At 47.8% G+C, this 70,931-nt stretch overlaps 2 protein-coding genes and 1 non-coding gene across 4 annotated transcripts; all 3 read left to right on the top strand.

Annotated features, from left to right (window-relative positions):
* The first annotated feature begins 24,173 nt into the window (after positions 1-24,173).
* On the top strand, positions 24,174-24,247 carry TRNAT-AGU (transfer RNA threonine (anticodon AGU)). Its single transcript has one exon. It is a non-coding gene; the product is annotated as a tRNA-Thr (tRNA).
* Positions 24,248-36,254: 12,007 nt separating this feature from the next.
* Positions 36,255-48,694, top strand: PRELP (proline and arginine rich end leucine rich repeat protein). Of its 2 annotated transcripts, none has more exons than XM_033093231.1 (3): positions 36,255-36,404; positions 42,853-43,832; positions 45,345-48,694. In XM_033093231.1, exons 2-3 carry the CDS (start codon positions 42,869-42,871, stop codon positions 45,518-45,520), a joined length of 1,140 nt encoding a protein of 379 aa, XP_032949122.1. In that variant the 5' UTR covers positions 36,255-36,404; positions 42,853-42,868; the 3' UTR covers positions 45,521-48,694. The 2 variants fall into 2 exon arrangements, with proteins under 2 accessions (XP_032949122.1, XP_032949121.1); XM_033093230.1 differs by having other exon boundaries at positions 36,256-36,414.
* Positions 48,695-52,607: 3,913 nt separating this feature from the next.
* OPTC (opticin) lies at positions 52,608-70,585 on the top strand. Its single transcript, XM_033093435.1, has 5 exons — positions 52,608-52,838; positions 53,577-53,712; positions 55,242-55,366; positions 56,630-56,881; positions 70,559-70,585. Exons 1-5 carry the CDS (start codon positions 52,608-52,610, stop codon positions 70,583-70,585), a joined length of 771 nt encoding a protein of 256 aa, XP_032949326.1.
* The last annotated feature ends 346 nt before the right edge of the window (positions 70,586-70,931 follow it).

The raw sequence follows: 70,931 nt of genomic DNA, 5'->3' as shown, positions 1-70,931 counted from the left end.
CTTTCAGGAGTCTTCTATTTTGTTCTAAGGCCAGCACTCCAAGTCTTTATTAGAGGCAAAATGGTATACATTCAAAAGAGGGTGTTTCAAAAGGTTGGAGGAAGAAATATTTGGAAATGTTACATTCTCCTTCTTCAACTACCAGGTGCTTTAGCCTCAGTGTGGAGAGGCATCCTTGATACCACCCTCAAATCTATTCTCCCACATCCACCCATCACCAGCTCCTCAAGTCACACCCAGTTTAATACCCCTGAAGCTCTAAAAGCTTTCCCACTTGTGCCACTTCTAAGCCCTACCTTCCTAAACACGCCTCAATTTGACCCACTTTTGTCCATCCATGGCCACTTCCCTAGTCTAAGGCACGAGCACCTTTCACCTTGATCACTGCTGACCCTCCTGATTCTGCAATCCCTTCTTCACCACCAAGCTGCTCTCCATACCACAGTCAGACTGGGCTCTGACAACCAAAATGGGACTGTGGCACTTCACTACACAAAGCCCTTTTATACATCATGCTCTATATAGAGCCCCAACTCTGGTCCTACTTAACTCTCTAGACACTTATCTCACAACCCCACTCACTGGCTCTAGCCGTGTTGCTTTTCTTCAGTTTCTGCTACATGTCATGTTCCTTCTGGCCCCAAGGCCCTCACACATGCTGCTGCCTTTGCCTAAAATGCTTTTCCCCATCCCCCGTCTCCTATAGCTGTTCCTTCTCATCTTTCAGGACTGGGCTCAAGTGTCATTTCCTCTTACAGGGGCTCACACACTCTCACACCCCGAGTAGGTCTGTCTTGTTCTTTTACTTAGTAAACTTGTTCTTTGCTTATTCATGATACACCTAACAGTTTGAAATTATGTATTTATTTTGTTTTACTGTAAATTCCATGAGCACAGGGATCATTTTGTTTTATTTACACAGTAAACCCAAGGCCAAACACAGAGGCATGTGGTAAGTGTTCGTTCAATATATATTTGTCGAGCAAATGAAGGGCCTAGAGAAGAAGTTCAGGGAGCATTGAGCTGTCCATGTCTGAGAGAGAGCTATGGAATATGTGATCTCGTATGTCAGAAGTCACACCAACTTATTTAGCAAACAATAATACAGCACTTACTGTATACCAGGCACTGCACTAAGCACTTTCTAAATAGTAACCCATTAGCCCTTATAACAGCTCTGTGAGGTAGGTACTAGCATTATACTGTCTTACGATAAGGAGTGGAGGCCCAGAGAGCCTAAGTAACTTGACCAAGTCTCCACAGTCATTAGAGGGGCAGAGCCACACTTTGAACCAAAGTCCAAACTCTAAATCACCTCAACAGGAAGCCAGTATGTGGAAGCTTCTGGGAGTCACTTCTGTGGGTCCTCAGAATCCTCACTCTCTAAGGGGGAGATCTGACTGCAAAGGGCCAACTCCGGAGTCCTGGTAAGCCGGTGTGCTAAGAGGGGGTCCAGCCTGGATGCAGCTGACCTTGCTGACTTCCAAAGCCTGTGTCTTTTTATGCCCTCGCCAGGCCTGTGAGGGGGATAAAATGGCTTAGTGGAAGTGAAGGTGCTGACAAAGTTGGAACATGCTCTCTGAACACGAGGTCTTGCCGGTTCCCCAGGCTGGCAGGACTGGAATATCAATGAGGTCTAGTCAGACCAAAGGTCAAGATACATGGCCAGGAAGGGAAATGGTTCCTGCTAAATCAACCCATTACTTCCTTTCCAGTCCTACCTGCCTGCCCTTCGTTCGTGACCTTCTCCAATTCCAGGAGGGAGAAAGGGGAGAGTACAGCGAAGGAAGCAGGGAGGCAGCCAAAACAAGAAAAGACTGGCTGCTCTTAAAACAACAACTCAAATTCCTCCCTGATTTACGAGGTCTGGTTCTGCTGGGAGCTTTGGGATCAAACTGAAACCGTTTGGCACACCTTGCAGTAGCTCAGTAGCTCTGCACAGGCTTTGTTTTGCAGGCAGATTGCCTCAGGCTGCCCCAGAATTCTTCTGGCAAAGGGGCCAGGGCAGCCCAGAGAGAGGGGTTTGGGGCAAGGGGAGTTAGTGTGACCCCTATCCTGTGGAATGGGCGGAGACCCTAGGAATCCCTGGAATTTTGTTAGAGGAGCCTGGAGGGCAGCCCCTTAGCAGACAGCTGGGTGATGTGTGAGAGAGCTAGCAGGACCTAGCCTGAGACTCACTGCAGTTGTTTGGTTTCACTCTGCCCCACCTGCCTGCCACAGGAGCTGTGCGTGGTGGGCAGAGATAAGCATTCTGCCAGAGGCAGGCATAGAGCCAGGCTGAGCTGTGTGGGTCCTGGGGGATGGTGTGGGAGGTGGCTGTGATAACATATGGCTGCCATCTAAAGATGAAAGTGGGGGAGATGACAACAAAGAGAAGGAGTGGAGGTGGCTCCTGAAGCCTGGGAGCCGGAGAAAGGAAGGAGAAGGTAGGGTACTGAAGAATAAATAAACACCTAGAGTAGAAAAAGGAAGTGAGACAGGTTAGCCTGCATGTCCCTAGGTAGACAGGGAAGTCCTTGGTGGAATAAACAGAGACAACCATATCCTAAAACTCCAGGTTTTGAAATCACTCCTTGCTCTAGGACATAATGTAACAAAGCCTTGAGATTAATCGTAAAATTCCATTTGGTCTGACAAACAGAGCAGATCTGATAGCTAAGAATGGGTTACTTTGCTAATTCCTTCAGGATGGACAAGCAGAACAAACCTGATAGATGAATTTTCAAGGCGCCAGTTCCCTTCTTCAAACATTTCCTTTCTTCAAACAGCTCGCCTTACCCAAACAGGCAAGGGAAGGTATAAAAGTAAGAGCTTTTGCCTCAGTCACTGGGCACCCCCATTCGGAACCCCTTCCCACTCGGGAGCTCTGACCCTTTGCTTTCAATAAACTATCCTCTTTAAAACTCTTTGCCACTCCTGGGTCCGTGTTTCCATTCTTCGGTGTCACGAGACACGATCCCTGCCTACACCCAGAAACTGCCGGCAGATCCAACATCATCTACATCATTTGGGGACTCACAGGAGAAATATTCCTACATCAGAAGGAGGAAGAAAAAAAGGAGTTTCTTTTATCCTCCTGAAGGGCAAAATAGAGAAGTTGGCTTCATCCCGAAATTTCAGCAAGAAGTTTTGGGCTAGATCCGAAGAAGGGAGGAACTACCTTCCTGTATCCACTGGCATGAGTTATACAGTGACGTGCCTTCCTCAGAAGCTCAGGGAGGACAGAGTATTTGGGGAAGAAGGGAGGGAGGGAGGGTCCCGGAATAAATGCAGGGAAGTGGGCCTGGGAATCTCCAGAAGTCCTTCTACATAGACTTTATGATTTTTCTAAGAGCCAGCGACAGGGAAAAGAGGCAAGAACGATTCCCAAGAACTGGAACAAGAAGACAGACCTGACATTTACTGTGGGCCACTGGATCAGGCACAGTGTAGGCACTGTGCTGATGAAGGAGGAATATGTCTGAGTCCCCAAATGATGTTGGGGACTTTGGAGTGAGTGAGTGCCGGGATCTTGCCTGAGACAGAAGAATGGAAACACAGACCCAGGAGAGGCAAAGAGTTTTAAAAAGAGAATAGTTTATTGAAAGCAGAGTCAGAGATCCCGAGAGGGAGGGGGTCCCGAATGGGGGTGCCCCGTGACTGAGGCAAAAGCTCTGACTTTTTTACCTTCCCTTGCCTGCTTGGGGAAGGGGAGCTGTTTGAAGAAGGGAACTGGCGCCTTCTAATGAAATTCGTCTACCAGGTTTGTGCTGCTTGCCCACCCTGAAGGAATTAGCAAAATAACCCACTCTTATCTATCAGATCTGTTCTGTTTGTCAGGCCAAAAGGAATTTTATGATTAACCTCAAGGCCTTGTTACTTTTTGTCCTGAAGCGAAGAAGTGATTTCAAAACCTGGAGTCTTAGGATATGGCTGTCTTTGTTTATTCCACCAAAGACCTCCCTGTCTATCTAGGGACATGCTAGCCAGCCTGTCTCACTGATGTTACCTCACTTTGCGTTCACATGCTGGCCCTGTGCAGGTGGTAGACCTCTCTTTCACAAGGAGATAATTCAAGAACTGTACATGGCAGAATGGCAATTATGTGGCAGAATGGCAATTATGTAGCAGAATCAGGATTTGAACTCAGGTCTGACACAAATGCCTCTTCTGTTTTTCTTTCTCTTTTTTTTTGTTGTTACTACCTAATGATTATAAAAATATTAAAGTTAAAAAGAAAAATGATAGAACTAAAAGTCTGGAATAAAAACTAGAAGAAAGATGGAAAATAGTTTACTTATTAGTTACAATGCTCTAAAACATTCATCATATTTGGGAAGATAAATATACTAAATAAATTTATAGCATGTTATAAAATAATACAAAGTAAGAAAATATATTAACATGTAAGATCACCCAACACATTAATAGAAACACTATCTATAGTTTCCAAAAGGTATTGGAGGAGTCAGGGAGAGAATATTAAACAATTTGTCAAGACACTATAAAACCAAAAAGAAAACAGAATATAAATGTAAAATAAATTAAATTATCCAACTATAAAGCAGAGAATATAGGAATAAACAAAAATTACAAAAATTGTACGAGTCATGGTTCTAATGGTATAATTCATGCATGTGCAACACACACCAGATAAAAATATATCAAAATATTAACATTATTTATCATTGGACTATAGTATTACAGATAATATATATTCTATTCTATATTTTTCAATGTTGCCTGATGTTCCTACGCTGAAATAATATTTTTAAATCATAATAAAAAGTTATTTTAAAAGAAAAAACGTAAAATAACTCTTACTCAAAGAATTTTAAAATCATTTCCATCGACAAAAGATTATATAAATGGATGTTAATGAACCTGACTCAGCAATAGGAAATGGCTTTGTATAAATTGCTACAAAAATGTTTACAAGACTGAGGTAGATTCTAATCATGTTACTTATGATGTAGGTGATGTTGGATTCACCGGCAGTTTCTGAGTGCGGTCCGGGATCGTGTCTCGTGAAGCCGAAGAATGGAAACATGGACCAAGGAGAGGCAAAAAGTTTTTAAAAGAGGATTGTTTATTAGAGGCAGGAGAAGAGGTTGCAGCTCCCGAGCGGGAGGGAGTCCCGAATGGGGGTGCCCCATGATTGAGGCAAAAGCTCTTACTTTTATACCTTCCCTTGCCTGCTTGGGGAAGGGGAGCTGTTTGAAGAAGTTAGCATGTCCCTAGGTAGACAGGGAGGTCCCTGGTGGAATAAACAAAGACAGCCATATCCTAAAACTTCAGGTTTTGAAATCACTCCTTTGCTCCAGGACAAAATGTAACAAGGCCTGAGGTTAATCATAAAATTCCTTTTGGCCTGACAAACGGAGCAGATCTGATAGATAAGAGTGGGTTACTTTGCTGATTCCTTCAGGATGGGCAAGCAGAACAAACCTGGTAAATGAATTTCATTAGAAGGCGCCAGTTCCCTTCTAAGTCTAATGAGAGAAGGGAACTTGTTTGAAGAAGGGAACTGGCCCCTTCTAATGAAATTTGTCTACCAGGTTTGTTCTGCTTGCCCATCCTGAAGGAATCAGCAAAGTAACCCATTCTTATCTATCAGATCAGCTCCGTTTGTCAGGCCAAAATGAATTTTATGATTAACCTCAAGGCCTTGTTACATTATGTCCTAGAGCAAAGGAGTGATTTCAAAACCTGAAGTTTTAGGATATGGCTGTCTTTGTTTATTCCACCAGGGACCTCCCTGTCTATGTAGGGACATGCTAACTCTTCTGTATCACTTACAGCACATTAAAGCTAACTTTTTACAGCATTATTATGTCCTTTTCACAGATGGGTAAATTTAGATATAAAATCCATCGAAGGCTGAGGAGCAAATCCCTGACATAGCTGGGATCACCTACACTCTGTCAAACACTTTTCATCATAAAAATTCACCCATTAGTAAAAAAGTGTAAGTGATATAATGTAAACATTTACCAGTACATGTTTGTATGTAAGTGACAGGGATGACACAAATTAAAATGTGTGTAAATGAGATGCTGTTATGAGTTGCTTGATCTGTGCCTACCAAGGCTTCCAGAAACAGATGCATTTTAAATAAACGCTGCTTCTTTTTTTTACTCTTATGCTTTTTTATTTTAATTTTGGCAATATCTACTTTTAGTCATAAGTCTGTGAAGTGATCTCATTTTAATGCATTAGAAATGCAAGGGACAAATTGAACATCTATAACTCATCAAAGGATTCTCCACTCATCACACAGAACAGCTAAGAAACTCCCACCAGGATTACCAGAAGGTGGGCCAACCAGGCAAATGGGGGAAGAGGGAAGGGAGGTGGGGCGGGGCCCAGGATGCAGATCAGAGATTGCATCAGCCAGGCAGTGGGCTCCCTCCCTGCACCCCACAGTTCTGCGGAGAGATCAAGATCAGCATAGAGGACAGCGGTGTCCAGCATTCGAGGCAGAAACCTCAGCTAAGAACTGCAGCTGGGCTCTCTCAGTCAGACAGAAAGCAAACTCCATACCTGGCCCTCCCTCCCCACTCTCCCACAGCTCTCCCACCGCTACCCTCTGAGTCTTAAACTGGTCCTTGAAGAGAGTAATAGTGTCAGATTACAGAGGAGTTGCAGCCCTCAAGAGCTGGAAAAAGCCGGTTTGAAGCTGTGACTTAGTGAAGAGGCTGGGAAGAGTGTGACACTCCCGGGCTGGCCAGGCACTTGTCTACTGAGTCCCCACTCTAAAACCCAGGAGACTGTGCAGAGGGAATCCCACCTCTTGGTGGGCTGGCTGTGGTGCTCTCCATGTGCGTTTGTGCAAAATGCCTCTTCTTGGGAAAAGGCCGTAGGAGGAGGCTTAGTGGTAGTCAAGGAAGAGAACACTGAACCTCAGAGACCAAGGTCTAATGTCTGGATCTGACATGCAAGAGATGTCTTGTGACCTTGGACATACAATTTCCAAATCCTACTCTCAGTTTCCCATCTAAGGTGAGGGCTTGGGCTAGGTGCTCTCTAAAGCCTTTTTCATCTCTAAGCATGTAATGTTTAGTTAGAAACCTGCTTCCCACTTTATCTTATTCTTATTCATCTTATTCTTTCTGGTATGATGTTCTATTCTGGGCTTACACTCGAGGTGTGGGGACTCCTGCCTGCAGCCCATTCAAGATTGAGAGCAGAGATGGGAAATTATGACGACACCTTTTCTAGGGGGGGTGTGATCAATTAACTAACCAAATAAGTAAACAATTATTTATTAAACCTATCATGTGCCTGGGATAGTGCTTAATTGGTGACAAAAAGGAGAATGAGTCTTGATCTCCAGTTCCAAGGAACTTCCAGGCTAATGGGAAAGCCACGTCCACAAAGGATGCTTACCCAGTGTGATCAGAGATCACCAGCACCTCATAGAAAGCTTGGTAAGTCATGCCTCTTCCACTTAGAGATGAAAAGGAAAAGTCTATGTGAGATGAGGTCAAGGGCATTTGGGACCACACACTCAGTTTTGACGGCTGTGTTTGGCCCCATGGATGCCAGCCACTTCTGACCTTGGGCCACATTGCTAAAGTCATGGTCAGTTGCCTCTGACCACTGTTGGCAGTCTCTGGAGGAATGTGGTGTGGCTTAAACATGTGGTGTGGCTTAAACAGAGCAGTGATGAGTGTAAGCATGAGGCAAATAGACAGCAGAGTGGCCACGCTGAGGAGGGAGGGATGACTGCCCTGACTGTTGGAAGGGAAGATGCTGGGAGGAGGAGACCACTGACATAGAGGTAAAGGTGGTGGGTCTTCCTGGCAGAGGGGATGAGAATGTTTACAGGCCTGGAGGAGAGAAAGCAAGAGGCTTGTTCCAAGGATTGCAAATAACTGCTTGAGTTGGTGGAGGGTAGAGGATCTGGACATTGTGGTAAGAGACAATAGCAAAGTGGTGGGCAAAGTCAGCTTAGACAGAGCCTGGCCTTTATCCTGAGAGCAACAGAGGAGCTTTCCCTCCTGCCCTTGTCCAGAACAGCCTGCTGTAAATAGTCCCCTTTCCTGTCTTTCTTTACAAGGCTCCCAGCTGCCTCAGATAAACTCCCTTCTGCTTAGCCTTGTCAAATTCTGCTCATTGTCTATAGCCCTGTTCAGATTCCCTTTCCTCCAGGAAGCCTCCTTGGACTACCTCATTTTATTCAACCATTCATTCATTCAACAAATGTGCATTAAGTTCCTCTAGTGGGCTAGGCACTAGCTGTGAATAAGCCGATATGATTCCCACCCTTATGCAGCCTCCGGGGTACAATGGTTTGGAAGCCTCAGTGATGTCCTTTTTTGATCTCCTTGAGATGCTCAGCTGATAAGGCTGTCAAGGACCCTTCCATAAGCAGTCTCTTCCTTCCTAGACAGATAGCTCCTCAGGGCAGAGACCAGGTCTCCCCATCTCTGTGTTCTGGGGGTGCTTGGCCCATATTTTAAAGATATCTGGCTTTCCAGCAACATTAAACAAAGTGTAAAGTTCCCTTAGCTGACAACCCACCCCTTTCCCTTTTCTCTCCAATTCCAGCACTCTGCAGAAAAGTGGGCTGGCAGCTCCAGCTGAACCTTAGGCCCCAGAATGCAGAAAGAGCACAGAAAAAGGAGGGACAGAGAGGGGAGGAAACGCCTGGTCTGGATGCCAGCCTGATGCCTCTGGCCAAGCCAGGGGTTCTTGGTCCTCTGTGTTCTGGAATGACAGGGGCTTGCCAGGGCATCTTGGTGTGGCTCTTACCAAGCCTCTAGCTCCTCACCCTGGACACAGCCACGCGGGCAGCTCCTTCTGGGCCCTCCTTGCAGTGCACTGGTGCCCCGTGGTGGACAGAAAACAGGCCTTGATCTCAGTCCCTCCTGAGGGTTTGTGTCCCATCCAATGGAGAGGCCTCTGTGCTCATTGCATGCTGTGCCTGCCCTTGTGTGAGGGTGACACTTGGACATTCTTACGGTAGAGCCCTTTCTCCACTCTGACCTCACGCTGCTCACCTAGGCTCTCTGGGGTTTTTGCCTGACAGTGCTGCACACTCGTCATCAGGATAGACACCCCCACCCCGGAGCTGTCCTCCTGCAAATCAGGCACAGACCCACCCCCTGCTGGTAGGCCCACCTCAGCACAATCTTTAGGACAAAGCTGGCTACTCTGAGTTTAGTCTACATGGCCATATGGGGGGTGGGGCACCCTGTGTATTCCTCCCACTTTTGGATGGGGAGATAGGTGTGATGATGCCAGAAGAAAGCAAGGCTTCTGTCTGTCTGCAGCTCACCATCTCCAGAGGATGGGGGCAGAGTCAGGGGGACAGTGGCTGAGAAGCCATTGAGGCTGAGGGTGTGGGGCTGAGGTAGAAGGCTGGGGGAGGATGGGGTCCTTGGGGCTGAGACAAAACCCTGAAATATCATGGAATGTAGGGGCATCTGTTTTTATTTTTTTTTTCCCTTAATAACAGGCTGTGTGTGGCTGCTGACAGGAGATGGGTATTGTCATGCAGGGCGGCCTGCGGGGTCTCAGCTCCCCCCTCCCCCAAACATAAGAACGCAGGACATGGTGAGGCCAAACAGGAACACCCATGGAGCCATAGATAGGGGAGTCATACCACTATATTCTCGCTGGCGGCATCCGCTTCTCTGGAATCCACTCTTGCAGGCTCAGCCACCATCTTCTTGCTGGCCCCCATTTTTCTGCTAGCGTAGCCACAGCAGTTATATTAGTGGCCAATGGCTCACTGGTTACAGCTGACGGCCAACTAGTCACAGCTGATGGCCATCCAATCACAGTTGATGGCCATTTACTACCTGAGCCAGCACCTTTCCGTGTGAGGCCGAGAGCCTGGAAACTGCACGCCTGCCTCTGTCCCCACAGGTATTAACCCTCCAGAAGCCGCTGATTGGACAGTCCTACCCCTATGGTTCATCTCTGGGCTCTGTGCTGGCCCCTCACATTCCAGGGTATGAGCCCTCTAGGGTGACATTGCTGCAGTCCTACCAAGGAGGCTGAGCGGAGCTAGTGAGAGAGACGCTGCATGAAAAAAGACAGGGCCAGGGAGCAGTAACCAAATCTGAAAGATGTCAGGAGGAAACAGGGCCAGAGACAAGGGGGAAAGAACAGGAGGGCAGCTTGTAGAGATCAAAGTGTAAGGAGCAATCAGATCAGCAGGGGAAAGTGATGGGGAAGGGAGAGCTGAGCAGCCCCAGAGTTGTCAAGGGCTTTTAGACACTTCTTTCATTTAACCCTTATTGCAGTAAGGCCGTGATCTCTTTTACAGAAAGCAGAAACTTAAGTAAGGAGTTTAAGTAACTTGCTTGTGGTCCCATGGCTAAGTGATGGAGTGGGGATTTGAATCCAGGTCTATCAGATTCCAAATGGGTTCCCTATCACTCTATCAATAGTTCACCTGAGAGAGGTGGCATGGCTGGATGATAGGAGACAAGAGGACTTGAACTCCAGAATTCTAGAAACTTAGCACTGAAATCAGGATCCCATATACCAGTTCTGCCTCCAGGAGAAATTAGATGTCGGCCAGAACCATGTCATGTCTTAATTAGGTAGCCGAATAATTTCTAAGAGAGGTAACAAAACCAACTAACCTTCTTCCTCTCTCCTTCCTCCATTCCTCCCTTCCTTCCTCTCTCTAACATTTTTTATGGAGCAATTACAGACTGTCAGACTTGGTATGAATTCTGAGAAACAAACATGAATAGGAACCAGGCCGTGCCCTCGGGGAACTCGCGGTCCCTCGGGAAATTCCCGGAAATTCAGGCAGCTCTCTACACACGTACACCCTCACCTTCCCTGTCCTTATTTCTGAGTTCCTCTTCAAGGCCCAGCAAAACTCCTGCTTCTCCCTGCAGCCCCAGCTCCCTCTGTTTTGAGAGACAAGCTCCTGCCGAAACCCGCCCATCTGGGAGCTGCTCCAGGGGCCACAGCCAGAGTGGTCAGTGACACCACAAACAAACTGGCCTCTAAAGGCTCTGAGCCTTTGAGCTCCTTTCACACATCTGGACAGAGCTGGGCCTGGGGCGGCCCAAATTCTTCAGGTCATATGTCATGCTGATGTCCAAGCCTGGAACAAATGAACAAATGAAGAGGCTTCCGGTCTCTTCCCCTCACAGCCACTGACCAGAAGTCTCCTCTGCATAGAACCACTCACCACACCCCATTCCTCTCTGCTATGAAATCACAGAGCAGCACTTAGAGAGCCATCACCCACCCACCAGTCCACTTTCAAAGCAATGTTATCAAATAAACTCAGGCTGGTAACTGAAAAACATTTAAAAATAACTCAAGTTACAATATTGGTATGTATTCTCAAATACAAGGAAGAGGATGGAATAGATCAGAACAGTACTTCTCAAAATCCTGTTTTTCCTTTCATTTATTGCTCCAAATCTAATCCTGCACCTCTCCTTTCCAGAATTCCTACCTCACAAACTCCTCTTCCAGCTCTAGCCACACATCCTTCCTCCTACTTCTCACCACTTTCCTCCTGATTAATAACACAAAAGATGAAATACACAGTCTGGCAAGGCCAGACCCTCCCTGGAGAGAAGGGAAGGGAAGAAGGTAACTGGGTAAGTCTCCTCTTTCCTAGGCAGGGGAGAGGGCAGGGGCTGGAGACATTCCTGCAGTAATCATTTTTCCCCGTCACAGTAGCTGTCATCACAGATAGCCCTTTCCAGATCATGCCAAGCCCAATGGGCAGAAAAGTTTCCAGACAAAGTGACCATATCAACCTGACTGTCCTGGTCAGACTTTATCTAAATATTTTGTTCCAATTCCAAACTACAATGGGCTACCATTAGTCAATTGCCTCAGTTTACAGTTGGGAAAAGACGGTCACTCTATTCCTGACTCACCCTTTCTCTTACCAACCCTAACATATCCTGACTGTCATACTTTCTATATTGCTATAGACTGAATGTGTGAGGCCTCCCCTAAATTCATATGTTAAAATCCTAACCCCCCATGTGATGGCATTAGGAGGTGGGGCCTTTGGAAGATGATTAGGTCATGAAGGTGGAGCCCTCATGAATGGGATTCATGTCTTATAAAAAAGAACCCAGGGAGCTCCCTTGCCTCTTCTGTTATGTGAGGACACAACGAGAAGACAGCTCTCTATGAGTCAGGAAGTGGGCTCCTACCAGACACCTGTAACTTGTTCTTGGACTTCCCAGCCTCCAGAACTGTGAGAAATAAATTTCTGTTGTTTATAAGCCACCTGATGTATGGTATTCTGTTATAGCAGCCCAAATGGAATAAGGCATATTGCTGTTGATTCCATTAGTGTCTGCTTAGTCACCTAGAAACTGGAGGTTCCTTAAGGTCCCAGATTATGTTTATTCTCATTCGGTCCTAAGCCTCATGAATAGGTCTGTAGCAGTCTGCTAATGCTACATAACGAATAAGCTCAAATATTAGTGACTTAAAACACAACAATCACTTATTATCTCTCATTGTTTCCATGGGTCAGGAATCTGGGACTGACTTGTGTGAGGAGTTCTGGCTCAGCTATCCTGAGGTTGTGGTCAAAATGCCAGCCAAGGCTGCTGTGTCTAAAGGCTTGATTGGGACTAGAGGTACTACTTCCAGGGTACCTATTCACTGGTGCTGGCTGTTGGGGGAAGGCCTTGGGTCCTCTTCAAGGGGACCTCTCCATGTGGCCTGAGCTTCCTTACAACGTAATCATATTGGGTTCCAAAAGCGAACTTCTTGAGACAAAGCGAGCCAGGCAGAAGCTGCATCCTCTTTTATGACCAAAGCTTTGGAAGTCACATGGTATTACTCCTGCTGTGTTCACTTGGTCAGGGCCATCCCAAGTCCGTCCTAGAGGATTACTGAATTTCTGAACCACCCCCACCCCAAGCCCCTTCAGACTCTTCAGGAAGGTTCCAGGAACAAAACATTGGACAATTGTCCACTGAAGGGCTCGACAGAGAGTCCAGCTTCCACAGGGGCAATAGTTTGGCTCTGTGTCATTTTTCCTTCCATTGATTTCTGGAGACAGGGCAGTCCTCGCAGCTTCCCTTGAAGCTGTTACCCTAGGCGTGGTCCCACCCTGCCATTTCCCTGGAAGCCCGTGGTTTAGGCCTGGAGTGTGGTGGAATTGGAAAGGTAGGGAGTGTGGTTTAACAGGATGTTTGGGAATTAAAGAGCCTATAGGATCTGGGAGTTAAGCTGGAACAAGGAGGAGGGAGCGAGCTCCCACTTTTGTTCGTATGCACAGCAACTTCCTTTTCCACAAGTTTTTTGAGGCCATGATCTCCATGTTTGTATTTGCCAAATGTAGAAACAGCATCACCATTTTCAACCTTTCCCCAAAGATACCATTTTAGTTTTATTTTTCATCTCCCCTCTGTTAGTGCACTAGTCTAGTTATCTTCCATCTTTCTATATGCCATGCATCTCTGCATCCTGTCTAGGAAACGGTAGAGTCTAGCAGTTAAAATGGTGGGTTCTGGAGTCAGATGGACCTGGATTGAAATCCCAGCCTGCCTCTTAACAGCTACCATGTTTCCCCAAAAATAAGACCTAGCCAGACCATCAGCTCTAATGCGTCTTTTGGAGCAAAAACTAATATAAGACCCGGAATTATATTATATTATATTATATTATATTATATTATATTATATTATATTATATTATATTATATTATATTATATTATATTATGTTATTATTATTATTATATTATATTATGTTAAAGACCTGGTATTATATTATATGAAAATAAGACCGGGTCTTAAACTAATTTTTGCTCCAAAAGACGCATTAGAGCTGATTGTCCGGCTAGGTCTTATTTTTGGGGAAACATGGTATACAGCCTCACTTCAGCTCTGTAAGCTTTGGCTTTCTTTTCTAAAAAATGGAGGCAATAATTGTCTTTGTCTCAAAGGGCTGTTGGAGGAATTGAATAAGACAGACCATATCAAAGGCCTGGAATATATATAGTAAGCACTGAAAAAATGTTAGCCATTGTTATTTAGATTCTCATTGCTTGGTTAGCTCTGAGTAAGTGATTACACAACTGACCTCCTCCCTGTTTCTTTAAATAGAAGAGAAGAAGCTAGAGAGATGTGGAGACAGGGGTGAACAGCCTTGACCCACTACAGGCAAAGTCAGAGGGGGTGGGCTAATGAGTTCAGAAAATTCCTAAATATGACCAGAGACTCTGGGACTGCGGATATCTGTCATCCTCTCTATTCTGTCCCTTTCTCTGCTGTAGTGACAGACCTTCCAACCTCAGTCTCCTATTGTACAGGGTAGGAGAAAATTCTTCAAGAAAGGCTTAGAGAGAAAAGCTGGCTTTGGAGGACAGAGGCACCGTATAGAGAATTGGGAGAGTGAAAATATATGCTGTGTATGTCTGTGTCTGTGGGTGTATTTGAAAGTCGAAGGCACCTGAAAAAATGCAAAACTGAATGATGGCATTAAGTGAGCGAGTCACCCCCTGCTTCCAGCAATGTGACCTGACTTTCACCTATTAGTTATTCCCCAATTTCCCTTGGAGACATGATCAGTGTTTTTTGGTCCAGATGACCTGGAAATGCTTCCTGATGTCTATCATTAATCCCTCTCCTTGCAGCCACCTGAAGCCCTTTTCTCCCTTGAAATGTCAGGACAGGGAGCAGGCAGTCAGCGGTACCCCTGTTTCCCAGCAGAACATTTTTAAGTCCTTGTTTGCAGCACATCCCAGAGGGAAGCTACTGAAGACAGAAGGTTCTCATAGCTCCATCTCACAAATTGGTGGTGGGGTATGCAGGACTTGCCAGGATGCCCTTCAGGGGAGTGGGCGAGGTAGTTGTTCCAGACATCAAGGCAGCCAGGCATTAAATACATAAAGGTCAACAGAGCCTGTGTCTGCAGCCTCCTCTGGGCTCCCCTTACAGGCAGGCACCAAAACACAGTGTGTTCATGACCCATTACACCAACTGAGGTGGCGACAGCTATGAAATTGCAGAACATTTTCCATCCCAGCCCCTGTTCACTCATCATTGCTAATTTTTCCAGTTTTTCCATATTTGCCTGAGATGAATGAATGACTAGATTCAAGAGATTTTTTTTTTCCTGTGAAATGTTTGGAAAATGACTGCCAGTACCACAACGACTCTCTCTCCTCTCTCTCTCTCTCTCTCTCTCTCTCTCTCTCTCTCTCTCTCTCTCTCTCTCTTTTAGTGGAATGGGGTTGGAATATTTTTTTCTTCTTTTAAAAGGCTCTTAAAGACTCAGATTTGTAGTACGGTGACTGTCTTATATTTTCTCAGAAAACCCCAGGTTTTTAAAAAACAACTAGTTAAATCTATACATAAATATGATTTTAATTTTATGAATCTTTGTTCATAAACTCATGTGTATAACAAGTGTGATTCTTTTTATTTTCTTTAATTTTTATTTTGACTTTTCATTCAGTTGCGCTAGCAGAATCTTCAAGAGTCAGCCCCGCTTCCCCAGGGTGGAGTCTAATGGAGGAGGTAGACCCAGATCTGATTTTCAATGTCACCTATTTGCAGAAGTCTCCCCTGAGACCTATCTCACCAAACCTGGTCTTGATCGCTGGGCCTCTCAGACTCTGGGTCCCTTTGTTGCCACACCATGGTCCTGTCAGGGTGATGCCTCTCTGTCACTTCTCTGCCACTCAACAATGAATGATTCTGGAGCTCCACTTTGTGCTGGATCAGGCCTTTACCTGTAGCATTCTTTGCTGGCTTGTTGCCACTTGGAGCTGTCCCAGTATATAAGGCCCAGATCCCCGGTTCTTGGATCTCTCTTATCTCCCTGGTATTCCCCCCCTCTCTTGGGCTCAGACTGTTCGGAGTAAAGAAATGGGTGCAGGCCCAGCTTCTCCCAAATTCATCAATGTCTGTGCTCTCTTGTCCCCTCTTTCCCAATACTGTACATCTGAATTTTAGGATGTGTCACTCTGGACAAGTGTATGAGAGCCTTATGTTTCTCTCCCAAATCTTTTATCTAACCTATACTATCTAGCCTAGGGCACAAAGCTGGGCAGAGTGACTTTTACTTAGATGAGACAACCCCACCTGGAGGCTATGAACAGAGAAAGGCCTGACTTTTGAGAGGAAGGGCAAAGAGAAGGCAGCAATGGGAGACATGAGTTAATAGTACCAAAAGTTCTCCTACCCAGCCTGAAGACACACGGACTCTTAATGAGGTGACCACATGTCCGGTATTTTCTATGACAGTCCTCAATTCCAGTAATTTCATTAAAAAGAGACCCTTTGTTAAATTTGTGGCTAAATTTGGTTTAAACTGCATCCTCGGGCAGGGCTTTTCATATAGATACGTTAAAGAGTGTAAGCAGGTAGAGGGTGCCTAGGGTAGGATGCTAGCAGGTGTTCCAGCAAATCCTTTTGTGTTGACTGGACTGGAATAAGGCATTTCTCAGAAACCCTTCCAGAGAAAGGGGAGTATCCCTTAGCACTTCCAGCTCTTGAGGGACAGTGATGTGTTCCCTGGTTCCCCAAACCGGTCAGGGCAGCGAGCCCCTTGTTAATGTAAGAAACGTCCAAATCTGTAGAAAATATAAGAGTTTTTTTATAAGAGTTTTTTTTTAATAAGAGTTTAATTGAGCCAAACTGATGACATATGCAAAGGAACAAGATCTCAAATGCTCTGGAGAATATTAGTTTTGCAGCTTCTTTTATGCATTTGAGATTAAGGAGGAAATTTAAGGAAGATTACATGGAGGTGGGAGAAAGCAAGGTGGGGATTTGATTACAGGATAGTTAACAAGATGATGTGCTCTCTTGAGGGTGGTTACAGCTTATTTCAAATGTGTGTTAATCTAGATGCACAGAAACAATGGACAGGCCTTGCTGAGAGCAAAGATAAACCTTTTACTAAAAAGTTATAGGCCTGGGGCGTGACTACCCACCATGACCAGCCCAGTTAGGAATTTATGATCAGATCACCCTATGGGGTTACTTTCCATAGAATCCTTTTCTTCATCCACACCCTCATCCAGAGAGTTGTGGAATCCTATTTGCTTCAAGGACTTTTTCCAAAATGATCTCCCAACCAATCCTGCCTGAAGTTGGAGTAGTGACAACTACACGTTTCATTCCCCACTCATTCAGTCCTTTCTCTCGTGTTTTACCCTTAAAGGTAGCATCCCTGACTTTCCTAGTATGTGAATAGTTTACAATCAGCTGAGGTGTTCTTAGAGCAGTAAGAGTAAGTCACACCCAAGCCTGTCTCTCCTCCACTTTTCTCATCCCCACTCACCACCACTATGTCTTCCAAGCTATCCCCATGACTTCAGCCACCACCAGTCTGCAGATAACCCAAATTTCTGACTCCAGCCTCACTTCTCACCTAAACTCCACACCTATGCAGCCACCTGCCTGCTAGATATCTTCACTTGGAGCTCAAATTTGAAACACTTCAAATTCAACTTGTCCGAAAGCGAGCTCATTAATTTCCCTCATAAACCTGACCTTCCTTTGTGTTTCATATCTTGGTGTATCATATTCAACAGTGGTTTTCAGTCAGTGGATGGGCACGGAGTAGGGAAGAATGTCTATTGTTGGCTTAAAAACAATATTGACTAGGTATTTCTTCACTAAAAAGGATTTATTCAGGAAAAAGAAAAAGAAAAGGGTTGCAACCCAGTACATACAGACATGGCAAGCCACATGCACATTCTGGCCAGGATGCCAAGATGGAGGGCTATTTAAGGAAGGGAAAAAGGAAATTGGAACTATACAGTTTTATTTTAAAGGAAGTTAGAACCATAGAGTTCTATTATAAAGGAAGTTAGAACCATAGAGCTCTTCCTGTAGGGTTCTTGTGTGAATTTCCATAAGCCCTAGCTCCTCCCATAGACCCCCCCCACACACCTGATCCTGTTTCCTTAAAGTTCATCTTTATCACTATGAGCCTCCTAAATGTCATGCAAGAGTTTGTGTATATACGTGTTTTCTTCCTGCTCAGGGACAGTAGCTTCTTCAGATCCTGACTGAAGAATAAAATGAGGGCTAAGTTACAAAACCAAGCCCCTGTCTACTTCTCTCCCGTGATCTCCTGGCAGTCCCTGACCCCATACGTGCTAAAGCCATGCTCCATTGGCACTGACTCCTCAGTTCCTGGAAAACGCCATCAATGAAATGAATTCTGGTCCTTCTACCTGAAAGGTGTTGCCCACTCTCTCTGCCTGCAACCTTCAGGCAACACCTCCTCTGGGAAGCCTCCACTGCTTGACCCAGGCAGAACTGATCAGCCCCTCCCGTGTGCCCCAGCTCCATATGGCACACATCATCCGTAGGGCAGCCTCTTGTACCCTTTGGGTGTGCCTGAGCACTCCTGTGCACCTTTAATAAGATGCAGATGCTCCAGTTCTGCCTCTTCCCCAGTGAAGCAAAATTGTGAGGGAGGAAGGCCCCTAGGAAATTCTGAGGCACACCCTGCATGGAGAACCACAATCCTAGGGCCTTTCTTTGTGTCCATATTACTTGCAGCATCAGGCTCTGAACAACTCAAAGGCAGGGATCTTGTCTCAGTAAATGCTTTAATCTCACGGCATTCAGTACAGCACCAATGCATAAGAGCATAACTTAACATTATTTATAGGAGGCAGGCCACTGTGCCCATTCACAATTACCCTTAACTGAACGAGGCCTTCTAGAGAGCAGCGTCCTGCCCCTTACCCAGAATTAGTGGTGGGGCCAATCCCAGTCAGATGTTTGTTGGAGGGGCAAGTAGGAATCAGAAAACAATGCAGAAAGGTTGGCAGGCAGGACCCCAGTCACACTATAACCATGACTCCCACCCTGGCTCTCTTCCCATTTTTTAAGGCCCAATTCCTCAGCGGCCACCTCCTCCAGGAGCCTTCCCAGAAACTGCACACCTGTCTCCTCTGAGGTTCCTGTAACTCTCAGGCATCAGGTATCCTCACCCAGTTCAACCCTAGGGCTTTCCCTGACATTAACACTTCTCTCTTCCCAGTCTGCTAGTCCTGTTTCCCCAAGGAGCTGTGCGTACCAGACATCCAAACCTCCCTGTAGGAACTGGCACCCCACTGGGGCTCAAGAGATTAATCTGTGTAAAGGCCCATTTACAGATGAGACTTAAAAAATGGCCCCCCTCCCAGTGAAACAACCTCCAGCTGTCTGAATGAACAGTGTGCCCTCACATGTTTAATGTAGAGTTTAGAGTTGTCTCAGCACTGTTTTCTAGAGAATGATATAGGAAGAACTTAAAGGGTCCTAAAAGCTAGACTTCAACTTCCTAGGTTCAAATCCCAGCTCTGCCATTTACTAACTGTAAATTCAAAGGTTATTTCCTTAACCTCGCTGTTCCTCAGTTTCCTCATCCATAAAATGGGGATAATAAAAGCACTTAACTTGTAGTACTGTTGTGAGGAGTGAGTGAGTTAATGTGTGGAAAGTGCTGCAAACAGAGTCTGCCCACAAGCAGGAGCCTATAATGTGATCCTCTCATTAATTCAATTGATGTGATCTCATGTGATTCTTCCAACAGTGGAAAACTATCTCCTCTTCACAGAGGAGACCAGTCTCAGAAAAGTTAAGTGACTTACCTCAGGCAACACAGCTAATAGGTGAGCACACCATTTCTCACAGCCAGGACTCTGAGCCCCACAAATGTGGCATATGGAATCCCCGAACTCTGGCATCCCTCCTGTCCCTCTGATCCCCTCCTTTGGCATTCCTGTGGCTTCCCTACACATTCTTGAAGCCTCCAATAACAGTAGCGTTTTCACCCGAAAACCACCATGGGCCACACTCCTGCCTTTTTGGTCTCTGTCAGGGAGCCCAGGCAGAAACCACAGTGGTGGCAGTGCTGGTGGGTGCTGTGGATGGGTGGGAGTCATGGCCCTCATTTTGTTCTCCCAGAGCCTGGCCTGCACAGGCATCTCCTGGCATCAACCTGCCAGGTTTGGCTGACCCAGCTTCCCAGAGCCCAGTACAGGAGAGCCTTGTCAGAGGGAGATGCCACAGTCCCCCAGACTCCGCCACTGAGACAGTCTGGTAGACCAGATGTGCCAGCAAGAGGGCTGGGCAGGAGCCCTTGGATGGGCTGAGGAACTTTCTCTGTGTGGGAGCTAGATGTCATCTGAGAGGCAGAATAAGTAGGCACAGACTATTTGAGTGGGATCCTCAGACAGGGCCAGCCTGGACAGAGATGCACTGCAGCCTCTTATGAGGTGTTTATGTGAATGATTGTGGTGTGAACGCTGAACCCTTCGTGGTGTTCTGGGCTTTGCCACTCACACAGTCCCTTCACAGATATTTCCTTAGGTCACATAACCTCCCTCCAAGATAGTTTTGTTATTTCCACTTATAGATGAGGAACTGAAACTCAGGCTTCTGCCTCCAAGTCAGAGGTCTTGCTGCTAACCTCATCACTGGACAGATACAGACCTAAGCTGGGTCCCAGACATGTGAGTGAGAGAGGCTGCCGGGAGCCTGATGGGGACTGGGGCACAGGCACTGCTTAGTGTGCCAATGGTGCCAGGTGGGAATGCAGCCTCAGGATTGCGAGATCTCTGGATTTTTACAGACAAGCTGGAAACCTGGATTTTTAAAATGTGAAATTTCTCATTTTTTTAATGTTGGCAACTAATTTAATTTAGTTTAAAATGTCTAGTGGGCTAAACAAAACACATTCTTGGGCTGGACTCAACCCCAGGCCACCAGTTTGCAGACTTGGGCTCACATATTGCCTCCAAGATGCCATGTGGGATAAGCCCTCCTTGAATAAAAGCAGTCAGTTGGCCCTGAGGTGGGTCATACAGGAATAAGCCAACACAAAGGAGCAAGGAAGGAATTATTTATTGAGTGCCTATATGTCAGACTTAGTTTTGGGAGTAAGGGATACAATTTGACAAAAATAGACAAAACCCCACTTTCATGAAAATAAACTTACAAAATTTTTCGTGTGTTAGTAGTAAGTACTAAGGAGAAAAAGCAAGCAGAAATTTCAGTTTCAGATAGGGTGATCAGAGAGCCTCACTGGGCGGGTGACATGTGACAAAGACCCAGAGGAAAGGAAGGAGGAATTCAATAACAAATAGACAGGTGTTGAGGCCCAGGGAGAGGACAGGAAGGGCTGGAAAGCAGGAAGGGAGTGAGAGTGGCTAGAGTGGCTGACAGCGGTGTGGAGTAGAATCAGTGGCTAGAGAGGTAGGAGGAGTCGGAAGGGGGAAGCCAGAGCACCTGTAGGGCCTCTGGTTTTACTCTGAATCAGACTGGAAGCCATTGGAGTGAAGGATCATTCTTGATACTATATTGAGAATAGACTAAAGAGAAGCAAGGAAGGCAGCAGAATGACCCTTTAAGGTCTTCTTAAAGGTATTCTTAAAATACCTTTAAGAAGCTATTGCAATAATCTGGGTGAGGAAATGATGGTGGTGGAGGTAGGGCGGTGGCTGTGAAGGTGGTGAGAAGTGACCAGATTCTGGACATATTTTGTAGGTAAACCCAGTGGTGTGCTAGTCAAGGTTTAACAACCAGCACTTGGGATGGGGTCACTGATTCCCATGCTATAAATGTTCCTAACATGGCTCATTTCAAGCTACCAACAGGATGTCAGCTGGCTCACAAAATTCCTAAAAATTTTACAGTTGGCCAGCTTCAACACAGAACTGGGCAGAACTAATAGGACTTGCTAATGGATTGAATGTGAAAGGTCAGAGAACTCTGAGATTTGAGCAACTGATAAAGTGGAGTTGCCATTGATTTAGATAGGGAAGAATACAGTGAGATGGTGGATATAGCAGAGATCTCAGTTTGGACATTATAGGTTTGAGAAACCCGTTATATCTTTTATTTTCAAACCTCACAAGACATTATTATTACTGTTTCATATAGTCCATGTTTGTTTGTTTTTACCCATATTGTTGCCACTTTATTTGTTATTCATTCTTTCTCGCCTCTCAGACCTTCCATCTGGGGTCATTTCCCTTCTGCCTAAAGAGCAGAATGTCCTTTAGAGAGAATCAGCTGGTTTCAACTTCCTGGTTTTTTTGTTTTTTACTTTATTTTTTATCATCTTAAAGCATCTGTATTTCACCCTCATTCTTGATATGTATTTTCACTGAGAAAAGAATTTTAGGAGGGCAATTATTTTCTTTCAGCATATTAAAATAAATTTAACGATAATGTGTCCTTAATATTTTTCTTTGTATTTTGGTTTACCAAAGTTTCTCAATGATATGTCTAGCTGTGGATATCTGTTTATCCTGCTTGAGATTAATTTGTCTTCTTGTATTTGTGATCTGTTCTTTTTCATCAATTCAGGACCATTATCAGCTATTATTGGTTTACATATCAAGGCTGACACAATTATCCCTCTTGTGTTCCTGAGACTCCAATTAAACATATGTTGGTTCTGCTCACACTGTCCTCTGTAACTCTTAACTTCTTTAATAGTTTTCATCTTTTTGTTCCTGTATGCTAAGTTTTGGATAATTTCTTCCATCATCTGGTTTATTCTCTCTAGGTGTATCTTTTGAGCTTCCATTTTTATTAATTGAATTTATTTTTTCTAGAAGTTTGATTTGATCTTTTTCCAAATTAAATCAATTGTTATAGTTTTTTATTAACTACATGTATTTTCAAGCATTGTCTTTTATTTTTCTAAATAATAGTAATCATAATTATTTTATAGTCTACATCCAATAAATACACAATCTGAAGTTTTTTGCAATTTAGTTTTTCTTGTCTACTACATCTATTGTTTTTTACTCATGGTGCCAGTTCCCTGGTATACAGTCAGTCCTCATTTAATGTCATCGATAGGTTCTTGGACACTGCAACTTTAAATGAAACAACATATAACAAAACCAATTTCACCATACGTTAATTGTTATAAACAAGAGTTAAGTTCCTATGGCATATTTCTGGTCACAAAAACACCACCAAACTTCTAAATGAAGACTTCACACACTTTTAATATTAAACATTGAAATAAATGTGAGCAATGCATACATTTAAGAAAAATGAATAAAAACAAGTAAGATAATTATTTTCCAACCTCTTTATTCCAGTTCAGGGTTGTGGGTGACCAGAGCCTCTCCCAACAGCTCAGGGTGAAAAACGGTACCCCATCCCAAACAGGAGATCCTTCCATCACAAAGTGCACTCACACACACCCACACTCATTCAGACGGGACAATCTAGACTCACAAATTCACCTATAGTGTTTATCTTTGGGATGTGGGAGAAAACCAGAATCCCTGGAGAAAACCGTCACAAACATGGGGAGACTTGTAAACTCCACATAGTGGCCTAGCCAGTAATCATTTTTTTTCTCTCTCAACATTATAATGAAACAACATTGAACAAAACAACATTATTTGAGGTTATATTTGGTTATTTTTTTTGGCTGCTCATCATACTTAAAAAATAATTTGGTAAAATATTTTAAGTGTAGAGGATGAGAGGGCCTTCTTCCCGAAAAGTGTTTCTTTTTCTTTTTTTTTTTTTCCTTTGCTTTTGCCATGAACTTGTGGGGAGTACTGATCTGGAAACACCTTAAATCAAATTCAAGTTATTGAGATTCCCTAAACAAGACAGTGATGAGAATTCAGTCAAATCATTGCCAAGCTGGTTTAATTTTGGTTCATCTTTACCCTCAGGATATGGTCCATATCCTTATTTATAGAGGAGAATAATTACGAATCTTCAAGGCCCCAGCTTCGATTTGTATCCTCCTTGCCATGAAGTTACCAAAACAAAAGTTCAGACTTAATGGGATCAGCAAATACCCTCAGGGCAAACCTTCAGTTTCTGTCTCTGGGGTTTCCATATGTTCCCTTCAACTTGGGCTTGTTGTTTTATTCTCTCTTACTAGCTCTCTTGTTAGCTCCTTTTAAAGGAAATAATAATTAATATCTTACCTATCTGTTTTACTTGTTTTCAGTGGTAGGGTTTGTTCAGATATCTTAGTTCACCATTGCTAGAGACTGGGAATCCCACTGAATGGTGAGGGGCAGAGGTGATATATATAACATGGGATTTTTCAGGGTGATGGAAATATTTTACATCTGATTGAGATGATGGTTACGTGAGTATATATAATACATTTGTCAAAGTTTATCAAACTATACTCTTAAAATGTTTACATTTTACTATATGTAAATTATAGTTCAACATATGTAAATATGCAATTCAACTCAAAAATGTTGAATTAAAAGTAAAAAAGTGGTGGCTGGTTAGGTCAGTTGGTTAGAGCGTGGTGCTAGTAGCACCAAGGTTGCCGGTTCGATCCCCGCATGGGCCACTTTGAGCTGTGCCGTCCTTTAAAAAAAAAGTAAGTATATATACGTATATATATAAGTATATATATACTTATATACTTATATACTTATATATATACTTATATACTTATATATATATATATACGTATATATATAGATAGATAGATAGATATCTATATCTATCTATCTATCTATCTATCTATCTATCTATCTATCTATCTATCTATATCTTGCTCCTAGTAAAGAATGGATGATGGAGTGGCAGGAGCTCCTAGTAAAGATGGAGTGGCAGGAGTCCCTACACAGAACCCTTGAGAGAGAGAGAGTAAAGACTAAGTGCTGTTCATCGTCCCAGCCATCTGTGAGTCTAGAATCTGATTACAGGCAGGGTGTAAAAGTCCCTGTTTTATAATGCGGTGTTTATGAGCTATGAGCTTATATAATTATTAGAGGGGTAAGCACATGGGATGGAGATTTTTATCAGAATAAACCCAGAGCTAAATGGAAATGGGTCTGGAGGGACTGAGTAGCTAGAAATGGTGGAATAATTCCAGAGCTACATCTTAGAGATGGCAGCCTTGTCTTACAAGAAGAGAAGGACCCAGAATGTCTTGTCCCTATTGCTCTTATGGGCAGACCTCAATGGAAGAGAAGATAGGTAGAGAGACATAGAAGTTCAGATGGTGGCAGGATCCTGGGACATGGGTGGCATGGCCTAGAGAACAGAGTGGTCTCCCCATACTTCTGACAGTGCTGCTTCAGGTGCAGAGAGTGTCTGTGAAGGCACAGGGGCAGGAGCCCTCCATGGGCAGGAAGGGGGACAATACCACTCTTGTTGGATCCAGCAGGCAAAGCTATGCTTCCAGGTCTCCCCTTCCTCACCAGCTTGGTTCTCCAGCATCTCTTGTGGGATCTTGGTGGCCCATGACCATTGGGTGATAAAGAAGTATAAGACACAGACCTTCTACTGGTGCTAGCTATGTGGCTTTTGACAAGCTATTTGGTCTGAGTCTCAGTTTCCTTATATTTAAAGTGGGGATAAAAACTTAAAAGAGGCAATACATGAAGGTTCTTAACATATAGCCTGGCACATAGTAGCAATTTAATGCATAGTAATTATTATTATTATTATTATTATTATTATTATTATTATTATTACAAGACTAATACAAGGAGAACAGATGAAAGACAGGATATAACTGAGAATATTTTTAGGTGGTGTAGACCAGACCAACCTTCAGGCTGAAAGCAGAGTAAGAGTTAATTCATCATTCATGCATTACATAAATATGAATTAGGGCCCTACTATGTATCCTCTCCTCACCTTCACACTATTATCCTCGTTTGTGATATACTTCAATTTATTTATGTGTTTATTTTCTTTTTTACCCAGCTCTATTGAAGTATGATTGACAAACAAAAACTGTATATTTTAGGTTGTACAATGTGACATTTTTAAAGTTGTTTGTTTATTTTCTGTATCTCCCTGTAGACTGAGGCCTCCAGGAGGGCAGGGACCATGTCTGCTTTGTTCGCAGCTGTGTCCCCAGAGCCTAGCATAGTGCCAGCCACATAGTAGGTGCTCCATAAACATTTGTCAAATGAATGCTAGGCCTAAACAGGGTGCTGGGCTATACTGTAAACCCTCACAGAGCTTTTAGTCTAAAGGAGAAAGATGGAGTAATTTAAATAATTCCCCTGAGGGCAGTTTCCAGATCTCTGTGAGAGCAGAAGGCGTCAGTCAGGCAAGGGGCGTGAGGTGAGGAGAAAGGGACAAAGCCCTGGAGGGAGATGGCACAGGGCAACAGGGGCATAAGAACATGGGCTTAGGGGTGGGGGAAAGCAAGAGAAAGGGGCTCCCTCCCTTAACAGGGAGTTCAAGGCCCAATGAGGGGTATAGAGATGGCAAATGGGGCCAGAACGGTGGGGGATGAAGCTCCCAGAAAGGACGGGCTGCCTCCACCCCCACCCATCACAGGTTTGGGAAGGAGGAAAGAGACAGGCTTTGCATCACAATGAGTGGGTGGAGTGGTGGTGCCCAGGGAGCTGAACTAAAGGGTCCAATCTTGACAGCCCTGTAGCTCTGTGCCGCCTGATGGAGAGGCGCCACCAGCATGATTTAGTCCTGTGGCAATGTGGTAGCTAATAGATTTCATATCCCCTCCCTGAGCACAGTCACAAGAGGAGCCAGAGGCTGGAGGAGGGAGGAGGAAGACTTGAGCAAGGAAGGAGAATAAAGTGAGGGGCCAGAGGGGGAGGAAAGGAGAGGAAATGGAGGGATAGGTGAGAAGGGAGGAGAGGTGAGGAGGTGAGGAGGGAGAGAAGGCAGGAAGAAGGGAGAGGAGGAAGGGTGGGAAGGAGGAAGGTTTCCTGTCAACAAGAATCGGTATGACATCCTCATGGGCTAATTACGCAAATCATACCTACCTACCCTGCACCTAAGCAGGAGGGGGACCATCAGCCATCAGGTTCTGGAGGGAGCTGGCTCCTGCTCTGTCCAGTGTTCCCTTACTCCTCTGCCCAGTCCTCATCACACTTCCCCATCAGTCCTCTTTCTTCCTCTCTCCAGAACTAAAAGGAGGGAGGGCGCCTGTCTGCCCAGGGCACTACCGCATCAGAAGGAGCTGACAGGTGAGTAATGCTAATGATATAACAGCGCTAATGACAACACCGTTTACCCAGCACCTGTCTCCAAGGAGCTTAGACTTCTCTTCAAGTCCAAGTTCTGCTTAAGGTGGGAGGAGGCTTCTCATCCTCCAATAAGGATGTAAGTATTAGAAAGGAGCCTGAATTTCAGCATGCAAAAGACCAGGTAGACTGAAGGAATGACTTCATGAGATCATTTCAGCTTGAAGCTCAGCAAATGAAGATTTGGGGGATTGAAGACATGGTGAGGTGGAGAGCCTTCATTTCTAGGGGTCTCTAGAGAAAGCCGAGCCACCACTGTCCTGGCTGCTTTCCCCTACTTCTCACACCACTTTGCTAACTGCACAGCCTCTCATTGAGCCCTGGCCCCGGGAGCAGACAGTCCAGACTGCCAGCCACCTTCCAAAACATGTTTTGCCTTTTTGCCTTCATTCTGTGGCTTGGCTCAACATGGCCTGAAAATTCCCCACACCTGGGGTGGGCCAAGATGGGTTGCTCCATCCCTAATAATCACTGTTTCCAGTCTGAAAGCCCTGCTCTGTCCTCAGAACAGCCTTATGGGATGGGACAGAAGGCTCTGAGTCCATGAGATTAGCAGGAGGCAGCTTCCAGGGCTGCATGGGGGGAGGGGCATCAGGAGGCGGCTCATCCCACCTCCTGAATGCCTCCCAAGAAAGGGCATCCAGGATGATCTTCTAGACCTGGCTAGGTGGCCACATTAGCTCACTGCCAAGAGGGGACTGGATCGAAGGGACAGCACTTGTGCCCAGTACATTAGTTCCCAGATCACAACCCTCGGCCAGAAGTGCCCTTGGCTATATCCTCTGTTGATGGATGCCAAGGCCAGCATAAACACTATGAAGGAAACACAGTGTCTCTTGGCGAGGACACTTCATAACAATACTCTGTATCCTTCCACGATGCTGTTTCATGAGCCACAGCCATTAAAAGTATTTATTCTTTACTGTGTATTTTTGGGGTCAAACAGTCATGGGTCTTGGTGCCCGATTGTCCTATGTGTATATTGCCCATTTTAGGCTGTGAGACAGCTCTTAGAGCAGAAGAAAGCAAGTCTCCTTACTTGCTCCATGGAGCACTGTGAATAGGCCCAAGGTCTCTGCCACCCTTCCTGCACCCTAGCGGTGGAGAACAAGGTTCAACCAAGCATGGCTCCTCTTTCCTACCATTAACTGGGAGAATCCTTTCTCACATGCCCTTGGGAGATGCCAGTGGTGGGGAGACGCAGCCTTGTCTGGAGGAATATTCTACCTGGTGGTCTAACGGTAAAGGCCAGCTGAAGACTGCTCATAGGAGACCCAGGAATAAACGACAGGCAGGGTGAATGGAGGAGCAGAGGGGCTCCAGGCATCTGCTCAGGTGGGCTTCCACTCCCGGAAGCTGGGGCAGGTGTGATGGCTACTAAAGGGTGTGCTCTCACACCCTCTCTCTGTTTCAGCCCACTGCCCTGTGTCACCAGCCCCAGGAAGGCAGACGCCCCAGGCAGTGGCTGGGAGTTCATGCACATATTGCTGGTGACCTCCCACAGTAGTGCTTCCGAGCCCAGCAGGCTGAGAAAGGAGAAAACTGGACTGGGAACATTCTCAACCTTGGTCTTTTTCTCTGCCTGTGTTCTTTCCTTTGACAGGAAGGATTCAGGAGTCTTACAGATTGGATCGTGGGGGGAGGGTGGACAGCCACGTGGCATGGCCCCTGAGCCGGGTGCTCTGGCTCCGAGTAAGACCAGGTCTGCACATGGGAGGGAGGAGGGGGCCCCACTCACAAGCCGCAGGCCAACCAGTTATTTTCTCAGACTGGGCAAGCAGAGAAGAATAAAGGAGAAATAAAAAGAAAAGTGGCTGAGGTTTGTGGGGGTAATGAGAGGAGTCGGTGAGCATCCATGTCACCTGCTGGAAAAGAGATGACAGCTCTGTTGTTTCAGTGACAGCCACAGACCAGGCCTCAGACCAGGGTTCCAACCCAGCCTGACATCAGGAGTGGTGTGGGCAGAAACCAAGTCATATCATGTTTTATTAACTACCCTCCGCCCCTGCCACACACACACACTCTCACTATGAATGACCATGCATTCTGTATGCATTATCAGTATAGTGTAGACAGCATGGACCCTGGAGCTGGGCTGCCTGGGTTTGAATCCTGGCCATGACACTTAGTAACTGTATAATACTCTGTAAAATAGGGATGGTAGTACACTGCCTGCTTCTGGGTTGCTATGAGGACGGAATGAGTTAATGAACTGTAACATTCATGCATGGCACATAGGAAGCTCTACTAGATGTTAGCTATTCTGACCATTGTTACTTATCTGCCAGGTCCTTTGTCAGGAGCTAGGGTTCTGCTTGGAGATCCTGCGATCATGCGGAGGAGGTAGACATGGAAATAAGCAGTCAGTGCACTGCGCGGCAAGTGCTGTAACGATTGTGAATGGGGAGCACAGTGAGCTCACTCTGCCTGCAGGAATCAAGGGGAACTTCACATAGGAGGTAACATTTGATGTGGGCCTTGCAGGGTAGATCGGAGTTCCCCAAATGGAGAATAAGGGAAGAAGGACATCTGAACCTAGATTGGGCAGAGGCCCAGGAAAACATTATCTCATGAATCTGGTTCTTGGGTTCTTTGGGAACTACGAAAGGAAATGAGAATGGCAGGAAAGCCGGGTCAGACTTCAGGCCCTCGAGTGTCATGCTTAGGCATCTGAACTTTGTTCTATAAACAACTAACAGACACTGCAGAGATTTAAGCAAGGGGGTTGCATGATCAGGTTTGTATTTTGGGAAAAAGCACATTTGGTGGGTCATGGAAAGTAGATTAGAAATTGAGAAGGCTGCAGGAAAACACACACAGGAGGATTTTGCAATGACTGGGGCAAATACAAAATAGGAGAAACTATTCTAGTGCTTTGAGGATCCCTGCCAAATTACACTGGGGCCAGGATGTAGGATACTGAGTGTCAGAACTCAGGCTTCAAGTAGGAATCAAATTCGGCTGCACAGGCCCTTGAGAAGCTGTTAGACTAGGCAGGCAGGAAAACAGGGAAGTGGCACTGGTCCTGTGTTGGACATACATTGGCTGGTGACTGGAGCACACAGACAGAGTGGTCATCACTACCCAGGGGCTGAAGAGGAAAGTGCTGTCAGGAAACCATCCTAGAAAATGTAACTCCTGGGGGAAGAGGGGCCATCTAGACAGAAAGAACAGAGAGCAAAGACGTGGAGATATGAAGTAGTATTCTGGTTGTTGTGAGGCAGTCATATGTTTAGGGTTTAGAGTTTCAGAAATGGGGCTAGAGAAGTAATCAGGGGAGTAGAGCATGGAGCTTGGGCCACATTCAATGATTCTCAGCCAAGGATGTGAACTGAATCACTCATGGGGACAGCCTTCAAATATATAGAGCTCCTTCAATCAGCATCTCTAAGGGTGGGGCCTCAGGCATGTTTAAGAACTCTCAGGTGAATCTGACAAGCGCTGTGGATTGAGAACCATGGTCATGGGGCCAGGGAGCTGATGAAAAGTGACTTGGTCAGATCCATGCCTTAGCAAGAGCCAGGTGGAGGGTGGAGGGCAGAGGAAGTGGCGAGGCAGGGAGACCCTGTCAGGAATTCCAGCAGTGGTCCAGTGCCATGGTAGGAAAGAGGGGGAAGCCACAAGAAACCATTAAGAAAATAGAACGACAGAACTTGGAGAATCCATATAGGGGGTAAGAAAAAGAGGCATTGAGAATAACTATTTTAGGAATGAGAAACTGAGGCCTAGATCAGTGGTTCTCAACAGTTTCAATATGAGAATTTTCTTTTCAACATCAAAAAAATAAATATGTGATGATAATTAAACTTGCATGAATAGAAAATACCTAATGACACCAAGCTACATGGATTTAGAGAGGACTATGAAGGATTTGCATTTTATTCTTCATAATAGCATGGATAAACACAAACAAGTTACCTGAAGGCAGCGTGATCTGGGTTCAAATTTTATCCCCGCCATCACTAGTTGAGTGACCTTGGGTTCATTAACTGTCTGTACCTCAGTCTCTCACCTGTAAAATAGATGTTTGAGCAGTCCCTGCCTCGTGGAGTTGTGTGAGAACTAGAGTTGTACACTCTAAGCATAGAGGGCTTAGAAGAATGGCTGGCATAGAGTAAGCCTCAACAAGAGGTAGCCATTAGTTTTACTGTTATTCAGTTAAAATGTGATGGTGCGTGGTGCACGTGTGGATGTGAGGACCTCCATGGTCATGGGAGGTGGTCCCTGGCAGAGCTGCCTGGCTTTTGCCCTCTTAGACCTTTTGACCCAAGACATGATTGACCGCACATGGCCACATATCATCATCACATGGCTACAGTGTGACTGTGCCTGTGTAAGGCAGTGTCATTACCCAATAACTTATTGCAAGGAACAGGATGGTGTTGGGTGACTTATCAGATCTCTACCTGCAACCTGGATATTAGATCCAGGTGTTGTGACTTGTGATTATTACAACATAAAATTAAGTGGAGTTCCAGGATGATGTGACCAAAGGGCACAGAGGCACTCCAGAACCGAGGAGGGCCTCGCCTTGGAAGGCAGGCGCCATCACCACTCACCTGAGCCTGGGGTCTCCAGCACCTGAGGAACTCCAGAAGCAATGCTGATCAAGCAGCCCCAGGTTAGTGTTGCCCAGTCACACTAGCTGACAGTGAGCGGGACTATTCAGATGGCCCACAGGCTGATGACAACTAGACAGGTTTGTGGACAATGAGCAGAAGGAATCCAGGGGCCTCCAGCCCCGGTGCACTCATTTCATGGCTGACAGACATGTTTTGTTTCTTCCTTCCCTGTCTTTGCTCCTTCCTTCCTCTGGTAGATACCAGCAGGCCAGTTTCTCTGCCACAGGCAAGGCAAGAGGGAAATGGAAGAAGCCTACAAATTCTATGGCTTCATTTTCCACAAGCCTGAACCCTTGGAGGTTTCCGGACATGAATACAGTGTTTGGCCAAAAGTAAGTCGGACAAGGAAACTTCCTTCCCCAGAGAAAAAATGGTCCCTGGTTGGGGCCAGGTCAGGGGAGAATGTGGGGTTCTGTTAGTCCTGAGCCCCTAGGAGAGTGCCAGGCTGCCAGCGCATCTCCAGAGAGGAAATGACATCTCTGCAGGTTTCTGTTCTCTGCACACAGCCTTAGAATGTGCCTGAGAGCTTCTCAAACAGGGGTCTCACAGGATGAAGGGCATGTCCCGAGCATCCTGGGTAAGACACTAACCAGGAACCACATGCACCTCCCCATGAGCACTTCCCCTGACCCAGGCCCTGGCTCCACAAAAACCTGGTACAGCTGCTGTACAACCCAGGGGGTGGGGCACCAAGACGAACTGAAATGGAGTTTTCCACTGTGCCAGTAACATGAGCACTCAGATTCAGAAATTGAGTTAAATTATAGATATTAAATTATAGAACAACTATTGAATTGATGGATTGCAACGGACACCTGCCATATACAGATAAGAAAACTGAGGCTCAGAGAGGGCAAATGAGCAACCAAGGCTACCTGGTCACCATGGAGAGGAGGCAGGGCAGAACTGGACCCAAGTCTGTGAGACGCTAAGTCTGGGGTGAGGGAGAGGGACAAGCCCAAATGTCCACAAGAGGGACTGCTCAAATAAATATGGGGCAGAGAGAAAGAATCTTGTGTACTAACATGGAGACACCATTCAGATATAATACCAAGTAAAAATAAAAGTACACCGTACTTGTATGCATTGCTCATACGTGTATTAAATACATCTGGCAGACACAAGAAGCTGATATGCTGATTGTCTCCTGGAGGAAACTGCATGATGGGGACACAGGCAGGGTAGAAAACCTTTCCCTGGTGCAAACTTTTGTACCTTTTGGATTTTGAATCAAGAGAATGTGTTACCTATTTATATTTTAAAATAAATAACATTTTTTAAAAAGAGAGTGACAGAGTCTCCTTGTTCAACCCTCTTGAATGTGATGGAACAGACTCCTACTGAGCACCCAGGGTGTGCCAAGCCCCTGGTGGGTACTGTGGGTTATACCGTGACGACAGGATGCTGTCTCTACCTACCAGGAACCCACTAACCCCAGGCAAGCCCGCCAGGTAGGGCGGCAGGATAAGCGACCACAGGACTCCCACAGCTTCTCCCTGTTCCACAATTGCCCTGATGCCCAGCCACCAAAGGCTGTCAGCCTCAATTGGTGAGGGGAGAGGGTCCATCCCAGGGCCAGCCCCTGTGGGCCCGATGACCACAGGGCAGTCTGAGCCAAAACTTCTCAGGACCACACTGTTCCTTCCCAGCAGAGTCTTGGGGACAGGGCAGTGGGGAGGTGGAAAGCACGTATTTCTAGAAACCATTCTATATTTTTCTATGGAAAGGATCATACACAATCGTGCCGTGTCTTCTCTTGCTTCACTCGCTTATAACCAGCAGCAGTTACTGTGAGGGTCGAGTAAGCAGTGAGGTCCTGAGAGGGGATTGCAGTCTGGGTGGGAAGTGGGAGCAGGTCCAGAATCTCTGGAAATATCGCTGCAATCCACCACATTGCAAAGGCACCTGCCTCCCCCTCTTGCCCTTTTCTGTCCCCACATTCACCCCTATCCACTATCGCAGCCCTCTCCTGGGAGTAGGCTGCAGCAACAGACTGGCTATCGTGACTTTTCACCATTTTCCCTAGCATTCACTTCATGTTGTCCTCGACACCAGAAAGAGATAAGTACCTTTGGGGGTGAAGGATTGGTATCCCCAAGACCCAAGGAGGAGAAGCTCTTTCTGGAGGAGTTGCGGGGTCTGGCTGTATGAACCCCGTGCACTGCTAAGTGCTCTCTCAGATGATGCTCCCAGTGAGTGTTGTGCTGGGTGTACCTGTGCAGGAGATGCGGCAGGGGCATTACCTTAGGCACAGGTGTGTTTAAGACCAGCTCAGCAGATAGCTAGAGAGCAGTTGGAAGGAAATTTGGTGTCCTGACCCCAAATCTCAGGTTCTCTTCATGCTTCGTTCAACCTTGCATTTTCAAATGATGAACTGAAGCCAGAGAGGGAAAGGGACATCTCCAAGATCACACAGCATGTAAGAGGCAAAGCCAGGTCTCAAGAACCCAGCCAGTCCCTGTCTCCCACTTTTGAAGCTGCTGTGTCCTCTGTCAAGGCGATGAGAAAGGCAGGTTGGTTGAGATAACCTGGCACCTTCTCCCTTATAGATACCTGATTTGTCCCAACTCATTCCATTTCTTAGTTGTTGTCCTTAAGCTAGTGGTTGTGACCTCAAAAGTCTTCAAGGACAGGAAGGTCAGTAACTGAGTGAGGTAGTCTAGGCCTTCAACTATGTGACAAGATAACATAGAGGGATGGAGACTGCTTTGAACCGGGAAGTGCTTTTCCTGCCTAAAAAGCTTCAAATCCAATTTTCACAATTATCAATGATTCAAATGCTTTGGGAATGTGGGGCACAGATGGAACAAGATGGGCCATGAGTTGGTAATTGTTGAAACCGGGTGATGGGTACATGGGGTTATTAACACTATTCCGAGTAAATGGACATATGTTTTAAATTTTCCATGATAAAAAGGTTTATTTTATTAATGTATTATCAAAAAACATATTGGGTCCTCAAGCCATATTAGATCCACAGGCCACCAATAAGCACTCTCTAAACATTCCAGATTAGTCCATAGCCCTCTCTGTCTGTCATTGCAATTCTCTCTGCATGGCCTGGGACGGGACAGGGGGAGATAAAGGAAAGAGGAAGGGAAACATACTGACTTGAGAAGGGATGGAGTCGGTTATTATTGATGCTGAAGAGAATGGGCTCTGGGGATTTGGATGGACCTCATAAAAATGGAGCAAGTCACATCCCCTGCACCATGTCTAACCCCTCCCACCCCCACTCCCGGCCCATCCTCCTGCACCTCACTGCATCTTGCTCATCTTTCTTACCATCCACCCCATCATGGGAAATAAGCAAATCTAGGGTCAATGTCTTGAGTCTGCCGAGAGGAACATACCCCTTCGGGATGAGCAGCCTGGCACATCCAGGGCCCATGTGACTCTATAGAGAGGGCTGTGCTGACTTCCAGCAACCTCACCAGCAAGTGTGGAAGTCTCACGCTTTTGGGTGGAAGCAGGGTGGGGAAAGAAAGTATGGGTTATATTTTCCCTTCTCCGTTTCTTAGGCTGAGTACCATTCACCATACTCACTCTCCTAACCCTAACATCTTTCCAGTTTATAAAGTGCTCTCATATTTCAATCATTTCATCTTCCAACCCTGTGAGGTAGGTAATACTCCCATTTCATAGATGGGTAAACGGAGGCTCTATGTGATTAAGTAACTTGCCCAAGATCATGTAGCTTAATTAATGGCAGAGTCAAGGGCTGCTGACCCTGATTTTAACATACTTTCCTCTATCCCAGATTGGGAGGGGTGGTGGGAGTTTCCTGTCAGTAGGCTCTGCAGCTCTCCATGGATATGATGACAGAAAAAGTATCATTGTATTTTCTAAGCAGTCAACCAGGGTGGCAGGAAGTTTCACTGGGCTGCTCTTTAACTGCAAGTGTGTTGCCATTTTTTAATTGAGGAGAATTGTTCAAGGTAATGGTCTGACTTGAATGGGTCTTTTGGGATGGTGTGAACACTGAGATTTCCCCATGTCTTTGTGAGATGACCACACAGTCCCCAGATCTCTCCTGAGTGTGATACAGGTGGAGAAGCTGAAAGAAGACACTGATATTGTCCACTGGGCTAGGGACAATGACTTTAGGTCTTATATCAAATCTTAATTCTGTTTTACTTTGCTGTGTGACCCCAGGCCAGACTTTTCCCTATCTGGTCCTCAGGGCATCCTTCTAACAGCCAAATTAAGGCTATCTCCTGTGCCAGCTCACTGCACACTGAGACTCCACTCCCTTAGCAACCTCCAGAGAACATGACTTAGGGAAGGGCTGTCATTGCTCAGAGAACATGTCCCACATGCTTCACGGTTTGGGAATTTAACACCAGGGGAGCAAAGGGGAAGCAAAGCAGTTGTTCCGGGGAGGCTGGTGAGAACCCAGCCATTCAGCTCTGGCCCATACAGAGTTTGCTTTCATGCCTTTTCCTCTGTTAATTTGGCTTGTTTTCCAAACACAGTTCAGTCTCCCCCCAGAAGCAGTTGTAGCAGAAGGAAATGTTATTAAAAATGAGTTCGTCAGTGGGCATGGTGTGTGGTGAAGTCTTTGGGAGTTTTGGCTACCAAATAAAGACTTTATTGTTGTCATTCCTCCTTTCCCAAGCTCCCTCCCTCCGCTCTCTCCTCCTCCCCTCCTCCCCTCCCTCCCTACAATCTGCCCGTCCCTCCCCCTAACCTAACCTCCCCACCCCAATAGAATCTGGTGGAAGAAAAGTCAGGCAAACACAAGCACTCTTGCAACACAGGGAGATCAGAACTTCTGGCTGGCTCTCTGCTGCCACAGCTCCACCGAAGGGTGGGGGAGGAAGAGGAGGGAAGCTTGCGGGGACTAACCCAGAGCTGAGAGCAGAGGCAGGTGTGTGCAGGTAAGCCCAGTCGTGAGATGGGTAGGAAGCCTCCTGTGTCCTCCTGCTCTGTCCAGCTTAGGTTATTGATCTAGTCTCTGTCTCCTTCCTTCCTTCCTTCCACTTTGTCTCCTTGCTCATTGCTTCTACATCCTATTCTTCTTCCTTCTCGTCATCATTTTCTACCGGTGTATTTGCCAGCTGCAGAAGTTAAACTTTCCTGGTACAGATGTTTGTTGTAGCCCAGAGAGTTATGCTGCATACAGTATTTCTACAGATCAGATGTTTCCATAGAAACCATACTCAAGAACCCATTTCTCTGCACCTTTCACATATTGTCACTCACTGTCACAGGTACACACAGACACACACACACACACACACACACACACACACACACACACACACTGCATCTTGTCTCACCCTCTCATAGGCCTCTCCAGCTGTAAGAGCAAAAAAGAAAGTACGTCTTCCCACTGAGATGGCAGAGCCAAAGAAAATCATGTGTGCTGAGTCTAGGCGGAGCAGGGAGGAGATGAACAAGAGCAGGAGTTGGAAGGATTTCTTCGTTCTTTAGAACTTAATCGGGTAGGAGGGGGAATAGTGGCTTTCCAACTTGCACAGTATCTTCCCAGAAGCTCTGAATTTCTCTGTCTCACTGGTCCAAACCACTGGCTTTTGGAAAGAAAGGGAAGAAAGAACTCAGCTTCCAAGCCTTGGGTGTCCTAATCCCCAGCTCTGGGGGCAGTTCATTTATTTTTCTATAGGCAGCCAGCAGAAATTTCTTTTTAAAGTCATTTTGAAATTATCCCAGATTGACAAGGGGTCCTTGTGGCAGAGGAAAAAGACAGTAGTTCCTTCATCTATCAGGGAGGCGAAAACTGGAGTGAATTATTGAATGGGGCTTGTTTCTAATTAGGGTGAACTCTCTCCATAGAGAGTGCTGTCCCAAGGCAGGCAGGGGTGGGCTAGATCAGCCCAAATATGGCTGATCTTCACAAACACCTGGGAGCAGGGGAGAGGAGAGGGGGTACTTACTAAAAATATAGATGTCTGGACCCCTCGCTCCAGACCTATTGGATTGAGACCCAGGAATCTGTCATTGTTTTAATACTTGAGGGGATCCTGATGGTCAACCAAGTCTTGAGAATCTGAATCAGGGGCCTGAGGGAGACCTGTGCTGGGATTAAAGAGCAATGTTAGCTGGGCAGAAGGGCTGTGTGGTTTCCTGGACAAGGATTGTCTGATGGAGGAGCTCCAGAGTGTCCCAAATAGACTACTCTCTTTTGGGGAGTGGGAATGGGCAAGGAGGGACTAGGGAAGATCTCCTGTGAGCTCTCCCCTTCTATCTTTCTTGCAAGCACCAGCAGCTATATCATGAGGGAATATCCCAGAAAGCAAGTGCCCCCAAGATAGCCCCCCAAAGGCTTATGTTTCCTTTCACCTGCAGATGCCTGCCCTGCGCCCCCTGAGGCACTGAGCTGGACCTCTCCCCATCCCTTCCAGATCCCCTCTCCTCTCGCCTAACAGCTGTCTGTTCTGATGGCCTCACACAGAAGATAGGCTGGACGATAAGTCTGGAATTAAGAGATTTGCCTAAAAGCACCCAGTGAAGTAGCTGAAGAGTTTCAGGGTTAGGACCCAGATCTATAAGCACCTAAGGCATCTCCTAGGCTTTCTGCAAGGGATAGAGATGCTAGGGGGTGGAGGCAGGAAGAAGGAGACAGAGAGGCGAAGACTAGAGCCATCTCACCCTTGTGAGATGCCTTGTGGGGAAGCCTTCCTTCCCCAGCTGCTTAGAATGGAAAACTTGCTCTTCTGTACTAGTGGCTTGAGGCCAAAGAAACTTCACTCTGTTTACACTTTGCCATGGTAGATGCTGGGAAGACAGATGGTCTCTCCATCATAGTGTTATATTTATTTTTAGCACTTTTGATCTGCAGTGCATTTTAAATTTACTTGTCACACCTGCTTCTGACAACAACTAGGTGAGGAATACAGGAATAGGGAAGATTTTATTATCCCCTTTTTACAGATAAGGAAACTAAGGCTGCTGAGATCAGGGTCGCGTCTCTGGGCAGTGGTGGACGGGCTAAGGACCCTCCTCCCCTGTCCAGATTGCACCATGAAGCTCTTCCCCCACTGCCTCAGTCAGGCCCACACTTGTACTGATTCCACTCCCCCCACCCCCAAAGAGGCAGCTGCATCAGTGGTGTGCTGAGTTCATCATGACCCTATACCAACCCTCTAGTTACCTCTGGACCACAAAAGCCTTACTTAAAGGCCTTGAAAGGGTCTTAGGCAGCCCAGGTGGTCCTGCCTTGCTCCTTTGCTAAAAAATGGGCAGAGACTATCTGATTCTCCTGGCTTCCAACTCCCTCTGAGATTCTGGAAGAGATAAAAGGAACAGGATGGCTTTCAGAAGTCTGAGTTTAGAACATAAAGAGGGGAACAGAGAGAGTGGCTCATGCCAATGTCCATGGGTGTGGCTGTGGGGCAGGGGGCAGCTCCGTTCCCCACTGCAGGGTTCCTGGCTGAGTTAAACCATGGAGATTTCGAGGTAACCAACTAGACAGGAAATCTGACAAGAAAGAAGAATGCCAGTAAGTAGTGTGGAAGTGTGGAGTAATTCTTCAACCCGAAGAGACACACCCACCCTCATTCCCAGTCAAGCCCAATCCCAGACTCCATACAAAGCCAATTACCCTTAAACTTGCTCCTAGTGACTTGAAAAATCCGTGTGGGCCTCAATCCAGCCCTGCCATGAACCTGAACATTGCACCAGCCCTGGGTGTTTGAATATTAAATGAATGAATTCATGAGCTAGACAGGGAAGAGGGCTAGCTCACTTTAAAATCAGAGTCTCTCTAGAGAATCTGCTCTTTTAAAAGTAAATCAATGAATAAACTAATGCCCGCCATTTATACAGTGTAAGCCTATGACATGCTTCATGTGCGTGATCTCATTTGATCCTTACGCAGACAAGGAGCCTGGGGCAGAGCAGCAGAGCCAGGATTCAAGCCCAGATCTCCAATACTTGGAGCTGAAATTCAAATTTAAAACTGTCTTAGGAAATGTTCTTAATGGGAGAGAGTGAATTTGGGGTTGGGCAAAGCAATTGTGGCTCCCCATGGAACAGCAGTGTTTTGAGAGCTAGTGCTAGTGAACTGGGCTGCATGAGGTCCGTGACTGTCCACGGTCAGCAAGGGGTCAGTGACTGAGCAGTGAGCACAGCCCAGCAGAAAGCTGGGAGGTGGGTAGGTGTGCTTGCAAAAGCATAAGGAACTTAAAAATCACACGTACTTATGACCCACCCTAAGGGAGCTTATGATTGGACAGAAGGTTCTGGAAGGCAGGAGCATAAAAAAGTGTGACTTTGGGCTTTAGGTAGGGGAAACTATGACTCCCCTTGGAGTTCATGGACCTCCGGTCTGTCATACAGATTCTGATTTCAGGAACTTAGGATGTCACAGTGCATTGCCAAAGCTATGCTGTCATGACTTCCCTCTGGACAGCTAAGCTCCAACAGAAAGAGGCATTGCCAGATGAGAAAAGCCTTAGAAATGAAAGCTGTTTCCTCAAGAAAAAAGCATGGGCACGAGGATACACCCAGAATGATTCAGCAGCAGGCTAAGAGAAAGGGAATTAACAGATCAAGTTTCCCCATGATACAGGCCCAAAGAGCTTTTCCTCTGGAACCACCCATCAGCTCTGCCAGGAGGTTGGCCAGCCTCCAGAGGTTTGGAATGTAAAAGGATCAGAAGAAGGACCAGAGGGCAAATCAAAGAAGTTCCCAAAGGGTCTGGGAGGGAGATGGGAATGAGGAAGGCTTAGGTTCACTGTGAATGGAAGGAGCGGGAGGCTGGCCTTCCAAGTGGAGCTACGACTAAACTAGGATCCCGTCACTCCCGACCATGGGGACTAGGGCTGCCCAGGCCTGGAGCCACTGAAAATGTCCCTTAGCGAAGGCCAGCCACCTGAGTCACTGTACCTTACAGAGTGGGCTTCTGCTGGAAGCTCTGGACAAGCTTTACCTGCTTAACTAGGGGTCAAGCACCTGGTGGCTGCTTTTAGTGACAAAGGCAATACCAGGAAATAGGGAGCCTCAGCCAGTGCTGGGAACCTCCCTGGGGAAGGGCTTCTCACATCATGGGAGATTGTTTGATAATTTTTAGGCTTCTGGGTGATAAAAAATAAAGAAATGCCAAAACAAAAATAAAAAAATTAGGGTCACAAAAATAGAGGCTTTTAAAAATGTTTGTTTCTAACATACTAATGTTTTAACTACTCCCTTAAAAGTTATACAAAATGATCGTGTTATTTTCAAGAAAATTACAGGACTTGTAAAATATTAATTTGTAGTTCACCAATTATGAGTGGTGTGGGGTCTGGCCACAAGACTCCAAGTGTAGGTTTACAGTGAATGCCTTTTCTTTCCCATTTTGTTAATGTATCCCCAAGACTGTTACAGCCTCAACTGAAGTTAAAGCCAAGAATCTAACTGCAAGGTCCTTTGTGATAGGAGGCCCAGGGAAACTGGCCCTCTTGGACCCCCTTGGAAAGGCCAGCCTGGGAACAGACTACCTTAGAGGGAGGTGGAGAGGCAATGGAGGCTGCAGGCAGTGTCTTCCCTCTTTCTTGTCTGTCTGCCCTCCTTCCCTCCTTCCTTCCCATACTCAGTGTACTATATAAGGGCCCACACACACAAAGAGTACATGTGAACATGAGTTTGCTTATGTGTATGGTACCGGAGAGGAGTGTGTGTGTGTGTGTGTGTGTGTGTGTGTGTGTGTGTAAGTGTAGGAGACATCCTCTGCCCCTCTAGGGTTGAGCTCTGCCCTTTCTCCTGTTTCTTGTCATATTCAGCTCCTCCTGAGCATCTGGTCCAGGACTAAGCAGCTGGTGAGGGGCTTCTATAATCTTCCTTTGAGCAAAGCCAGCAAGAAGCCAGTGCTGGGTCACTCACGCAGGGAGGAATCTAAGCTGATGTGGACTCAAAGGAAAGAAATCACAGGGTCCAGATGCAGTGGGGATGCCCACTCTATCTCAGAGAAGCCCAAGAAGTCTGCATCTCCGGCGTGTCCCAGGCCCTAGGAGGGGGCAGGGTAGACCACCACAGTTGTGAAGAAGCAGCAAGGGCGGGCAGTAGAAGCAATGTGGGAATGAGGACCTTGCCTGGAGACCTGAAGGAGTGTCATAAGGATGATGGCCCTGGGGAAGAGATGGTACATGGAACCCCCTCCCTGGACCCTTCCCTGCCAGGCGAAGGAGGAAGCCTGTGGGAGCTGCCACTTTGTGCCTGCGGCCCTGGATCTATTGTTTTTCCCCAGTTTAATTCAAATCAAAGCACATGGCCCTATTTGAGGGATTATCAGGGCCACTGGGAAGGGTGATCCAAAACATCTTTCAGCAACCCATTCCATTATGTCACTGAGGCTAGCAGGAAATTCTTGATACCTTGACACCATCAATTCCAATGGATATGGGAGCAGCAATACCGGGTCACAAGAGATGAAAGTGGTTTCCTGGCAGCTTTCAAGACCTTCCCTATTTACTATCCCAGAAGCCTCCACATCTGGGGAGAACTCTTGGTGTGTCTCCTGCTTGCAAAGACCAGCGTTTTATGAGTTGAGCACAGGGGGCGAGGGGTGAGCAGAGGGGACACAAGAGTGTCTACAGCATTTTCCTTCCTTTCCAAGATCTCTACGAGCCCTTCTGAAAGGTGGGAGACCTGGGCTTTTGTCCTGGCTCTGCTGTTAAATAGCTTCCTGGCTTTGGCAAGTCACTTCTTTCCTCCAGTACTCAAGTCTTATAAACTGTAGAGTCTGGACTTGATTGGTGGATTTCAAACCACTTTTATCAATGAAACTTTTTTTTTTTCCAAATGAATGCTTTGGCTAAACCTCAATATATACAACAGATTAAAAGAAAAAGCAGAGTTTCTCAGGTTGGCACAGGAGTGAGTTACGGGTGCCCTAGGGCCATCCCTTTGGTCTCCCTTCCTCAGGGGGCTCCACAGAAATGGGGGCACAGTGTGAAAACACTGAGCTGTGAGATCTCTAGGGACCCTTCCAGATGTAATACCCCAGAACTCTATGGTTCATGTATCCTAACATCCCTCTTATAAGGACAGGGATGATTTTCTCATGCTGCAAATGGGAAGGGCTAGAAAAGTTAATGGTCTTCTCCAGTAAGCCCCAAGACTTCTGATTCACAGCCCAGTGTGCTTTCTACCAGGATGGCTCCTGCTCTCCACAGCAGGCAAAACACATTGAGTGGCCAGGCCTCTGGACAGGGGATCCAGATCCTTAAGCCCTTGTTACTTTCTTAACTGCTGGATTCAGGCAAACAAGGAAATGCTTCCAGAGGGCCCTCCCACAGCTCCCCTGGAGCCCATCCTGGCCAGCTTTAGTTGCAAAGATATGGCCTCTAATGACCTCCTGTGTCTCCTCCCTATAGGTACATCACCTGGATCATGAGGTCATCCCTCTGCTGGCTCATCCCATTTCTCCTCATGTTGGCCTCAGTGGCCCAAGGCCAGCCAACAAGACGACCAAGACCCAGGCCCAGGCCCAGACTGAGACCTAGACCCACACCCAGCTTTCCTCAGCCCCATGAGCCATCGGAGCCTACAGACCTGCCTCCTCCCCTCCCACCGGGTCCTCCATCTATCTTTCCTGACTGTCCCCGGGAATGCTATTGCCCCCATGACTTCCCGTCTGCCCTCTACTGTGATAGTCGCAACCTTAGAAAGGTCCCTGTCATCCCATCCCGCATCCACTACCTCTATCTCCAGAACAACTTCATAACTGAGCTCCCAGTGGAGTCTTTCAAGAATGCCTCGGGCCTCAGGTGGATCAACCTGGACAACAACCGAATTCGCAAGGTAGACCAGAAGGTATTGGAAAAGCTACCCAGTCTGGCATTTCTCTACATGGAGAAGAACCAGCTGCAAGAGGTGCCCTCGGCCCTCCCCCAGAACCTGGAGCAGCTGAGGCTGAGCCAGAACCAGATCTCCAGGATCCCGCCTGGTGTCTTCAGCAAGCTGGAAAACCTAGTGCTCCTGGACCTCCAACACAACAAGCTGAGTGATGTCGTCCTCAAGTCCGACACCTTCCAAGGTCTCAAGAACCTCATGCAGCTCAACCTGGCCCACAACACCCTAAAAAAGATGCCACCCAAGGTCCCCACAGCCATTCACCAGCTCTACCTGGATAGCAACAGGATCGAGACAATCCCTAATGGGTATTTCAAGGCCTTCCCCAACCTTGCCTTCATTCGCCTTAACTATAACAAGCTGTCCGACAGGGGGCTCCCCAAGAACTCCTTTAACATCTCCAACCTGCTCGTGCTCCACCTGTCACACAACAGGATCAGCAACGTGCCTGCCATCAGCAACAAGCTGGAGCACCTATACCTCAACAACAACATCATCGAGAGTAAGTAGGACGGGCAGGGCTGGGCCACAGAGGGAGGCTGGGGACTCACGACCTCAGCCCTTTCTCAAGGGCTTCAGGGAGGGATGGTGCAAAAAGCACCCCATTTGGCACTAGACTTCAAATCTTGGCCTTACCACTTGCTATCTGTATGACCTTGAACAGATATTTGACCTTTCTGAGAAGTCCCCTCATCTGTAAAGTGAGAATGATAATAATACCTCTGTCATGAAGTTGATATGAAGATTTAGTCATTTAACATGAATATAGTGCCCAGAATACCATGCTTGAAGGGTACTAGCTTCTCTTTCTCCATCCCTTCTCATCAACCCCAGCTTCTGTGCCCTCTAGATCTATAGCTCTCATACGTCACAGATCTGGGAACTGAGTGTCAGAGTGGTCAGGTGACAGTCCAAAGCCACAAGGGCCATAAGAAGAAATCCATCTATGTCAGGGCTCTTTCTGCTACTCCAAAGGTGAAGAGAGAAAAAGAACATCAACGGCCTCACAGATGTTAAATGAAGCAAGGCTTAGGGAGAATAAAGATTCATTTAGAAGATGACACATCTGATGTCATCTAAAAAGAGGTGAAGGAGAAAATGGAATCTCATTTTCCATTTGAAAGCCTACCACCATTTAGCCACAACTTACCTTTCTAGCTTACTTTCTGTAGAATCAGTACTCATGTCAGAATCAATAGGCTCAGAATGTCCCAAGGGCTCTGTGCCCTCCCCAGACTGCCTTTTCTCTTCCTCTCATCCCCATTTCAGTTAATGAGACCATCTTCTGTCCATCTGCGTGCCTCACATCCAGGTCACAGGGAATTCTCACATCTACCTGCTGGCTTCAGATCTCACCTCACCCCACTATTTCTCCACATTGTGGCTAGATTCATCTTTCTACAGTATAAACTTCATCATAGGCCCCCTCCAGATTTCACATCCCCCGATGCTACTATGGTTCATATATCCTACTGTCCTACTCAATGTCATTCCTCAGGCTGAAGATCAAAGCCCCAATCCTTGGTGAAATACTTGAAAGCCAACCACAATTTTTGGTCACAACTTACCTTTCCAGCTCACTCTCCCTAGTCCATCATGTTGTGCTGTTTACTACTCCCAGATTCTGCCGTGAACTTTTTGGCCTCCACAACTTCATTCTGATAGGTCCCTCTATCAGAACCCCATCCCCCAGGTATCCCTCTGCTATCATCCTACCTAACTTTGAAGGTCCAACTCAAAGCTTACTTCCTCCATGACTCTTCAGAGTGAATTTCAAATAACAGTTGTGGACCAATTCCAACTTAATTAATTTTACAAATGAGTAAATTGGGTCTGGAGGTTAGGGTCAACTCATTCATGGTCACAAATTCCCAAAGTTAGCCAGTTCGAGAAGAGAACTCTAGAGTCCTTACTGTCAGTTGTCTACCATCTCCTTCCTTATCTGTGCCTGCAAGCCCATCTGTCCTGACCCCGCCCTCCTCTCCTGCTCACCTCTCCCCTTCTTTCTCCATAGAAATCAACGGGACTCAGATTTGCCCCAACAACCTCATCGCCTTCCATGACTTCTCCTCGGATCTGGAGAACGTGCCCCATCTTCGCTACCTGCGGCTGGATGGGAACCACCTGAAGCCACCCATCCCACTGGACCTTATGATGTGCTTCCGCCTTCTACAATCTGTGATCATCTAGACTTTGCTCTGCCCTGGGTCTTCTCTGATGGCACTTGAATGCTGGTGACCCAGGCGCCTGTGCTCACCATTCGTTTTTTCTCTCTCTCTGTCTTGCTCCCAGATCTGCCTTTCTTATCCCACCTTCCTGAGGCAGGACAAGCCACACACTCTGATGCACCTGTGGCTTCTAGAGCGAGATGTTCCAGGCCTTACTTGGGTCCACTCAGCTCAAAGACACCCACTGCACACCCAAACTTCTGGCCCTAGAAGCACAGATGTCTGTCTGAAGACTTCATAGTCCCTTCTCTCCCCTCCTTCCCCTGTCACTCCTGGGTAAGTCTAAGCCAGGACTGACACGTGGATCTCAGTCCTAGCGAAGCAAAAAAATGATCAGGGGCAGTCCAGGGGTGAGGCTTGGGAAGGTCTGTAGGAGACTCCTCCTTCATGGGCAAATTTCACTCCAAAAGGCCAAGAAACCCAGGCCTCCTTAGCCAAGGATCCATCTTCCAAAACTGCTGTTCTACCACCCATTTGCTGGCACCGGATATCACACTGGCTCTCTGCCAGCCTGTGTTCTCCAGAAAGGAAGTGCAAGGGCATGGCCAAGGGAGGGCAGAGAGTCACAGCACCCACAAGAGACTGCGCTGGCTGTCTCTTTACAGGGAGGAGCTGTGGCCCTCCTTCTCCAGGGTGAACACAGCACATGCCCTCCAACAGAGCTCTCTATTCCAAGAGGAAGAGCAGGGAGGAAAAGCCCAGGAAAAAAATGGCTCAGAAACTAGGAATCAGTCAGTGGGAGAGGGGTGGAAGTCAGAGTCCCAAGATAGGCATGTTTGGGTGCAAATGGATCCTGTAGTCCCATTGGCCACTCGAAACAAGAGGCCTGATGACAAGAGGCCTCCTGTAATCAAGAGGAACACAGTGTCCACAGTGAAGGGTGCAGAGCCAGCAGGCCCACCCTACCATCTGTTCTTTATCAGTGTGGATGGATCAATCCTTTCCACTCCCAGAGCGATTCCTGAGAAACAAGCAAGAAGAGGCGGGGCACCTGGAAATTCCCAGACGCCTCGTCCACGTGTGCAAATTAGCCTACCCTCTAAGACGGACACATCAGTGACACCTGGTGGATGGTGCAGGTCACAGCGAGCTCCCATCTTTATCCTCACCTCCCTCAGAGGTAATTTTCCAAGGTCAAGGATTTCCAACTTGAAGAGCCAGGGGTTATGTGCATGGTCTCCCCTCGAGGGTCTATAGGACACAGAGGTACAGAGGCCCTGAGGTGGGGGGCTTATTCCCATCATGGGTGAGCACTGGTGAGAACCTTCAGGATACAATTTGTTCCAGTTTGCTCTCTGACCTTGCTCTCCCTTCTGCCCTCAGCTCCTACATCTGTGTCCTCTGAGGCCCCTCCAGCACCTTTTTTCCAGTTTGCGACTCCACCCTTTAGACCTTGCTCTAATGTAGGACAAGTCGTAAATATTATCCCCTTTCCTTGCAGTAATTTATTCCCCATATGGACTGTCTCTCCCCCAAAGTTCCCACTCTCCCTACCTGGTCCAGGTGCAGCTTGGCAGGCCTCCAAAGGAGCCTGGGCCCCAAGGGCTGACTCGCCTTCTCCTGAACAGCTTCTTGGGGGTGCTGCCCCTTTGTAGCCCCCAGAGTGTCTCTGTGGTGGGGGAGTGGAGGAATGTTTTAAAAATGAGTAAGACACAGTGCCCACTCTCAAGATAGATTGAGAAAATTCCAGAGATTTTTAAGAAATTGTATTAAGCTACTCCCCTAACTTCAAAAAGTTCCCATTATACTCTTTCTCGCCCTTCTCTTTTGCTAATTTACAGAAAATGGGGCTCATTTTGTCCCAGCTTCCTTCCACATGCTCCCATAAACTGCCTCATTCTTCCTAGTTGCAGCTGGTTTTTCCAAGGCTCCTGCTTAAAGTCAATATAGTATTGTGGCTGTAAGCAACCTGGTGCTCTGGTCCAGATAAGCTCCCTTCTGCACCTTTATTCACACCTTTCAACCTCAGCCCCTCTGATGAGGCTCCCATGGGTGCCAGGGAGGAGGGGTCATTCCCCTGCTCCTGAAAAGCCAAACTAGTTTATTTCAGCCGCAACACAGTCACCATCATTCCATCACCCCATATAAACGTCTGTTCCCTCCATCTCTCCCAGCTGCTATAGACCAGAGAGGATTCAAGTTAAACTGGCTTTAAAGCGCGCACACACACACACACACACACACACACACACACACACACAACATGCTGGTTTCCCTTGGGTTTCAGGAAGCCCCCTCATCCATGCACAAGTTCACCTCTCAGCGCTATTGGCATCTACATATACAGGTGTGTAAGTAGGTGTGTCTGTGTACTCTGTTCATATAGCTCTTCTTCTGGAAAACCATGTTAACTTTGTGAAATAGCTTTCACATTCCAACACGCTTCACAGCAGAGAAAATATAGTAATACGAAAAACATCCTGCTTGACCTTGACAACGTAAACAGGTCAAGAATAATACCTTAAATAAAGTCATCTTGCCACCCCTCTTCTCCTGCTTTCCATCTCTCACTTGCTCTGAGAATATGGGTGGAGACAGGATCCCAATCTTAAGAAACTCTAAGAAAACAATTCCAAAGCCTTTTCTTGGTAAATTTCCCCAAAATTCACAATCCTCATGAAAAATCATTCCTAAAGTCAGACCAGAAATCTGATAGCTACATTTGAAACTCAAAGTCCCAGGTCTTTCAGTTCACACATACCAAATTGTTGAGGGTCTCCACATGCTCAGTACTGAGCCAGATACGGAAAGACACAAAACAGACACCATTCCTGACCAAGTGAAGCTTACAGACTAGTTGAAGAGATGCAGTGTAAGAAACACAAAGCAGTGGCAGAGCTGTATCAAAGAGCTGTATGTGAGCAGGCTGTGCCAATGCTCACAGAAGGGTGAGAATGGGATACCCTGGAATCTTTCTTCAGATGGAAGATTCTAGAAGTGGGCTTGTGATCCTCCCAGCCTACACCACCTTAAGATAAAAACTGCCAGATGCTGCCCCCGCCCCTCCCACCCTGTCTCCTGAACAGCTACTTCAGTTCAATTCAGCAAGTTTTCAGTGGACATCAACTATGTGCAAGGTTCCCAGCTAAGAATTCAATGATAGGTAATATATATCCCAGGCCTTTGAGGAATTCATAATTCGGTAAAAGAAAAAAAATCTATGAATTAATAGTTGTGTGTCTTAAGTGTTTGTAATAATGCTGTGTACAAAGAGTGTGGTGGAAAGGACATCTGCCTCTGCCAGAGAGAAACCAGAAAGGCTCTTAAGATTGGAACAGGACCTTAAGGGATAAATCAGACTTTGCCAGATGGAAGAAGCAGGGAAAGGACATAAGTGTGAGGGAAAGCAGAATGAGCAAAAACATAGGAAGCTTTGGCATGTACCCTATAGAGTGTGTGTGTATGAGAGAGAGAGAGAGAGAGAGAGAGAGAGAGAGAGAGAGAGAGAGAGAGAGAGAGAGAGAGAGAGAGAGAGAGAGAGAGAGAGAGAGAGAGAAGTTTCCATCATCGGGTTATGTGTCTACAAGCCCTCAGCAGGGAATATATCACTGTTGTCCAAAAAGCAGGAGGGTTCCTAAAATTTCCACACACCCTCAAGAGGCAGCAATAGGGTCAGCTGGCTGGATTTGTGTCCCCACCACCTGCTACCTCCGTTCCATCAACATGCCTTCACCTAATGAGGGCCTTGGATTAGAAGGGCTCCCCACACCTCCAGCCCCCATCCCCCTTCCTGGGCTCTACGAAGCTAAGTGGCCTGGAACAGCCCAATGGTCAAATGGTCCTCACAGAGATCACACATACACATTCCATGGACCCTTCCTAAAATCCATAAAGCCAGAGCATGAGACAGGCGAGCTTATTAAGGCAGAGCCCAGGCTGGGAGAGGGTCTAGGATGTAAGGCCAGTTTCTAAGAGATTCCTCGCTGGTGGGGTGCAGGGTGGTGGTGGGAAGTAGGGGGAGGAAAGTAGTCTGTGCATGGGCAGTGAGGCTGGCTGTGTGCTGGGGGTGGACCATTTGCATGGCAGGGAGCATGGCGACTGAGAGCAGAGGAGTGTCACCGAGAAAGGAGGGAAAGAGAGTAAGCGCAGGAGGCAGGCAGAATGAATGAACAGTTGAATCTGTGTTCCTCCCAGGGAATAAATGGTGTGGGTGGGAAGAGGAGAGGCCCTGGGTGACTGCAAGGTGGAAGGCCTCTAGCTATAGAGAGAAAACAAAGGAGGACAGCAGCCAAATATGCCATCTGCTTAAAGGGCACTGTCCCGGCTCCAGGGATCTCTCTCCCTCCCCCCAGCAGAGGCCCTATTAGTGTCTCTCCCCAGATGGGGGTCTGCCAGGGGCATAGGAACATGTGTTGCTCTGGTGACCAGGCTCTTGGCCTGGTGGAAGCCTCCTCCACAACAGCTGGTACCCAGGAATGCTGCAGGCCAAGCACTGCCCTTTGGGCCAGGCTATTAGATCTGCCCCTTCACCTGGTGTGTTATCTCTTATCAGGCACCAAGACACATGGTCTCATGATCCCCAAAGATGGGGGGAAAGGGGAAGGTCATATGAACAACAGAGAACCTTCTAGCCTGAGAGTCAGGAAATCTAGGAGCTGGTCTTGGCTCTGTGTGACTTTGGGTTAGCCACCTCACCTCACTGGGTCTGGTTTCCTCATCTGTACAATAAGGGGTTTGGATTAAATGATTCTTAGGGGGCCCTGCAGCTGGGATTCAGTGTCTGGTCAGAGGGAGGGAGTAAGGAGGAGCATTACTGAAAAAGCTGGCAGACAGGCAAACTGACAGAATCCTGGGGAGACACATCTTCTACCCCCTAACCCCACACCACCTTCAGCAAGGCCTGCCCCCGGAAAGCCTGTGGCACAAGCAAAGCAGAGTCTCTCCCCATAAATACATCTTGGGGGGATTCTTCTCAGCCCCCTGAGACCCTCCACACAATGCCTCCTGGCGTTTGTGATCAGGACTCCTCTCTAGGGCTCAACCTCAGCAGTGCATGTCCTGTATCATCCTCACCATCATCACTGGAGAACTTGAAGTTGGTTTTCAAATCCTATCCCATCTCCATTCACCTTCTCTTTGAATTGCTTGCCTTTAGATCCTCCTGCTGGTGATTTTTGTTCAGTTATTGGGGCTCCAGGTGGTGAGTAGTGGTCAGAGTGCCTCCACTCTCAGTAGTTTTTAATCTTTGGATTCCATCTATGAAGTCAAAGCATCATCACTCTGGCTGGAGAAACAAGCTGGGAATGTAAGCCCCCACCCTCCACACACCCCACTGCTGACTTCTCTGAGAGTAGTGCAGAATCTAAGGGGTGGCGCTCCTCTCAGGATGTGGACTGCCTACTTCCTCAAAGTGGGTGGGCCAGAAAAAGAGAGGTAGCAGACAAAGAGGGAGAGATGAGGGTGGGAGGTGGGGGAGGGGTATAAGTAAGGGGTGGGAGTGGAGGTGGTGGAGGGAGAGAGAATCTCCTGGCACTAAGCAAAGGAATGGGATGGGGACCCCCTGAGGAAGTCAGAGGGAATCAGCTGGACATCGTGAAGAAGAGAAGTCTGATTGACCACACGCCTGTCTTGGCCAGCTCCCTCCCCTCCCCAGGCAGCTGTCCCTCCAGCCCCACTGCACACAACATTTTCATCAGAGTCCAAACCTATCTGGATGCTGTGAGATTCCTTTGGAACCAGAAGAGTATACAGAAGGGTCAAGTTCCAGGTTTAAAACTATAGGCACATTGGTATGCAAATGGAGAAAGAGTGAGGGCTAGGGTGGGGAATGGGTGGGAGGAAGAAGAGAGTGAAGGCCTCTGGGCCAGACACTCCAGCAGGCTGATGGGCAGCAATGTCTTGGGACTTTCCTTAAAGATGTGGGGTTTTTTTAATTATATAATGTGGTTTGGAGTCTGGTATGGGAGGTAAAATGAAGAGACACCTCTTGCTACTGCTGGGGGCTTGCCCTACTAAAATTAAGAAAGGAGGAGAATCTACTAGAAACTCATGCAGCTGGCTTTGAGGAGAGCTGCATGATCAGAAATATGCTGGGTACCTCAATCCACACGACAGGCATTCCTTGCCCCATCTGTGCGTACGTGGATGAACTTACACAGACATCCGTACACAGTGCACATCATATGTGTACATGATTAACTGTGCGCACACACACACACATGTCCAAATGTATCTACGAACTTTCCGAGTGTGTAGACACTCCCACAACCACACACAAAAAGGTCTTTTGTTTCTGTAATCATTTGTTTCTAAAGAGCTGCCTTTATAAGTATATTTTATATACTAACATTCTTTTTTACATTGTATGTCAACTTGTAAGCCCAGATCCCCTAAATAGACCAGGTGTTTCTGAAACTAGGCTTATCTTATTTATTTCTATACCCCCAGATACAAGTCCAGATACCCCATAAATGTTTGTTGAGCAAATGCATGAATGAATAATCTTTTTAAAAACCACAAGACTCCTTGATGTTGGAGTTTCTCTAAATCTAGTTTAGTGACTAATAGTTGTACTCTGAATGTGTGGTTGTATAATAGAGAATATACGTATAATACATGAGTGTGTGCCCACTTAGAAAGGTCTGTAGTCAAGGGGATATGTGTGTATCCCTGCGGAGATGAGAGCTGTGTTGTCAAGGAGACATGCGTTTGTCTGTGTTGAGATGAAAGCTGTGTAGACAAGAGGCCGTGCATGTGTTCTTGTGGAGATGAGTAAATGAGCCTGTGTCTGCATGTGCCTGTGTGAGCATCAGGGTGTGGGTAAGCATGCAGAGACTGAAGTGGACTGGAGGTGAGGGTGCGGGGCGGCAGGAGACACCCACTAAACATAGTCCCAGCCTGTGGGAGGCTTGCACATGTCATGAAGGCACTGAGTGTGATGAAGCTATACGAGTAAGAGTCTGCAAGTGTCCTGGTGGGAAGTGCACTGAGTTTGTGAGCCATTCACACAAAGCTCAAGAGATCCTGGTTCCTCAGATGGCTGCCCTTCCTTTTACTCACTCTCCAGGACTGGATGCCATTCTTATCCCACCCCCACCCCCCAGGACCCCATGAATTTCCCAGCTTCCCTGAGCCTGCTGGCCCTGGTACTGCAAGAGGCAGGGCCAGCTTTTTGCCCAAAGAAGAAAAAGAAGAGGAGCAAAGAGCAGCTACACAGGGAAGGAGGTTCTAACGCAGTTCTGCGTCTGGGAAATTATTCCCTGAACATGGATAACTATAATGAGGTCATTGACCTGAGCAACTGTGAGGAGCTCACAGACTGTGGGGACCAGGTCCCCGAGGTGAGCACACAGAGCACAGTGGCTGCAGTCCTGCAAGAGACTGGGCAGGGGCCTGGTCCCTCTCATGCTCTGTAGCGGCAAGTGTCTCAAACCCCCATCTCTTTCTCTAGGGGATAGAAATTCTTGTCCCTCCATAGGAACTTGTCACTCAGATAACACTAAGGAACAGGACAACAAATCTTCAATTTCTTTCTCCATTTGTAGCAAAGTTGGTGGACTTCCCTTAGAAGTCATACATCCCTCCCCCTGCCTTCAAGGAACACCATAAACCATATCTCACTGGGACATCAGTGATATCCACATATTCTCCCTAGAAAAAGAAATGCCACAACACAACCCTCTTCAGTCTGAAGTTCTTTCTCAGCCCCTCCTGGCCTTTGCAAAGGCTGATCTGAAGTCTGTACTTGCTTGACGTGTGGCTTGGTCAGTGCGGAGCAAGGGGAAGAGCTCTAGGAGGAAAACCTGGAACTGCGGATTCCAACTGCCACCAGCTTGACCACCAGCAGGCTCCTTGGTCCCAGTCCCTCCCATCTCTGGACCTCAGTTTCCTTATCTGTGAAATGAAGCTATTGCACCAGATGCTAAGAAGTTCCCTTCCTTGTTCACTCCTTCTGTTGTCCTTCCCTCCTTCTCCACAGTGACTCTCAGCAAGTTTGAAATTGGTCACTGAGTTCCCAGAGTCCCAAGTTAAGTCCCTCTCAGGCAAAAGCTGGCTTAAACTGTGTGCTATGTCTCCAGGTTAAAGGGACCAGCTTGGCTCCTCCAAACAGGATCAGCTCCACTGAGAGCACTATGGCTCTAAGGACACCCTCTTCCAACCCCACAGTGACCAGACCTACTATGTGGGGCCTGCTGGCTTCCCTGACCAGCCACAGCAAGTGTACAGTCAGTCACAGGTCAATAGCTATGGGTCGTAGGCCACACAAGCATGACCCAACACCAGGGCTACCAAAGTGGAGTACGCTCAGGGCTATGGAGTGGAGGGTGAGGTAGAGGAAAGGAAACAGCCACGGGAATAACAGAAAAAAGAAAACAAATCAAAGGGAGAGTTGGCTATCCCTAATGCTTCTGCCTGAATGCACAAATTGGATAGGAAGCCAAGAAGTGCCAGAACCCTGCTATGCCTAGCAAACCCACCCTATCTGATTGAACAGTGGCACTGGGGGAGGAGGCTGACTAATAATTAGATTAGAGAAAATTCAAAGCCTGTAGAGAAAAATAAATAACTTTGTGACTCTCGTTCAGCCTGGGGCACATGAAACAGTCATATTGCTTTTCAGCTTTTAATTCCCTCCTGAGCGACTCCTTTCCCCTCCCTGGTGCCCTCCTGGAGCCTGGGATGCTAACATATCTGGCGGTAAAGGGCTGGCATTCCGTTGGGGGTCAGAACAGAGGTGGAGGAAGGATGCAGTCAATTCTCAGCCTGTCCTCATCTTGAAATGTTTGTGTTGGGTGGGTCTAGGTTATTGGGACCTCAGCCAGGAACCCATGACCTCTCAGAGCTATAAAATACCAGCCTCAAAGGGACCATAGGGCCTAAACTGGGACCTGCCATTCAAGGCCTTGGAACAAGAAGGGTGCTGGGGTCCTCTCTGCAACACCTATACAGCTGTCACTGCTGGTGAGAAGAGCTGCCTCTTAATCTTCGGGTTGTGTCACTGCTGACAGAGTCCCTCTGGACTTGGACTAGCAATGGTCTCCAGTAATCGCTGTCCCTTGTAATAGCGAGGGATGGAAACTGCCTACACTGTTAGGTCTCCTCAACTTTTTAAAGCCAGTCTGAGTTCAATGGTCTGGCCTAAATCTCATGACCACTGGCCATGGACTGAGAACAGCGGAGGGCTGTTTCCCAATGGAAAACTGGGATGCTGGCCGTGTAATAAAGGGAAATGAATTCTGGGAAGTCATCATCCACTTCACTTTGGCTCTATTATGCTTCTGGGAGCCATACAGAACGTGTCTAACTTCTTGCCCACAAGGCATCTAGCAGAGCCAGCGACCATTGACCCTTCCATTTAATTCTGGCTTTATTTCATCTTCACAGTACCTTGTGGGACCCGAAAGGAAGCCTATGGAAAGGAGACTGATGGATGTCCTAGAAACACTTACATAGGCCCTGGGAAAGCTACGTAGGACCAGGGTCTGATGAGAGCACTAATAATTTTGGGCTGGGTAGTAACTGAGGATGGATCTGCTTCTCTCAGGTCAAAGACTGAGCGTGAGGCAGGGAGCCGCCAACAACACTGCTTGGGTGCACTGTGACAGTCAGTGGTGGGCAGCAACCCAAGAGGACACAGTAAGCCCTGGCTCAGACACTCCCTGAGGAGAGGGCAATTGGTCCCAGAGGCTGAAGGAAGTCTGACCAGGGGAGTCTCCCTTTGTTCTGTCTTCCCCCTGGGCCAGGCCTGCCCACCTGTCTGGTCCGTGTGTACCTTGGTTCCTCTGTGTACTGCGATAATGCTGACTTAAAGAGAATGCCCTGTCTTCCCCAGACAACTGCTTACCTGTATGCCTGCTCGTCATGCAGGGTCTCAGCTCCCGCTCCCCACATAAGAACGCAGGATGTGGTGAGGCCAAAAAAGAACAACAATGGAGCCATAGATAGGGGAGTCATACCACTATATTCTTAATGGCGGCTGGTCGAGACACAAAAGCAAACATCCGCCAGTATCCCAATGAGGGATCTTCCTGGACCCGTCTCGCTGGCAGCCGGGTGAGACACAGGAGCTAGGATCCACACAATCCGCCATCCGCCATCCACGCTTGCTAACCCCACTTGCTAGCCGCAGAATCAGCCATCCGTTTCTCTGCCAAGCAACAACCCCCTAGCATGGCCACTGCAGTTATATTAGTGGCCAATGGTTACCTAGCCACAGTGGATGGCCGTCTACTACCTGAGCCAGCACCTTTCCACGTGAGGTCGAGAGCCTGGAAACTGCTCTCTGGGACTCTGTCCCCACACTGCTTCAACTGCATCCGCCATAACTGGGCTGGAGGCTTCAAAGGGCTGAGTATGTAAGGATGGCAAGAGAGGAGGGTGGGCGGGTGGCAGAGGGAATCCCTGGGGTCGTCTCCCTCTCCACTCAGCCCTGTGTGACAGTCACCACACACAGTGCCCCATCTGTGTTAGCCTTTCCCTGTCAGCTTTCAGTCACTCTAGGCATCAAATGGATATAGCCCCAAGTCTCTCTAATTCCTTTCCTTAAAGATTTTAGATGCAGAAGTGATCTGTTCTCATTTGTTCTCCCCAAAGCTGGCAAGCTGGAAAGGGGAAGATATGATTAAGCCTACATTTTTGGGTTGTCCCAGCAACTGTAGCTCTGTGCCCTCTTGGCCTCTAGACAAGATCAAGTTAAATCTACTCTGCATGGCACTGATGCTGTTCAAGTGGTTGTTGTTTGTTCGTTTGTTCTGCTCCTTTCTGCCTTATACCTGCCTAAGATAGGAGATTTGGGTTCCAATCCAGATTCTACCACAAGTTACCACAGCCTTCTGGGCTTCAGTGTCCTTTTGTGTAAATTAGTGGTGGCGGATGGAGGTGGAATGGAATTGATTTCTGGCCTGTTGTGTCTTGCCCTTGAAAAGTTTCTTCCAAAAACGATCCAAGGTGGACAACCACCACATAGGACAGAACTCCAGGGAAAGGTGTCACAGAATCTGAGGGCTTTTCCAGGAAGTCTTGGTTTATAACATTATTTCTTCTGGTGTGGACCCGGTGCAGATGGAGAACTGGCTGACATTCCTTATCTTGAGAGGGTGGGAGCAGGGTATGGCAGCTCCCACAAGGACAGGAAAAGATGGAGTGTCCTGTGTCCCTCTGTTCTCCCTCACACCACTCGGTGAAACTGAAAAGGACTGACCTCTTCAGAAATTTTATTTCCTCCGTCGATAATTACGCCCTCCATGTGCTGCCTGCTCTGCAGGACCTGATTCTCCCAGGGAACCAGCTGACAGCTCCGCCCAGGCTGCGTATGGGCATCGAGGTCCTGGCCGTCCACCTAGATGAGCTCCAGAGCTCGGGGATACAGGCTGGGGCCTTCAGGGTGAGCCAGGGCCTTCAGTCCACCATCAGCCACCTGCCACCCATGCCTGCAACTACACACACACACACCTTGCCCTCATGGGGTACCCCTGCTCCAACACTGTTCTGGGGTCTGAAAACCAAACCCATTTTTAAAATTTGTTTTGTTAAAGGTTCTTTTTGTTGCAAGAACTCAGGAAAAGTTCTGACTCAGGAAAAGTGTGTTTATAACACGCCATCCCAAGAACCTCCATGAGAGAACACTCAGGCCTCTTGGGCTGTTACTGGGAATGGGGGGTGGACAGGCTCAGAAACCAAGGTCTATGACTCTCCATCTCTGTCTTGGGGACACATGGTCGGTTGGCTTCTTTCTGTGCATCTGTTCTGTTCACCTCTCTGCATACCAGCATTCTTGGCACACACAGCTTCTGCTCCCCCGAAACTGTGGCTTACACAGGACTTGCAGTAGTGCTGGCTTCCACCCTAACTCTACAACTCCTTTTATTTCCAAATTCCACCACTAACTGACTATTGTTTTTCTATTATCAAATTCTCAAAAGAGACTATCTGCGTGGACATTGGTTGGCCCGTTTTGATAGGAAGGGCTAACATATGGCATTAGCGTGGCCCCCTGCAGCCCCTGACTCCCCAAGGCTAGGAAGATTCCAGGGGTCAGTTCCTGTGAAGAAATGAAGAGGGGTGCAGACAACATTGATACCCAACTCTGTCACACATGCATACTCAGTTTGCCTCATGTGTGCCTGTGGCTCTCATTCTGCTGGTCTGGATATTTTCTGAACATGCTCTTCACCACCGCTCCAGATTTAGCATTTGGAGACTACTTACTTGGGTAAATCCCTTCTGATAGCAGAGGTTGAGGCTGGGCTGAGATGTCGCCTTGTCTTCCCTCCCTCCCCATCTCCCACTCTTCCCCACCTGTTATTAACAGCTGACAACTCCTGCACACTCCCCCAATGGCAGCAGCTTTCCTTCTGCTACCCATTTCAAACACGGGTAGTTTGAAATGGGCCATGGTGGAAATATTTATACCATGGAAATCAGTAAATGCTACACATTGGGATTTTTTTTTTTAACTAAAGTTTATTGGGGTGACAATTGTTAGTAAAGTTACATGGGTTTCAGATGTACAATTCTGTAATACATCATCTATATATCACATTGTGTGTTCACCACCCAGAGTCAGTTCTCTTTCCAAGAAATTATGAACCAAGAATAATATATCCAGCAGAGATATCCTTTAGATATGAAGGAGGAATAAAGACCTTTCCAAACATACAGAAGCTGAGGGAATTTTCTAACATACGACCTGCACTACAAGAAAAGGGATTTTTTTTAAAAAGAGCTGGTTGTTAAGCATTTGCCAGCACTCCACTGAGGGGAAAAAATAGTTATTTAAACTAACCCTTCCCCTAGCCCCAGACACACACACCCCCCTCACTGGGGGTGGCAGGGAGAGTCTGGGGCTAGGGGAAGGGTGGGGTTTCTGTGGGGCTTTCTTAAATTTCTTGTTCTTCCTAAGCCACGGCTTCCTGTTAGATTTGGAGGGAGCCAGTCATAAGAATGGAGAACTGACATGACTCTTCATCTGGATGCCCTCCTTGTAGTGCTTACCTGTTTCTGGCTCACTGGCCAGCCTCTGAACAGGGCTCTGCCAGCCGGTTCCCAGACACCGGGGTATCCATTCTTCCCATGCGCTCTCTTCCATGTTTAACCACCAGAGGACAGCCTTGCGCAAAGATAAATAAATGGTAGAGCAGTTACATGCAACCTACTTGGATCCTGGGCGGGGCCTGCTGTGCTGGGAGGATGGGATGAAGGGCAACTGCTCTAGCCATTGAATTATAATGGGAGGGGACATGTCACCCTTCTCTGGCTTCTTATAAGGGGATGTTGAGCAAGGGAGATGTAATAGATGAGCCCGTGATGTCAGGTGTTGACTGAGGTAGGCAATTCATTTCCTCATTCGGCAAGGATTTTATTGAGTACTCCGACATGTTCCAGGCAGTGTGTTACATGCTGGTGATAAGACAATGAGTAACAGACATACTTTTTTTCCTCATGGAGCTTAGAGTCTGGTGTGGAAGACACGTGTTAAACAATGACACAAATAACCACACTACTATACTCATGATAAATGCTATAGAAGGAATATGCAGAATGCCATGAGAGCTTACAAGAGGGGACCCAGTCTAGCGGTCCAGGACATCTCGAAGAATCGATGTCTAAGCTGAAACCTAAAGGAGTAGGAGTCAGCCAGGACCTCGGTTGCCAGGGCAACCACTCAAGGTCCCAGGTGATTTCTGAGTCTGGACAGAACCAGGTGTGTCTCACTCACATGGGAGGGCACCCACTCATCTGCCTCCCCTGCTTCTGTCTGGCACGTTTCTGTGCACTTTGGATCCTAAGGATAGTCTTGTAAGCAAACAAGTCAGGGATTAGTCACATTCCTCAAAAGAAGAAATCAAGAACTAGAGAAGATTAAGCACTTCCCCCAACTCTCACATGGCTGACCGGCTGACTGAGGCTTGAACCAAGACTCAGCACACAGACTGCAAACTGGGAGTGGGAAGTCTCAGAGATGGTAAGAAGTGCTCTTGTGTGATTGCTCTGGTGCCCACCCTCTCTCCTAGAGATCCAAGGATTCCAGGACCCCTGGCCCAAGGGAGACTGGGAGGGCAGGGAGCCAATAGCTCCTTGTCTTTCAGAACAGTAGACTTTCAGGACAGTGAAGTTCTGGCCTGTTCTCTTCCTCTTACTATCTTCCAAGGAGCTTGTTACAGCAGGAGCCCTGTCTCTCTCTCTCTCTCTCTCTCTCTCTCTCTCTCTCTCTCTCTCTCTCTCTCTCATCCACTAGTCCTATTCTCTTCCATATCTTGCTTTATTAGATTACAGCAAGGTCTAGGCACACAACAGCTGAAAGCCTCAATATCCCTGACAGCAAGAAACCCTGCCTTGAAATAATCCAGTGGAAAAAACAGAAAGGGAATTCTCCAGAACTGAGGCTCCTGGATGCTAGAAGCCACATCACACCCCCATACCCTAGGGTTAATCTGTGCAGAGTGCAGAAAGTCATCTGACCCCTGCTCTACTGTGGGAGAATGGGACTAACAATTCCTGGACTCTTGGAATTTGCCAGACCCTGTAACAGAAGCTTGTATTCAAATCAACTCATTTAAGCCCAACAAGAGCCCTACATAGTAGGGACGTTTATCTCCATACTGCAGGTGAGGAACAGACTTATGAAAGGGCAGAGACCCAAATTTACACAGCTGGTAAGTGACAGACCCAAGATTCAAACCCAGGTCCGAAGTCCTGTTCAGAGCACAGGTCCATAGTCCTGTTCTTACACTGCACTTCAATGTAGGCCCTTCTTTCCAGGCCAGTCAAAGGAAGAAAGCTCCCGACAGTTTTCTGCCCAAGGCCCTGGCTGCTCCACTGGGTGGGATTTCCCCTAGAGCCAGCTGCCTGTGCAGCTGTCTCCTAATTCCCCTTCTGGGTTAGGGAAGCCTGAGGAATAGAAAGAAGGCCTCACTGAAGAAATTCTAAAGACAGCATCTGTCCCTTGGCTTCTCCTGTGATCCAGAGAATTCTCAGGAACCTACCTAAAGGAGTCCAGGTTGGGGACCTGGCCAGCGCAGCAGAAAGCACCTCTTTATCCAGAGTGAGGTCCTCTGTCCTGTAGAATGGTAAAGATGTGAGCCAGCCCTGAGAAAAAAAGGGAGAGCACAGAGAAGGGGACCTCAGGGTCCAGTCAGACACTGTGGGTACCTTACTGCTGACACCCCGATTCTCCCAGCTTCACTCATCCAGGTCTACCTGTCCTCCACCTTGGCAATTTTGGTGACTTTTGCAACTTTGGAAGGGCCCTTGCTCCAGGGTGGTTCCCTGGTGGCTGTCCTCCAGCCCTGAGGGAAGGAGCACTCCCAACTCTGTAGCACTTGGCCTTCGGGATGGTTCCACCTCCTGGCAAGTCGCCCTGAACTGTTCTGTGAGTGTCAGGGGAGGAAGAGACCAGCATGAGTTTGCAGTGACTGCCCATCCCCGACTCCACAGCAAGACCCAGGACCAGGACTAGAGGAGGCTGGGAAGGTGGGAGGAGCTGAAGAGGGGCTGGAGCTAAATCCCTTCAGGAGCCAAGGGTGCTTTCTCACCCTGTTCTTGCCTAGACTTCCTTCCTGCTTCCTTTCCTCTTTAGCCTCCTCCCTGAGTAAAAATCTCTAAGGCTTCTGCTGTAAGGTTCACTTCACAGACCTCTTTTACATATGGGATGGACTTTATAATCCCCACGATTCTGTGAGGAAGACATTATTATCCCTACTTTAGAGACAGAACATGGAGGCTAAGTGATTCATTCAAGAGAAAGACAACTGTTTAACATACAGAAAAACAGAAGAGGAGAGGGACAGCCATCATTTTGGGGGTAATTCCTGCAGGAGAAATGGGAAATCCCATCCCCTACTGAGGGAGCAATGGATTACCTCCCCTACCCTCTATGCCCCAACCAACAGCTCTTTGAAAAGCAAGGAGTGAGGACCATCTCTCAGGCTGGAGAAAAGGGCTCCTCAGACCTGCATCCTGACAGAGTACACGAGTCAATGAGGTGATGGTGGGTTCTGTGGATCTTGGCTCAGGAAAACCCCAGAACTCAAGGACACACTGCCCCCCATCTCTGCCCCCATCCCAGCAGGCATGTGCAGCCCAGTACCCACATGCCCATGTCTGTGTCCTTCTTGCTTCAGCTAGAAGGAGGGAGGCAGACAGACAGGAGGTAGACTCAGCTCTGCCCTCCCTCCACTGTCTGGATCCCTCTCAGCTCTCTCCTCCTCCTTGCCTGCCCCTCCCCTCACCCCCACACTAAACACCAGCTCAATTTTGCCTCTCCTTTCAAGGTCATCTCTCTGTTTCTCCGGCTGAGCTGGCTTCATATCCCCAGCAACTGCCACCTCACCATCTCGCACGCCTCCCTCCTGTGGTTCTGCCAGCTTGACAGAGCATCTCCATCTGGAGGGAGGATGTGGCTTTTCCCCACTGCTCCCGTGTCTTCCTTCTCCTGCAGGGGTGAAAAAGCAGTCGAGGGACCACCTCCTTCCTGAGCCACTGCAGTACATTCCCCAAACTCAGGCCTTATTCATGTCTTTAGACCAGCCTCTCCATCCCTCCTAGGAGTTGCCAGACCTGTGACCCTGGACACACATGTGCACACACTCCTGAATGTGCCCACAGAACACGCTACATCTGCTCTCCCTTCTCTCCTCCCCCTGTAATCCTGCTGTCTCCCGGCACTAGAGAAGATAGCTGTTAACCTTCTCCTGTCACCGCTGGTCCTAGCCTGTCTTCCGGAATCCTGGTCTCCGGTGTGTGTCTAACACACGGTTTATACATAGGAAGAAGTCCAAGGCTTTCATGCTGTGGCCACCTGCAATGGCACTGTGGTGCAAGGGAGCAAGCACTGAGTGAGAGTCCAGAGCCCTGACTCACTGCGTGACTGTGGCAAGTCGTGTCAATGCTTTGTTTTGTCCGTCTTCCCCTTGGAGCTCCCACAGCCTAATTCTGTTGCTGGAATCATATCCAAGCCCGAAGGGCATGGTGTCCATGCCCATCCCCATTCCACATCTAATCTAAGAACAAAGACAGACCCTCCCCACTGTTCCCTGGAGCACAGACCAGCGTAGACAAAGAGATACTTAGTGGTGAAGGGGGACAAATGTAGGCAAGGACGGAGAATACAGATACACAGAGCATATCTAGTCTCCTAACTCAAGTTTCTGATTCCAAATAAACTGCACCTTGACCTAAACTGCACCTTGAGCTGCAGGCTTTCCTGAGCCCCCTTGAGTCCCTGCAGAAGAGAGACCAATCCAAGGTCTCCTCCCACTTGGGCGCAGGAACCTGCGACAGGGACACCCATCCTGACCCATCTTGACAGGAAAGGCAATGACTCTTGAATCACACATTACCCGTGATTGACATACCCCATTGAAGTGCAGTCTCAGGAGAGGTGCTGCCTCCCCCAGACAGACCCGCCATGCCAGGACAGGCTCCTAGAGCCCAGCCCCTAAGGCAGCAGCACCTCTCTGGAGGCCCTAAGAAATCCCCATGGAGCCATGTGCTTGGACACAGGCAGGATGGCAGGCGAGCCTCTGGCCTTTGGGGGAAGTGCTGGAGGAGGGGGCTGTGGGAAATGGGATGGGCAGAGGAGAAGTGGGACCACTGAGTGCCTGAGGTCTTGGGGTCTGTGTAATTGTGGAAAATACCAGGCCAGAAAGATGCAAACAGACCCCATGTTGGAAATGTTCTGTGAAGTCAGAAGACGTTGAGCAGTTACACAGATGTTTCAAGCTAAAGCACCCTGCAGCAGAGAGAGAAAAAATGTACTTTTCAGAGATTCGAGTCTTTCGTATCATTTATATACTTGGGTTAAAATCAGCTTACCAATGTAGATGCTTTCCCTTTGAACAAGTCAGTCTGAAAATCGGGTCCTTTTTAAAGTCAGCAGATCAGGACATCATCCCTGCAGAGATTATGGGAAGGTAGAGGAAGATGGGAAGCTGGCAGAAATTCAATACTCTGAAGGCCCCAAGATTCCTCAAGGTCCTTCGCTTAAAGCTCCCGTGTCCAGGCAAGCCTTCAGCTAGTGCAGAAAGTGATTTCCCTGGCTTTAAGTAAGAACCAGAGGTCCAGGCTGCAGAAAGCTACAAAGCCACCATTTGCAGGACACTGTGCCAGGCCTTGTGCTAGCCCTTTGCATTGTATGCATTATCATATTTAATTCCTGTAGTAATTCATTGAGATGAGCACTGCCCCAATTTTATAGAATTCAGGTTCAGTTCTTTGTTCAAGGTCATGCAGCAAGTAAGAGACAGAATGGAAATTCAGACTTGGCCTGACTGCAAAGCCTTCCACCCTTTTGGATTGGTGCTGAGAGTCTGATGCACTGGATGAATCACGTACCACTTCTCACTTCCTATAGGAGCCTTGCACATAGAATCACCCCATGAACACCATGCTGGGCAGCTCCACGCACTGCGTGAGGGGGAGTCCAGCCACTACAGAAACCTCACCAAAGTGGCCCCTTTTTTGCTCCTTCCCTCTCCTAACATCCCCAAATGGTGGCTCCACACACCTGGATTTCTTCTCCCAGCCTTTCCACCCTAGATCTCCCTTCCCACACACTTCCTCCCCTTCCTATCTATTGTCTCTGAGCCCAACTTCTTGGCTTTCAAGCTCCTATTCACCAATTTCTTTCCGCTTCTTTCACCCTGGGTACAATAGGTTCATTCCCACTTGTTGGTAAACAGAATCCCAACAAGAGGTGTTCCAGGCCAGTTTTGTGATCCCCAGGGAGCTTCTGGTGGTATAGTCTCTTGCTAATGGGACAGAACTCCTGGAAAAGTGGCCTGGCCTAACTCTGCCCTGCCCCATTCTTGCACTGCACCTCGGGGCAAGGGCACTGTGCCAGCGTACTGCCTCTGTCCTTCTTGGAACCCAGGAGGTGCTCACTCGTCTCCTGCCTGGAATACTGGAAAAGGAATGGGAAAAGAAAAGTGTGTGTGTGTGTGTGTGTGTGTGTGTGTGTGTGTGTGTGTGCTGCCATCACCCAGCAAGTTCCCACCACCCCTTGCCCAGGGTGAGGTCTGGTTTGTGGGTGTGTGGTGTTTTCCAAGTCACCTCGAGGACAGCCTGCGAAGTAGCCATAATGAACAAGGCAGTGACTGAGCACATGGCCCCGACAGAGCAGGCAGCACAGCTCCTCCATCACGGAGCCACACAGGGATCCCCTGATTCTTCACCCAGAGATCCCCAGTCTTTATGTAGAGCCTCAGCCTGTTATCTGAGCAGGGCAGTGAGGCAAGCCTGAGTCGGCAACACCCCGTCTATAAAGAGATTCACATGGATCCAGGCTTTGCCTCAGTCTTAACCATCTCCCATGTCCCTCACTGATTCTTTGAATAATAACTCCTTACATGTCAAGCGCCAGGGGCATCATAATAAATAAAGACAGAAAAGGTCCCTGCTCTCAGTGGGGGAGACAGGCACTAATGGAATAAACAGAAAACAATGGCAGATAAATAATATAATCCAGACAGATGCCAGAACACAACAAAACGAGGCAATGTAGCAGAGACTGGTGGTGCAGACGCAGTGAAATTAGAAAAGGTAGTCAAAGAAGGCTTCCCAGAGGTGGTGACAGCTGCACTGCCATCTTCATGACAAGAAGGCAGCCATGCAAAATGTGAGGAGAACACTTTCCAGGCAGAGAGAAGAGAAGGACTGATAACCCCTGAGCAGAAATGAGAATCACAAGTTTGAGGAGTGGAGGGGAGGCTGTGAGAACAGCCAAAGTGGGTGTGAGGTGGGGTCACAGGCCGTGGGCCTCAGCATGACAGCCGGTAAGTTTTAAGAAGGAGGAGAAGGAAGTGTGAGTCACGAACTGGAGGGTGACAGTGACCAGAGCCAGTATAACCTTTAAGGAAGAAGGGTCTGCTGCTTGGTTACCAGGCGTGGGTGGGGTAATATGGGGAAATGGGGAAATGCAGTGGAGGAAGAAAAGATGCCAGGAACTGGGGGAGGAAATAAGGGTCTGAGAGCAGGAAATCTTATAGGGCTGGAGCTTAAGAGGGAGGGGGACATGAGCAGCTGTTGGGAGCTGTGGCACTAGAGACAGAGCATTTTAAGGAAGTCTGAATGGGTTTCATGTGCTGTAATTTCCCTTTGGTCATCCCCTGAAGAAGACTTTGCGTTAAGAGCTTCACTATGTCTCAAAGCTTCTAAAGTTAGATGTTGATTCCTTCTGGACATGTCTCTAGCTTGAGAGGCCTCAGGAGAAGCAGAGGCCCCTGTGCTGAGTACACTGTTGAGATTGGAGCACAGGTAAAAAGGGTCCCTGCTCAGGCATTCACCTGCTGTGTGGCCTCAGGCAAGCTACTTGTCTTGTCTGTTCCCTTCCTCTGGCCATGAGAAGATTGGATTAGATGATCAACAAAGTGCAAACAGTCTGGGACTCCAAGATGCCACATGTCTTTCTTTTCTTAACAGAGATGTTTTACAGACCAGCTATTGATCCTCAGAGCAAGCCAGCGTCCACCTATCCCCAGGAAGGGTGGTACAGGTCACCTTAGCGCCAAGAGAGGATAGTCATAAGGGCATGCCCACTCACTTTTGACACCTGCACACTGCTCAGGCTCAGCCACCTCCAAGGAACTACCCCTCCCATATCGACAGGACTCCCAGAAGCTTCCAGAAGCTGCCATCTTTTGATGCCAGCACTGGGCTGAATGCAGTCCCCAGCAAAGTAGAAATAAAGGACCCAGTGACCATGTCAACATCTCCCCAAGGAAGGAGTCTGTGATCTCAGTGGGGGAAACATCCCCCTGGAGAGTAGAAGAGCCCCTCCGCTTCTAGAGAGGGCCTGGGGTGACCTGTGACCCTGGAGAGACAAGAGTTCAGGGCTTTCTCACCCTGCTGATTCAGGGCCAAGCAGAGACATCTCCTTTGGGGATCTTTCCCTCAAGCTGGGCTACGGAAGCCTGGGATGGCTGCTTTATAGGCTGCCTGCTTTCTCATGCGCAGTAAAATGCTTCCCCACAGAACCTGCTGAGCCTTCCCCCACATTAGTAATCTGCTCACAGAGCAAGAGCTTTCTCCTCCTCTCCTCCCCCGCCTCCTGCCTTTCCTCCCTTCTCTCTCTGTTTCTCTCCACCACCCCTCCTCTGCCTCCACCCCATCCATCAAGAGCCACTGCCTTCTCCTGGGAAGCTGAGAGGGCTTATCACCAAATCAGGCTTTGTCATAAGGAAAACAGGTTTATTTTCCTCACTTTGAGAAGGCGCTGACAGGAGCAGGGTGTTTTGTATATCCAAAGCGCCAGCCCGCCCCCTTCCCTGTGGCTGAATCTGGCACTGATTTTCTCATTGTTCTCAACCACTGCTCCTCTGACCTGCCTCTGAGACCCCAGCCTCTTAACCCTCACCTGTAAGCCTTTGTACACCGGACCCATCAAGTCCAAATCACTTCTTCATTCAGTTCATTTCACTCATTCAGTAATTTGGAGTCTTTTCTTGTATGTGCCAGGGACCCAGGTGCAGGAGGGGAAAGGGGGTACAGATATATGAATAAACCATTAAAATACAAAGCAGTATCTGTGGTGACAGAGGTGGCACAGAGCATCAAGTCTTCTCTGTTGAGGCAGCTATTCAAGGTGGGCAGAGATCAAGGAAGGCAGTTGTATGTAGGCAAAGGCGATGACTCGGGGAACAGGAGACATCGAGCGGAAGGGGAGTTGGAGGGATAAAGGCAGCGGGAGAAAAGGCTCTGGGCCCAGGTTCGCCACCACCAAGTGACCTCTGTGTGAAGGAGTTCATGTGTGGGTAAGGCTGGAGGGGGGTGTGAGCAGAGCGAGCAGAGGCAGTGAATGGTCCTCTGCGGGGTTTCACCTGGGAATCAGAGGGTCAGGTTGGTATTTCAGAAGTTCTGGGAAAGGCGGTTTTGAAAGAGACAAGCCTGGAGTCTGGAGTGTGGGACTGGTTAGGTTGCTGATGCGCAGTGAATTAGGAGAAAGATGTGGGTTCCGAGCGTAGGGGTTGGACGGGAGAAGTGGAGGAGACGTCCAAGGGGCCCATACAGGTAAGAGCTTGCCTCAGTTTCCTGGTGTGGGGCTCTCCAGCAGAGGGGTAGCTGAATCTAGAAGAAGACAAAGGTGAGCACACCTGCACATGGGCAGTGAGAAAGCAGAGATGGGGCAGGGAGAGCACAGGCCTGGGGAATGCCACATGGACGGCAAGCAGAAGGTGAGAGCAGCGATGGGAGAGATCAGCGACTCAGAAGGACAGGAAGGGGTGGAGAGTAAAGAAGGAAGGAGTTGGGTCAGGCCTCACTCAGAGCACAGGGCCCTGGTGCCGTCTTTGCCAGCAGTCTGGGCTCACTACTTCCTCTGCTCTCATCTCCAGGTCTTCCAGGAGGCGAGCCGCTCACTCCTCATTCTGCCACCCCACCTCAGTCACGGTCACCTCCAGATACTGAGCACCAGTTGGCAGTCCAGCCTTCTAGCAAGCTCCAGTGGATGGAAGAGGCACAGCCCTCTTGCTCAGAACTCCCAAACTAATGGGGGAGGCTGTGTACAAAATCCCTACTCATTAAAAAAAAACAACCAACAAGTAATATCAATAAGGAATAATGTGCAATAAATGCATACCGAAGAAATCGCAGAGAGAAGAGGCCGACTCAGGGAAGGAAGGCAGGGACACCCTCTCTGGCTGTGGAGCACCAGGACCGACTGGGACGTGACGTCCATAATTCACAGCTGATCAATCCTGGAGGGCCTGACGCTCTGACCCCTGTGAAAACCGCTCTCTTCTCTGACAGCTGAGCCCTTCTCCTTGGAGACCCAGGGCCAGGAGGTTTCTCTGCGAGATGTACTCTGGTGCCTGCAGCCAAGATGATGGATGAGCAGGCAAGAGCTGCTCAGGGCCACAGAGGCCAATGGGGCTGAGCAGGGAGAGAAATATGATGTCAAAGCAGCTCAGAAACATGAGAGATGCTCAGGGGCTGGATGCGGGCGGCAGGGACCGGGGTCCCTCTCTCAGCCATGTCCATTCACCTGTCTGCCTCTCCAACCAGATCCTAAGTTCTATGACACAAATGATACAGAGAGGTTGGGGACAGCTGAGAGTCTGGTATAGAAAGGTGAAAGATCAAGTGTTGAAAGGATCATCTCTTCCCTTTCTTCAGGCCCATAAATATGGAAAACTCTTGGGGTACACTGAAGAGTGGCTTACCCAGCAGGCGAGGCCTGTTCACTGCCCCAGTGCCCCGATGCCCCAGAAACAAGCCCAGCCCTGGACTCTCCTGGCATATGTTCAGGCTCCCATTCAACCTCACTCCTTCAGGCACAGGAGATGCTGGGACCAGCTGCTAGCAGAGAAAGAAAACACATTCCTGGGGTCAATCCAGTCAGGACTCCATCCTAGGCACCAAGGTAGAATGGAACTGCAGGCAGCCTCTCCAAGAGCTGAACCTGCCATTTGAGCTGCCTGGCAGGCTGGGCCATCTATGGGTGAGATGGGTTGAGCTTCAGCCTACTTTTCCTTAAGCCCTTGCATTCCATTTGTCCAGGCCTCTGTATCCCTTCCATGTACACACAGGACAGCAAGGATGCCGGCAGTTTACCCCTGGTCCTCCCACCCCATCAGCTGCTAGGTGAAGGAGGATCAAAGAAACAGAAAGTCATGGGAGCCCCCCTTGCAAGCAGCTAATGTGATAAGATGCTGGGCCCTGGAGGAGGGGGTTCTGGGGCTGGAACAGCTGGCATGCCTAGTCTTGCCTGCCCAACAGAAAATGACTGCATTATTGATGAGTAATGGAATTGTCTCTGTTGTTTGGAGATGAGTATGGGCAGTCGAGATTACAGAAGCATCTCTGAGCTGAACATTCCATGCCTCGTGGCTCCCTTCCTCCCAGGCGGGAGACACAGGAGCTCAGGAGGGGAGGTACCTTGGGCTGAGGTCAGCTGGAGGACTGTGTGGAGGAGGCAGCATGTGACTTGGCACTGCCCCTTCTCACTCACGTACACAGCAGCCCGTGGAGGGCACTGCCCACAGAAACTGCTGCTTAAAACAAGCTTCTGCATGGAAGGAACAAGCCTTGCACACAGTCAGGGCACAACACATATTTGTAGAAAGAACAACAGTCTGGTGACAATGAGAGTGTGTTCTGAAGGCAAGAAACAAGAAGGTCCCTCTCCTAGGTGGGCTCGCCTTGGCTGCTCTCTCTTTCTTTCACTTCTTTCTTCAGAGTCACCATCTTCTCCCTGACTCCTCTCCATCTCTACCTGGCACCCCTCCTAATCTCCAGGTAGGCCCCTGTTCAAATCTAGGGTATCCCCTCAGTTCCTGAGGAGAAGAAGAGGGACCATTCCCTGCAACTCTCACACCTGGGACATCACTATCTGCTTTCCCAGCCCACCTCCTTCTGAGGGTCCTGGAGCATCAAGACAGAATGGGTTTCTCAGAAAGCTCCATAGGCAGCCTGCACTGCCTAGCCTCTGCTTGCCCCCTCATGCCCCTCACACTCTCCACCCTGCTCCATGTTCCTCTGTACCCTGTACCTGGAAGACCGAGTCTTAACGCTGCACCAAGCAAGGTCCCTAAACCTCCAGCCTCCAGTGAGGTCAGCTTATAGAGGCCTGGTGTGGGAAGAGGAGTACTGTGTACTCCTCTGGGATGGCCAGAGCTTTGCCAGGCAGCCCTCCCATAGCTCCAGCTCCCTCCAGGCTCTAGAGACCATCTTCCCATGTTTCTTCAGGATGTCTCCCCTCCTTTGCCAGTCCTCTTAACTCTACCCAACTAATGTACACTTCGCCCCTGCTCTCCTTCCTGGTAGGAGTAAATAGGGAGAAAAGACGGCTTCGACTGCAATCCCAAAATAAGGCCTGGTCTGCTTAATTCATGGACATGAACCTGTGTTTGAATCTTAGCTCTGCTACAAGGTGAGTTATTCTTCTTGTACTTTACTTATATCATCTGTAAAATGGGGATGTGACTTCCTGCCAAGGTTGTTATGAGAATTAAACTAAATCATGTACACACAAATAGTACTTATCATTATTTAGCACATAGAGCTTGACAAACAGAAGTGCAATGTGCCCTGAACTCTCCCTCTTTGAGCCCCCTTTGGGGTCCAGCCAGCAGTTCTGGTGACCAAGGTGTAGGGCTGCTCTGGGGCCTCTGAGAGATTGCAGGACAGTTCCTGGATCATGGCTCCCAGACCCTACTCTCCTTAAAGGTTACCTTCCCAGGAGACTTCCACCCTCCCTCTGATGCCACAGGAACAGCCCAGGAGCAGCAGGTGTGTGTGTGTGTGGGGGTAATAATTAACAGACGCTGTGTTGGAATCCCAATTGAGGAGGGCAGGACTGAGAGCAGCCTGCCTCTCGAAACATTTCTGAGTTTCATGGGAGAAGCTCACTGTGATCATTATCACACCAAGATCAAGATCACAATGCTGGTTCCTTTCTTTCCTGTCCTATCCACTTGCTATGACTCATTCACTATGTC

This window comes from Rhinolophus ferrumequinum, chromosome 22 (genome assembly GCF_004115265.2).
Source record: "Rhinolophus ferrumequinum isolate MPI-CBG mRhiFer1 chromosome 22, mRhiFer1_v1.p, whole genome shotgun sequence".
NCBI lineage: Eukaryota > Metazoa > Chordata > Mammalia > Chiroptera > Rhinolophidae > Rhinolophus > Rhinolophus ferrumequinum.
The sequence above is the reverse complement of the archived record's forward strand: the minus strand, read 5'-3'. Positions and strand labels throughout refer to the sequence as shown.

Coding starts and splice junctions, on each gene's coding strand:
- PRELP (XM_033093231.1), top strand. CDS start 42,869: ATGAGGTCATCCCTCTGCTGGCTCATCCCATTTCTCCTCATGTTGGCC. Junction 43,833..45,344: donor CAACAACAACATCATCGAGA/GTAAGTAGGACG, acceptor CTTTCTCCATAG/AAATCAACGGGACTCAGATT.
- OPTC (XM_033093435.1), top strand. CDS start 52,608: ATGAATTTCCCAGCTTCCCTGAGCCTGCTGGCCCTGGTACTGCAAGAG. Junction 52,839..53,576: donor GTGGGGACCAGGTCCCCGAG/GTGAGCACACAG, acceptor CTATGTCTCCAG/GTTAAAGGGACCAGCTTGGC. Junction 55,367..56,629: donor ATGCCTGCTCGTCATGCAGG/GTCTCAGCTCCC, acceptor CCACAAGGACAG/GAAAAGATGGAGTGTCCTGT.